This window comes from Uloborus diversus, chromosome 6, assembly GCF_026930045.1.
Source record: "Uloborus diversus isolate 005 chromosome 6, Udiv.v.3.1, whole genome shotgun sequence".
NCBI classification, from domain to species: Eukaryota; Metazoa; Arthropoda; class Arachnida; order Araneae; family Uloboridae; genus Uloborus; species Uloborus diversus.
The window spans coordinates 125840330-125912418 of NC_072736.1; the positions used below are offsets into that span (position 1 = coordinate 125840330).

The 72089-nt window shown below is 33.5% G+C and overlaps 2 protein-coding genes and 1 long non-coding RNA gene across 3 annotated transcripts; 1 reads left to right on the plus strand and 2 right to left on the minus strand.

Moving 5' to 3' along the window:
• Positions 1-15297: 15297 nt before the first annotated feature.
• On the plus strand, positions 15298-25900 carry LOC129224436 (uncharacterized). Its single transcript, XR_008580690.1, has 4 exons — positions 15298-15433; positions 21288-21385; positions 23313-23389; positions 25675-25900. It is a non-coding gene; the product is annotated as an uncharacterized LOC129224436 (long non-coding RNA).
• Positions 25901-27348: 1448 nt separating this feature from the next.
• LOC129224973 (uncharacterized) lies at positions 27349-34798 on the minus strand. Its single transcript, XM_054859521.1, has 3 exons — positions 34788-34798; positions 32353-33032; positions 27349-29154 (listed from the first exon to the last, which is right to left on the minus strand). Exons 1-3 carry the CDS (start codon positions 34796-34798, stop codon positions 27674-27676), a joined length of 2172 nt encoding a protein of 723 aa, XP_054715496.1. The 3' UTR covers positions 27349-27673.
• Positions 34799-37664: 2866 nt separating this feature from the next.
• Positions 37665-49159, minus strand: LOC129224142 (UPF0235 protein C15orf40 homolog). Its single transcript, XM_054858558.1, has 5 exons — positions 48990-49159; positions 46080-46205; positions 43094-43199; positions 40589-40716; positions 37665-37980 (listed from the first exon to the last, which is right to left on the minus strand). The coding sequence occupies exons 2-5, from the start codon at positions 46203-46205 to the stop codon at positions 37882-37884; spliced, it is 459 nt and encodes a 152-aa protein (XP_054714533.1). The 5' UTR covers positions 48990-49159; the 3' UTR covers positions 37665-37881.
• Between the last annotated feature and the right edge of the window lie 22930 nt (positions 49160-72089).

Here is a 72089-nt window from a genome sequence, read left to right on the forward strand (position 1 = left end):
TCGTCCTGACAAGTTGGACAGTAATATAAAATTTAATTGTGTAGTATTCTTTAGCAGAATAGCCATATAAGAATAATATAAGAAAAACTAACAGGAATTTTTGATTCAAATTAAATATGTAATAAGTTAATTATTACATCATTCTTTCTGTTATTGAATTGTCTACTAATTTGTAAGTTTATATATGAAATTTTTTTGCATTAAACTATCCTTTTTCGAAATTATGGGGGGGGGGGGGGGCTCCCTGATTACAGCCATCTCAGTGCCAAGTTTTATGAACATAAATGTTATAGATTGGTCAGAATGTGATATGCACACAAACATTCACTTCTTAGCATAATAAGAGGAGATAAGACATTCAAAACTAAATTTATATGCAATTAAAAAATGAGTAATACTGATTTTTTTTATTGAAAATTTCATTTTTATTGCAAAGATGAAATGAAAAATTATTTTACAATAATAAATAATTTAATGGTCACTTAAAATAACATGAATAAAATAAAATACCAATAACTTACTCAGTAATACTGAAAACATTCTGGAGAATGAGGTAAGAAATAATTTTCCAAATATCAGAATTTTCAGTTACTGGATTGTATAATTTAATAATCAAACAGCAAAATAAACAAAATGTGGTAAGCTTTAAGCTAGTATAACATTAAATAAAATCAAGGGATAAAATCTGTAGTGTTGATTAAGTCGCATTTTTATAGCATTGCATTGAATTTACAGCAGCAACAAATTGCCGGAACAAATTTAGTCATCCATATTCTTCCATGACAGGCATTGCAGAAGACATTTCATTCAAATTAGTTTCTGATCAATTTGGAACTGCAGTGAAATTCAAAGTATTCTTTCATCACATTATAGTGCACCTTTCAGTTCCTGTCACCTCAGTAATTTCATTTCCTTCATTAGCAGCTTTGACAACTTCAACAACCTACAAAAATAATTCAGTGTAACAAATGTAAAAAAACACATTTGCTTTGACAGGGTTAAAAGTTATTACAAGATAGTTTGATAAGTAGAATCAGCAAATGACCTCTCTACAATTGTGTAGTGACATTGTCTTATGAGCTGTTGACAAAATGGCACACCTCTTTAAAAATTTAGGAATAATACCAATCATTCGAGCTCTGTCTACACAATAGATTTAGTGTTAAGTTTAGAGCCAGCTATCCTGAATGGTTGTGTTCAACCTATTCTGGATAACTAGATGCTGATCAGCAATACAGCTGTTTATCAGACTTGTTCCAAAATATATTTGTCCCAAACTTTCTTATTCAAAATTAATTACATTAGAATCTGATACAATCTATCAGTTTTTGTGTTTAAGTTTGATGCAATCAAGATCATGGGTTACTTAGAACAAATAGACCTTACTTCTTAAATATTTTATTAAATGTATTCATTGTTTTAAAAGCAACTACAGTAGACCCTCATTTTGTGCGGTTTAAGATTTGACACCTTTATTTTATTTTATGGGGATCAGTTTCGGTTTTACCTGGATGCGGCAATGCAGACAGATAAAATTTTCTCCTCTTTCAAAATCCAAACTTCAAAAGATTGCAGAGTATGCATAATAAACTGCATTTTGGAGTGCTAATAATCCAGTTTGGGCCACTGGAGACATTTTATGCGATTGGTTCCAGAGCTCTTTCCAGAAGTAAAGTTATTAAACTCACACAGTTCAGAATTCACTGAAAGAACAAAGGAGGCCAAAACCAACAAGGATACTGAGGCCAGTGACGCACAAGCAAAAACATTCACAATGAACATTTTGAGCCATTCCTAGACAATAGAAATGATTTTTCTGATTTGTTAGTGAAGGAAGATTCTATCATGGAAATGACACAAGTGATCTTGGATGCGTTAATGCTCTGCAAAGAATTACAGAGAAGAATTCTTAATGACTGTCGAAAGATTATCATAGTCAGCTCCTCTTTATAAACACTAATTAATTTATGTTTTCTTTATGCATGTTGTGCATAAAAGTCGATATAAGTACGCATTAAACTTATAATACAATTAGTCATCACTAGAATGAAGTATTTTGTTATCTATGGAACCAAACCCCTATTTAACACTAGTATAAGGTCTCAATTTACACGGTTTCGATTTACGTTGCATTTCCGTGGAACGTAACCCCCTGCGATACAAGGGTCTACTGTACAGATATGAGAGGGAGGGGGTGCCATTTTGAAACTTTTGCAACTCATATCGAGTGCAATGAAATTGCTTTCAACAACCTTACACTAATTCCAGTTCAATAATGATCGATGCCAATGATTCATGGCTTTTTTGGCCCACAGAATAAATTTGAAAAAATTTTACGGCATTCTACTAGTGTTGCCAGATGGTCTAATCCAGATTTCCCCAATTCCCTTCCAACTTTTCCCCAAAAAGCAATGTTTTCTATCAAAATTCCCCAAATTCAAAAATTATTTTTCCACTAATATTTTCATAAAATGAATCGACTTCCTCTAATATTTTTGTCTCTTGAAAAAAAAAATTTTCCCCAAATAGCCACATTTTCTTACAAAATTCCTCAACTTTTTTTTCTTAACATTTTCTTTTTTTTTTTTTTTTGTCTTCTTTATACTTCTTTACAAATAATAAAGCTGAAAGTCTCTCTGTCTGTCAAAATCTCTGTGACGCGCATAGCGCCTAGACCGTTCGGCCGATTTTCATGAAATTAGGCAAAGAATTAGTTTGTAGCATAGGGGTGTGCACCTTTAAGCGATTTTTCCAAAATTCGATTTTGTTCCTTTTCTATTCCAATTTTAAGAACATTTTTCCGAGCAAAATTATGATAAAATGGACGAGTAAATTACCAAGTTATCATAATATGGAACCGTGACGTCCCCAAGACAATTGGCGAGATATTCATCATGCATTATTTGTAAGTATACAGGGGAACCAAAAGACCTTTTAATTTTTTACTACGGGCAAATCTGTGCAGGTGCCACTAGTCATAAATACAAGCACCTGGCTGAAAGATAAGAAATAACCAAATACTTTTTTCTACTCGCATTTACTACGCTGCTTCTGCATGTACATTTAAACTATGATTTTTGTATACATTTATCCAAGAAAGTTCTTCATCACTTATTTTAACCTAATTCACCTATCAAAACTAGTTACTCACGCAGAACATTAATGCGAATTCCATAGCATAATATTCCACATAATGCGAATTCCATAAAGTTAAGCAAAGCTAAACCAACACTGTTTGATACAAACAACTTCTTGACACGAATTTAAATACGAAAAAATTTATTTTTTCCCCCGAGGTTTTTTTTCCCAAGCTTTTCCCCAAGAAAAAAAATTTTTCCCCAAAGAATTTCCCTCAAAACCCATTTCCCCAGAGAGCACCAGATCTCCCCAAAATGGGGAAATTTCCTCCAATCTGGTAACACTGCATTCTACCTATTACATGTGTTATGCATTTCTTTATGCTTACGTTAAAAGAGAAAATATTCATATCTAGTCTTCAAATCTCTGATTAATGCGACACCCAGAGACGAGTTTCGTTTTGATTCTGCGTAAACTGGGCAACAGAGAATTAGTGCAGGAGGGGGGGGGGGGTGAGAGGTTAAGGCTCTGCCTAGCCTCCCTGCACAAGTTGGATATAAATGTATTAAAATTTAGAAAATTTAGCAACTTACCTCACTGAAACTGGGAAATTTTCCAACTTTTAGTTTTGAAAATATTTCGACATCATTAACAGTAATTTCAAACGAAGCTATAAAGAAAACAATTGCATAAACATAGGCAAAGCAATAGGCATAGGTTGGAAAGCAATTTTTGTGCAATCAAGGTTCATATTCAGAGAACATGCATGAATGTATATTACTTTTATTGATCCCTCTAAATCTTTGGCAAAAATCTTTACCAATAAAAAATCTAAATTATTTTGCTTACAGCCAAAAGCATTCCACCAATTTTCACAACATATGATAAAAATATTAGAAAAGGGCAAAGGTGGATCTAGTTTCTGGTTTTGGAGGAGGTCATTAATTTTTGATTGACCGGACAACCAAATCTTCACATTAAAAAGTGCTTTTTATTTCAGTAATTGAAGGGCTTGCTGCAAAAAGGAAATAGCTCTAAATTTCAATCAGTCAAACACCAAATCACATTGAAATATTCCAGCCGAGGACTGCAGTTTCGTGCTTATTAGCACTCATCAGCCCGGCTTAAGAAGTGACTGAGCTGGAGGTGGAAAACATCTTAAGGAAGCCAAAAGTGCCAAACAAACTGGTAGCTAATGTAGAATTAGCACTGACACTTCCTAAGCCGGGCTGATGAGTGCTAGTAAGCACGAAACTGCAGTCCTCGTCTGGAATGACTGAGCTGGCGGTATATTTCATGTGTTTCTGCCTTAGCCTTGGCTATAGGGCGGTAACTTACTGAAAATACCAAATCACTTTTTTTTTTTTAATTATGACTTTTCATGCATAACTGTATTGAGAAGTGTACAAAGGGAGTTATTAAAATATGAAAAAGAAAAAAAGAAGACTGGGGTGTTTCCAGATCTAATGCAGACCTTTTGAAAACCTTAAAATTGGAGCTACCTCCTTTTTGCACCAAGCCCTTCAATTTTTAACTTAATGTAGTTTAAAAGTACTTGATCACAAAGTGAAACTAACATTTTTCAGCCTATAATCCTAATCACAATTACTTGACCCAAACAATGTTTTTCAAAATGTAGTAAAAACATTTTCTGTCTAAAAAATAAATTTGTAGTTTTGTTCAATATGTTTAATAATATGCTATATTGAGAAATAAATAAGAAATATCAAATCTGAAAGCAGATGCTAACATATTGCTGCACAACTGCAACAAAACACAATTATTAGCCAGGGCAATATAAGTAAGGGGCTAAGCCCCCCCCCCCCCCTATCTGGATTTTTTTTAGTAAAGATAGTTATTTTTGGTTTTAGTTGCTCACAAACCATTTCCAAACTTTTAGCAAAAAAATAAATAAATAAATAAATGAATATGATAATGGTAATAATAATTATAATATGCTAGATCAGAGATTTCCAAACTGGGTGCTGCAAGAAGAGGTGAGGGGTGCCGCGAAGTGTTCATAGTAACAATAATGTATACATAAAATTAGACTAGAGGATGGCGTGAAAAAATTCTAATTCTTCAAAGTGTGCCGCGAATCGTTAAAGTTTGGGAAACCTGGGTTAGATGGTGTTCAGAAGGAGTCAGGGGATCCGTACCCCTTACTCAAGAAAAGAACGTGTCTTGGGAAAGCAAAGTTATTTTAACAAAAAGAAAAGCAAATAATGTTGGGAAAAATCTCAATACTTTCAAAAAGAAATCTTCAAATTAAAATTTTTTAACAGGTGCAACTTATTGCTTAATAAGCAAATTAAGTCCCCCTTTCTCCCCCCCCCCTTTTTTTCTTCCTAGTCAGTCTGAAAAGAAGGGTCTTCAAAATATTTCTCTCCTTAACTCTCGTCGGCCTGCAAGAAATTTACAATAAGTTTTAGTTGTTTCCGGTTGGAGTAATAATGAAAATTGATGTCCTAAATACGCATTTATTTAGGCATTTTTCGGACATCAATTTCGAAACATTTCTGGAGGAGGATCCCCCAACCAACCCCTTTCACAAAGGTTACTACCAAAAATAGTCTGAAATTGTGCCTTTAAGATTTCAATTTTGAAAAGTTTCGAAAGGAATATATATCACTAATAAATCACCTTAGACTCTGTCTCCAAAGGTTACCTGATATTGTGTTTTACCTTTCAGGGGACGAATCGCGAACTCTTCCTTTCCAAAGATTGCATAATGTTGGGAAAATATCTGAATTACTTTTGAAAAGAACCTTAAAATAAAAAATAAAAAAATCAAAAGTTACAGACTATTGATCAGGTAATTACGTACGTCCAACGCCTCCTATTTCTCCTCCCCCCCCCCTTCTTTTCCTAGTCGGTCTCAAAATAAGAAAGTCTTCAAAATGCTACACTTCATAAGCCCCCTCTACCCACTATAACCATTAAAGAACTTTTCAAACCTCGTTTTCTTTGCTTCAACATCAAAAAATTTCCAGAGGACAGTTACCAAACGCCTTGCCTTCTGAAAGCATCGAAAATTGCTTAAGATTGCTTTTGTGGAGCTTCAATTTTGAAAGATGGCTGAACCCCTTAATGTTACCAAATATTGTACGTCCACAATCGCTCTTTTAAGACCTCAAAAAAAACTACAATTTCAAAATATTTAAGGTGGGGAGCGTTTAAATCCCTCCACCTAGTATCACTGAAACTGCTCTAATTTTTTTTTTTTTTTTTTTTTTTCAATTTTGACAAATACTTAATCACAATAACACTCTTACATTCTCTGCCAACAGCTCCTCTAACACAAGCTTCAGGGATTTCTGAGAGAATCATCTTCTCCAGCTCCTTGAAGCGAGGAGCGTAACCTCACTTCCCACTGCAAAACAGATAGAAGTTAAGTGGATTAACATATATACCAAGCAATAATGAAACAAACAAATAAGTGTAATCATAAAAATCAATTACCACACACAAAATTAAAATATTTAATGTATTATCCTCATACAATTTATTCTGAAAAGTTTGTTTTTTTATCAGTACTGGATAATTTTTAGTGAAGTGAAAGAACAGACAAACTTTTTACTTTATCATAGACCTTCCAGAAAAATATTTTTGACTAAATCGGACAAATTATATTATTTGCCTTTTATGCTACTAGTATTTTTGAGCATAAATGTAACTTGGATCAAAAGAGGAAAGGAAGGTGAAGAACTTGGAAAACCAGTCAAATAATCAGTAAAATGTATTGGTATATTATCTTCTTAAAAAAAAAACTATATGGTATTGATCTTTATATTTTCTTCAAGTACAAAACAGCTTGTTAAACTTATTCACCAAAAGAAGCTTTTGTCATACTTGAATTAAAATAAAATCAAGGGTTCCCACTCTCCTAATAAGAGTGATGGCACCCTCTGCCCAGTACAACAAAGCAGAGAACCCCAAGAATGAGACCATATCCAACAGCGGATTCACCATGTTGCAATTGCGAACCCTGATTGAAATAATTTAAAACTGATTTACTGATTCAAATTTAACTTTTCTTATATTAAAATTAAAAATTGTTCACAGAGAAGACAAAAGACACTCGTTTATTAGAAATACGGAACAGCCTAAATATAAACTAATAGCCATTCTTCACAGAACTTGTATTCAATGAATTAGAAAATTTTTCGATTTAATTTAAAATTCATTTTGTGCGCATAAAACTAAAAACAACTATAGTGCTATTTACAATGTTTGAAACATATTTTTAAAGAATTATGATATATTTCTCCTATGATGTGACTAAAACTTTCTTAAACATGTCGCAATTTATTACTTGCCTAGGGTGTAAAATTAACTGTTTACTTAAAATGAATAGCGACTGATTATGGGATTGATATTTCTTGTCTTTTAACTATGTGCTCCTTTATTTTTATTAAAAATTTTATTATTTCATTTTTCCACATCCAATGGGCAAAACTGATTTTATCCAAGACGGTTTTATACATGGTTCAGCCACCACTGACCGAAACTCTTACAATCCTGTGGAGGGGATACAAACATGTACATGACAAATGTTTTACGTAGGCTTTTACCAAGGGGCCCCCAAAAATGCATTATAACAGGCCCAAACACTTGCAAATGCTTCATTGACTCCAACCCAAAGAAACACCTACTAAAGACTTCAATGGTGCAGTCTGAGCCATTTCCTCCCCCTGGGTAGGCACCACAGACTAAAATAGCCAATTTTCAGACATCTTTTTTTTTAAGTGGGAGAGGTGGTGGGGGCTCATCCTGTAATTGGCATCTTAGGCAAGTTTCAGCAAATGACTTGCAGGTACCAGCATTCTAACCTATGCCTTTTTTTTCACTTTCTTTAGTGAAAATGTTGCTTTCTTAAGCCTGCACCAAAAAAATTCTAATTTGCGAGTTTAAGGATTAAAATTTACGCAGAAAGTCAGCAATTTTTTGCTACTCATGTCTCTGATATTCTGGAAAAAAAAGTTTGCTGAAGAACGTGGGAAATATACTGCAGAAAAAAAAAGGGTAGGTTTAGAGAAATCCTTAACAGACTGGCAAGGAGATTAAAACTGGAAAGTATGAAAATCTGGAAAATGTTCCATCAATGAGGATCTCCCAAATTAACGAAAATCATGGCACTGTGATTGATGGAGTTGTAAAAGAATAAGCAAATTTTTTAGTAAAGAACGGAATGTTGAAATTTTTTTCTACAGCAGCGGTTGGCTCAGTCTAGTTTTTAAAAAAAGGAATGGTCTGTGTTTACATACTCGCCAATTTGAGACTACAACATTTGACAAAACTAATGTTAATTCTGGAAAACTAAACCTAGCTGAAATTATTTCAGAGTATGACTTGAAAGATAATACCATATGCATGAATTATTCAAAGTTTATCTGAAAAGAAAAATACAAGGTTTCAAATATATTTTCATAGTAAAACTGTGCATTTATGAAGGATTGCTGAAACTTCTGCTGCCCTCAAGTTTTGCCTCCTTTCAGCTCCCACTAAGGTTGGCAGTTTAAATGAGGTTCGACAGTCATATTAAGGTGCTCATATGATTTTTATTGAAGGCCTACGTACACACACTAGTGATTGAGAAAAGTATAATTTTAATTCAAGATGTGAAAAATTCAAATTTTCTTTTTTTTAATGTCTTGTGTTCCTAAGATAAATGATTAAATTATAATATGCTTGGTAGCATTTTCTGTCATGGGAAGAAAAGTGCGATTGCTGTGCATTTTTCATTTTTTTGCATTTTGGCGATATTTCGATAATTTGGGAATATGGCGAGGTCATCTCATATTTTGAGTAAATAATTTTATTTTGGTAACCCTGCCTGGCTTATAGTAACCCTATGTGAATAGATGCTTCCTGTCTCTTTGTTTAGAATTTAGATTTGCAAAGAAAAATACCTCTCACACAGGCGCTGGAGCCAAAAATTGACGCCAGTGAAGAAAGATCGCCAGATAAACAATTATCGAAATCTTCCCAGCATTTTTGTCATCTATTGTACAAGCGACATTAAACAAGCTTACTTATCTGGTTTCCACCGAAAATAAAGCACCGCCCCCCCCCCCCCCCAAAAAAAAAAACCCCGTCAAATTCTAATATTACTGTATTGTTAGCATGGAATAAAAAATGTGTTTCTTCAACTATCTAAAATTCATTTCTGAAGATACTGAGCTTTACTTTTCGACAGCAGTATTGGGGTATGATCGGAGAAGATCAAGGAAGTTGACCCACTGCTGGGTAAACTTCCTTGAAAAATTTCTGTGTGCATCACTGTTCAATTCATGCATAAATTACTAAACTGTTTTTAAAAAAATTGGATATCTATGGAGAAGTAATTTAAGATTATGAAATTAATATAATTTTTGAAAAAGAAAATCAAAAATCTTGTTTTTTGAAAATTTAAAATATATACTTTGCTTACCAATATTCAACTTCTACCGTTACAGTCATTTTACTGCTCTTTTAATACAGCTTTTCAGCTAAAAATGAAATAACGTATGTATTTACAACCACAAATTTATAATATTAATTTTTGAGAGTTGGAATTAAAGCGTAGGGAGGATGACTTTTGAAGATTCTGTTTATTTATGTCTCGTGCTTTTCAGTTGCCAATTCTTTTAAAATATTTTGTTTTGTTGGAGTCTGCACAGTGATCTCTGCAATGACAACTTGCTCGGAAGAACATGTCCGATTTTCCCCAAAGAAAACACCGAAACATTTTGCAGACAGTTTTCTTGTATTTCAGTTTACCGTTTTTTCATCCAGGAAGGGATATTGTAGTGTGGGATATCCAAAAAATAGCTCCCAACAAATAGCACTCCTGTAAAGAAGAACCAGTATCTTATTCCATCGTAACTGTAACTAAGTTTTGTCTGTTTGCTTGTTCAACGTTGGTTTGGTTTTTTCGCGGCGTGGTAGGCGAATGTGAGGTTGTGATTTTTTTCTCGAGTTTGTGAGTTAGGTTTTGTTAAAGGGGTTTTTCTTTTATTTCCAATTGCGTTTCTCCAGCTATGCATGTTGCTCGTGCATGGTTTTTGTTTTTATTTTTCTAAGAGGAACTTGTTTATATGGGGCCAAAAAGGAAGGCTAGCCCTAATAAGGAGGTGGTTGTTAATGGTAAAGAGAAAATTACCAAGCGAAATGAATTTATATATGAAGCTAGTATGTCTAGGAAAGAAAAAATTAGGGCTGCCATGACAAATGGAGTCGATAAAATTAAAATAGTTATTTTCGGAGTTAACAAGGAGATACCAAAGAACAAAGGGATGAAGTTCCACAAAGAAATAGAAAACTTAATCTCAAAAGAAGATGAAGTATATTTTACCAGGAACGGCAACATAATTGTGAGTACCAAAAACGAAGACACCATGAAAAAGGTGAGTGAAACTAAAACTTTTCTGGATATTGAAGTTGGAACAAGACTATTAGAAGATGCCATAAGCACAAAGTATATACTAAGAAATGTAGATGAAGATTTGACCGTAAAATTCATTGCAAACAAACTTGAGGAAAGGGGAGTTTACGTAACGCAGGTGATAAGATTTAAGAAAAAAGAAACTGAGGTACCAATCCCGATTGTTTTGATAAAAGAGTTGGGAATCACAACTAGAACAGAATTTAAAATAGGATGCATTAACTTCCGAGCTAATAAATACATAGAAAAACCTTTGATTTGCAAAAAATGCAAAAAATAGGTCACCCAGCAAAGTATTGCAAGGGAGAAGTTAGATGCTCAGATTGTGGAATGACACATGAAAATTGTGGAAAAATAACAGCTTGCTTTAGATGCAATGGTAGTCACAGTGCAGAGGATAAAAGTTGTCCTGTTCTAAAGAATTATACAAACAATAAAGACAGGAAAGAACAAGAAAAAAATAAAACATATGCAAAAGTGGCTAGTGAAAATAAAGTTGAAAATGAAAACAAAGACTTAATCATTAAGCAGTTAAAAAAAGAATTAGGAGAGAAAGATGAAGAAATAAAAATGCTGAAGCAGGAAATAGACAAAATTAAAATTGAATTACAAATATTGAGGTACAATAACACCTACAACGACAAAGCTGAAAATAGTAATTTTAATACAGTGGAAGTTCAGCTGATTAAGCAATATAGAGAGATGAGGAAGGAAAATCCAAAAATCAATTTAATCCCAAGTGCAGAGAATCTTTTACCTGAAGCTGAACTGTTGGGAGGTCTACCAATTGATGGAGACCCGATGGAAAGTGACCAAGAGGAATACAACTCTCTTTAGGGGGTTGTTCTTTTTCTTTTTTTTTTCATGTTCAGGGACTGTTTTCTTTTGTCATGGAATTGCCGCAGCTTGGCTAAGAATCTTATTTACTTAAAAAATTTAATTTCATGGTTATCTCCTTTCGTTATTTGTCTCCAGGAGACCTGGTGCACAAAGAATAAAATCCCCACTATAAGTGGCTATCATAATTTTAGTTATGAAAGACCACCTCCCTGCAAAGGGGGTGGACTTTGTATATATGTCAAAACAGACATTCCTGTCACTGAAGAAGTAATAGACATTACCAATTCCAATTTTGAAATTAATAGTGTGACTATTTTTTACAATAGCAAGTATTATCAAATTATTAACTGTTACAGACCACCAGGTAAATTCACTGAAGGGGACTTAAACGTTTTAAAAAAGATCCAAAAGGGAAATAATCAAATTTTTACTGGTGATTTTAACGCTAGAAATAAAATAACAGGAGACAAAAAAACATACAATAGCTCAATTAAATTCTATGACTGGATCCAAGAAAAAAATATCTGCATAATCAATAAAAATATTCCAACCCATATCAACAAACAAAAAGATGAGGGAATATTAGACCTAACAATAGTCAGTTCTGAGCTAATTACAGAAATGGATTGGCATAGAAGCGATGAAAACGGCGAAAGTGATCACTACCCCACTATAATCAGGATTGCTGAAAAAAAAACACACTCTAAAATTAAAAGGTATGTAAATTGGGACAAATTCAAAGATAATATGGATAAAATCATTCCTAATATAAATTTCAAGATTCTTAATTGCAATACATTTAATCAGGTGACAGAAATTATTACATCAAATATAGATAACGTAACAAAAATAGTGAAATATAGAAACAACAACTCAAACAGCAACTGGTGGAACTTAGAATGCTCAAAAAAGAAAAAACAGAAGAACCAAGCAAAAAACAAAGCCTACAGAACTCAAATGATAACTGATTGGATAGATTACAAAAGAAAACTTGCTCTTTTTAGGAAAAGCATAATAGAAGCAAAAAGAAAATATTGGGAAAACATAAATTATAACATTAAACAACCTAAAGACATATATAGATCGGTAAATAAATTAAAAAATATCATAAACAAATCAGCAAGTCCCAACCAAGTACTTATCAAGGAGGGAATTAAGTATTTTGAAGATAACGAACAGGCAGAAATGTTTGTGGAATACTTTAGCAAGAAAGACAAAACAGATAAAGAGAAACACATACTGGAAATTAATAATATAGGAAATTTTCAATCTTTTACGATGAAAGAACTTTTGGCCGAGATCAATAGTTTAAAGAATACGGCAGCAGGATCAGATGGAATAACAAACAGCATTATAAGAATGTTACCAGAAAAAACCAAGGAGCTATGCTTAAGACTTTTTAATTATAGCATACATACGGGTAATATGCCAAGTAACTGGAAGATATCAATGATTATTCCAATTTGCAAACCAGGAAAAAACCCACAGAATTTGGAGAGTTATCGACCAGTTGCACTAACACAATGTTTGTGTAAACTTATGGAAAAATTGATACTTAAAAGACTCACATGGTGGGAGGAGAAGAACCAGATTTTCCCAGAATTTTTACATGGTTTCAGAAAAGGGAAAAGTGCAGAAAACTGCATAGTACAAATTATTAATACACTAAAAAGGTTAAGAAAAGAAAAAAACTTTATCTTCCTTATCTCATTAGATTTGAAGGGTGCTTATGATAACATAAAATCAGATATACTGTTAAGAAAATTAAACAATTTAAAAATGGATCATAAATATATTAAATGGATAAAAGAATGGTTGACTAATAGAAAAATAGTGATTAGATGGAGAAACAAGATGTCTAAAGAAAGAAGTATTGAGTATGGACTGCCTCAAGGTTCCATATTATCACCATTCCTTTTCAATTGTTTCATGTCAGACCTGGTAGATAATGATGAAAGAAACAAACTATTTGTATACGCAGATGACATTTCATGTATTATATTCGACAAAAGTAGAGATGCAGCCATTAGGGCTATCAAGAATTTTATAGAAAAAATAGAAGAATGGTCGGACGACAACAAAATGATATTTTCGGCTGAAAAGAGTAGCATACAAAATATGACAGCGACTAGAAACAAATTCACTGAAAATATAAAGATAAACGGAAGGGACATTCCATGGAATACTCAGAACAAACTTCTTGGAGTGTACATTGACTATAATTTGTCCTGGAACAAACACACACAAGTAATTGAAAGGAAAATCAACAAGACTGCAAATGTCATTAAATTTTTGGGAGGTAGGACAGGTTTCTGTAATGATAACTTACTCAAAATAATCAAGCAAGTTATACTCCCACAAATTGACTATGGCAACCTGAGCAGAATCAAAGATACAAAATATAATAAGAATAAAATGGATGTCATCACAAACAAAGTCATAAGGAATGCTCTGAAATTAAACAATTTTGCCCCAAATGAAGTTATAAGACATTTTACAAATATTGACACATATGAAAGAAGACTAAATTGGAAAGCCACTAAGTGGGTCTTAAAGAAAATGTACCAAGATAATTCTTCAGAAAATATTAACTTGATTAATTCAATGGAACTGGATGAAAACATAGTAGATTTTTGTAACAACTTTATGACAAATTATAATACAAAAATATGGAAGGACACAAATTATGAAGAATACCCACCATGGCAATGCAGAAAACTGAAAATCATTACAGATGAAAGAAAATTTCAACAGACACAAATAAAAGAAGAAATTAAGCAAGACTTCCTAAAGTTTCTTACAGAAAATAAAGACAAAGAAATATGGGCTACTGATGGCTCCAAAAATGAAACATATGTAGGCTTTGGACTGTTAAACCAAGACAAATCTATTAAGAGAAAAATCAGAATCCCTAACTTCTGTTCCATTTTTACAGCGGAGCTTTCGGCTCTATATTATGCTGCTAAATATCTTATAAAAGCTGATATGCCAACAATTATTCTCACTGATAGTCTTAGTGCAATCAACGCCATCAGAAGTGAAAACAAAAATCAAGACACACTTGTGAAAATTACCAGATATTATTTGGAGAAGTTATCCAGCAAAAATTATATTTATTTAGTATGGTCCCCCAGTCATTCAAATATTGAATTAAATGAGGATGCTGATGCTCTTGCAAAGGAAGCTGCAAGTGGCTCAAACATTCCAAGCTTAAATATCGCTACATGGAAAGACTGTAATAATTATCTGTTGAAAATGAAACATGAGGAGCAAATGAAAAATTGGGAAAAATCCAAATACTTTGAAAAATTTAAATTTAGAAAAATTCCCTCAAACAAAGGAAGTTACAAAGTCCAAAATAGAAGGATTGAAATTTTCCTGAATAGACTAATCTGTGACTGTTATATTACAAAAAGCAAACTTTTCAAAATGAAAAATACGAACTCCCCAAACTGTGATTTGTGTGACTCTCCTGAAACAATTGATCATATACTACATCATTGTACAAAAACAAAATCAAATAGAAAACGTTTAATAGAGCTTATTCAGAAATACAAAAATCCTCTTCGTATCAAATTTCTTGATCAAGATATTTTGTTTACTCCTGGGGTCGCTCAGGCTTTGTTTTCTTTCTTTGGTTGAGACTGTTTCGGTGTGGCATGCTTTCCCCGTTTGCTTTTTTTTTTTTTTTCCTTTTGCTTTGGGGTTTCTTTCTCTTGATGCATGCTTTTCTGCTATAATCAATAACTTTTACCAAATAGTCTTCTATTTTTGGTTGAGAAAGTATCTTATCGTGATATTCTACTTTTATAGGAACAAGATAGACAAAGTTGGAAGAACTCTTCAATAGTGACTTTTATTCAAGGAAGTGAGGCAAGGCGAAAAGAATTCGCAGCCCTCCATAAATTTTTGGAGTCCCAGGACTCGAGATCAAATCAAATCAAATCAAAAACGTTGGTTTGTTTATCGTGCGGGTTCAGGTTCTTCATCGAGAACTTTTACATCTGTCTTAAAAATAGATTCAAGAAGGTGTTGCAGCCAACAAAGATAAGCTTTAAACATGACGGTGGTAGTAAAAGTGGAATATTGGTGAATATTTTTTATTGATTCAAATGTGCATGATAAATTTTATTAAAATATAATGTTGAAATGGAAAATGCATCATACATTAAAACTTTTAACGTATTTGGAACTTCATTTTATAGCTCTGAGCATTGGCAATTTTTTATCGACAAACCACTGCAATAGTTTCAAAGGTTACTGAGATGATTAATGTACAATGCATCAGAAGTCCATATTTTGTTTTCCAAGCTTCAAGTGACCGGTATAATTCCGATCAACTCATCTCATTTATTTTTAAATGCTTTAGAATTCCATCAGTATCATATTAACGCAGCTAGAATTTACCTCTTTGAGGTGGGTGTGTTTATTTAGTCATAGCAATCCAACAAGTTAAAAAAAAAAAAAAAAAAAATCTCCGTTTCCCCCCCCCCCCCCACACACACACTTTTTTCGATTTTTGCTTTCCTTCTCCCCCTTTCGTGTTATGATTTAATTTTATTTATTTATCATTATCTTGTTTTTTTTTTTTTTTTTCAAAATTTTAATTTGTTTTATTGTTTAAGTTTTGTCACAGGTACGAGATTCTTCCATCATTGATTCACGACTTTCAATTTTCCACTGATTTTTGCTATCTTTCTCACGTTTCCTGCAATTCATTCTTTTTTTTTTTTTTTTTTTGTAGGGTGTGTAAAATGGATTGTCCTGTTCTATCTCTGGACTGATATTTTCTGTCCTTAGAGAAGTTACAGGAGCACCTGGCCCACCTTCCTTTGAAATTGATTCTCCACTTTAATCCTTTTAAACCATCTTCTAGCTGCTCAGAAAAGCTTATTGTGGACATTATGTAGCTGAAAAATTTTTAGAGGGAAAACAAAATTTCAAACTGTTTCAGGGTTGGCAGGGTTTTGGTCAATGTGGAAAAAACCATGGTTTTTACCATGCTGTCCAAAATCCTTGTGTCTAAAACTACATTTTTAATGAAATTGTATATTGTGAGAAAATATCAAAAGCAGGATTCAATCTTTCAAAAAAACATTTTACATCAAAACTTTATAGAATGTGAGCAATCAAGTATAAAAAACTATGCACTTATTTATGCAGCTGATTCTAATCTAATTGCAAAGAAGTTCCCATTTGTTAAATATTTCAATTACTTTGCATCCTTTAATTTTTTAAAAATTAATATAAATTAAAATAAATTTTCCTACAAATACATGCATTTGTGCAAATGATGGTGTTCAAAATAGAGTGCAATAATAAATAAATAACTTAATTTACAATAAATGATAATGTTTCAACTGAGGAATAAAAATATGAATTTGAGACTCTTAAACGCTTTGAAGTTACTTATAATCTCTTGATTACATAGCAGGGTTGGCCGGATTGGACCCAATGTTTTTTTTTTTTTTTTTGAAAAAACCCATTTAAAAAAAACCATTATTTAGCCCACTTTTGGGTTTTTTTAAATTTTTTGAGAAGTTTTTTAAAAAAGTAATTAATTTAAATACTTTTACAATTTAAACTTCTATTTTATTTGTTCTTCACCACAGACAATGGACATAAAAAATGAATTTTGAACTTTAATAGTATTTCTTAACTCTTAACGGCATTAAAAATACTTCAAAGATTTAAAAAATATATATTTAACTTTTATCTTTAACTGGTCAATAAATAACTCAAATTATCTTGACTAAGTCCTGTCACGTCTGGTTTTCTCAATATTTGTAGATTGTACAGAGGAAACTACTCTAGCTAAAAGGCTTTCATGTAAATTATTTTCTGTAACCCGACACGTCACAAATTTCGAATTAACAAGTTATATTTTTTTTAGAAATTAACAGGTTTTACAAATGGTCGACAGAAAACAGAATAGGATGTACAGTATTTTAATTATCTTACAAAAAAGTTTAATATTTCTTAATCTGTACACAGAAATAGAAAAACAGGCAACATAAAATTCAAAGAAATGTCTTGATTAAGCTGGAATTCAGTAAATAGGGATTTAAACTACTTGAGGTTCTACAGTAGTTTTGCATAAAAAAATGAAATACAATAAAGTAAAATGCAAAAAAAAATAGTAGTAATTAAAAACGAACAATAGATTTTATCACTCAAGAAGTAATTTTGCCTTAACTGTTGGTAATCATGGAAACAAAAAAATCTGAAACTTCACCATTCTTGGGTTTTGTTGTCTTTCATACTCTTCTTCAGAAAACGCTGAATTTTAACTAGTTTTCCAGCTTTTTTACCCCAAGACAATTCTTGTGCTTTGTTCATATACTTACGCTACAATATGCTACAAGTACCCTACATTTTCCCTAAAAAAAGACAAAAAAACCCACATTTCTTTTAAAAAACCCAGCTTTAGTTGGGTTTTTTTGGGTTTTATTTAAAAAAACCCTGGGTCCATGGGCTTTTTTAAAAAAAAACGGGTTTTTGCCAACCCTGTTACATAGTGATGAATGAAAACCTTTATACCATGATCTGAAACTAAATTACCACCAATCTACTCTGAGAAACTATTAACTATTCATAATTTTCCCAAAAAGTTATCAAGCTACTATTTTTTTGGTTTATTATAATTTCTTCAAACTGCATCATATTAAAAAAAAAAAAAATACAAATGTTACTAGTTAAAAAATATATAAATGCTTATATTTTATCATCAATTTAGTCTTCAATCTGTGATTTAAAAAGAATTTTCATTAAAACATAAATTATGAAGAAACCATTAAAAAAATTAAGCTTTTTTGCTTCTAAATATTACACATTTAATAGCATTACTTTGAGGTACATATGGCAGGGTTGGCCAGATTGGACCCAATTGGGTTGAACCCAATGGGTTTTTTTTTTGAAAAAACCCATTTAAAAAAAACCATTATTTAGCCCACTTTTGGGTTTTTTTAAATTTTCCAAGAAGTTTTTTAAAAAATTAATTAATTTAAATACTTTTACAATTTAAACTTCTTTTTTATTTGTTTTTCACCACAGACAATGGACATAAAAAATGAATTTTGAACTTTAATAGTATTTCTTCACTCTTAACAGCATTAAAAAAAAACACTTCAAAGATTTTAAATAAATGTATTTAACTTTTTTCTTTAATAGGTCAATAAATAACTCAAATTATCTTGACTAAGTCCTGTCACATCTGATTTTCTCAATATTTGTAGATTGTACGGATTAAACTACTCTAGCCGAAAGGCTTTCGTGTGAAATATTTTCTGGAAACCAACACGTCACAAATCTCGAATAAACAAGGTATATTTTTTAGAAATCAACAGGTTTTACGAACGGTCGAACAGAAAATAGAATAAGATGTACATTATCTTACAAAAAAGTTTAATATTTCTTACTCTGTACACAGAAATAGAAAAACAGGCAATATAAAATTCAAACAAATGTCTTGATTAACCTGGAATTCAGTAAAAAGGGATTTAAACTACTTGAGGTTCTACAGTAGTTTTGCATAACAAAATGAAATACAATAAAGTAAAATGCAAAAAAAAATGTCGTAATTACAAAAAAACAATAGATTTTATCACTTGAGAAGTAACTTTGCCTTAACTGTTAGTAGTCATGGAAACTAAAAAATCTGAAACTTCACCATTCTTGGGTTTCGTCGTCTTTTTTACTTTTCTTCAGAAAATGCTGAATTTTCCAGCTTTTTTTACCTTAAGACAAATTTTTTGCTTTGTCCATATACTTATGCTACAAGCACCCCACATTTTCCCTAAGAAAAGACAAAAAAAACCCACATTTCTTTTTAAAAACCCAGCTTTAGTTGGGTTTTTTTGGGGTTTTATTTAAAAAAACCCAAAAAACCCTGGGTCCATGGGCTTTTTTTAAAAAACCCGGGTTTTGGCCAACCCTGACATATGGAACTGAAATTGTTTACTTTGATAGTGCTGCAAATTACTTTTCATAAGACTAGCAATTCCTGCATAAGAGTCATTGGCTTTTTCTTTTGTGAAATGCTTTTTAAATGAAAACCTGAGAGAAAAATACTGTCAGATAGTCATCAATTGCAACTAATTAATATTTATATATGCATTACAAAAATTGCAATAAGTAAATATTGATTAGATTAGATTTTTTGACAGTTTAGGTTTTAAGACACTTTCAGACAGTTTTGGATGGTAAAAACTACCTGTCCTCTCCAAAACCCAACCATGCAGTGTTCTCTTTATTCATTGTGTATCACTTAAGTTTTCGTGTATGTGAAAACAAAATTACTTGTGATACGAATGCTGTGAAAGGCATATTACTGATGTCATAACCTTTACTTGCACAACCTATTTTACATGTATCTGACTACATTAATGACTTGCTTTTTTATTTATAAATAAAAAGTTAACTATCCGTCTTTATTGATCAACCTTCTGTAATTCTCCAAAATGCAAATTTAGATGCTTAAGGGAGATCATAACCATTTTCTCCACTCTGAATCCGCACCTGTAAAGGACTCAGTAAGTGCACAACATTTATTGCCAAAAATGTTTAAGAAACTTTTTGAGTTTCTAGGCAGTTGTACATTTTTTCTAGATCTCAGTTTAGAGGCTGTAGGTAATTGATGTTGCCTTTTTTGAGCAATCACGATTGCTTATTGTTCTCACTTGACTGTTTTGAATTCCTATCATTTTATTTTCCCACCGCCACCCTCCGCACCATCACCGTTGACCGGCTCCTCACGATGCTGCTCCTATAGCGAAGGCCGTCTCCAGGTTGCATCCATGTCCTACACACACGCGCATTACATACACATACACACAAGTGCCCACACATTCATGTTTGTACACAGACACAAACACATATGCCTACACACACATACCCCCCCCCCCACACACACAACTACACACACACTTATGCCAGCACACAGACACAAACACACATGCCTACACACACATACACATCCCCCTACACACATACACATCCCCCTACACACAAACACACATACCCCCGCACACAAACACACAAGCCTACATACACACACTCGTGATTGCGAAAAATATAATTTGAATTCAAGCTGTCAAAATTCAAATTAATTTTTTTTACTTTTTTTTTTTTTTTTTGAGCAATGAAAAATTACTTATTGTTTTCATGTGACTGTTAAATCATGTCTGCACCCTTTGATTTTTATTTTTCTATGTTTTGCAGGCATCCATGTGCCTCTGGATTGAATTATTTATAAAAAAAACCTTCTTGACATTACACAATCCTTTTTATGCAAAAACAGTATCCAGCACTCAACATCCAGCTCCTGGAATTAATTTGAATTTTGACAGTTTGAATTCAGATTATGGTTGTAATCAAAGCCATTAGTAGAAACAAGAAACCCAATGAGTAAGGGTCAATCACAATGTGTGATTGGGAAAAATATAATTTGAATTCAAGATCTCAAAATTCAAACTTATTTTCATTATAACTTATTCAAACAATTTTTAACATTTTGACCCCTTGCTGTCTTTGTTACCTTACCCTGTCCCCACTTTGTTACATATCTCTCTATTTCACGTACACATAATCAAGCTCATTATTTTAGGATGTTACCTAATTGCCCCCAGGCTTAGAATAGTTAATGATTTTACATATAAGTGGGAAAGGTTTTTGTTGCTTTCCGATAAAATTTGCATTGAACCAATTGCAGCCCTGTCCGTGGAAAAATTCAAAATGATAAGTCTGCACATTATGTTGTAAAAAAAATGTGATGTCACAATTCTTGTTATCCCCTCCCTCCCTTTGTCACAAGCTATCCAGTTTTGCCAACCCCCTCCCTCACTCAAAGGAGAACATCATTTGTTGACAACCCATTAGGATATGATAAACTTTCAAAAATTCATATAATAACCTTGGATAAAAATTGAATAATATTTTATTACAGTGGAATGTGAGGCTACGAGCCTCACTTCAGGGAACTGAAGAAAATGATTCTTGCCAAAGTACCTGAAGCTGATGTGAGTGGTCGAGTAGGTAGACAAGGTAACACTTCTCTCTAATTTCATAGCAAAAATGAGGCAGTGAGAAACAAAGGGATGTGAGTGCCAAAACCAAAAATTTGGAGATAACCTGTACAAATGGTAGGTGAACCTCTCCTCTGTTTTGGGGAAAAAAATAGTTCTAGTAGATCCTTTGCTTCTCACTGCCTCAAATGATCAACAAAATTAGAATTTGAATTATTTTTTTTACTATTTGTTTTAACAGGGTGACTATCCCCCTAAATGCAACGGCACACTACATCAAATCCTATGGAGCACTTTCTGAATGAAAGCCCTCCCCCAAAATAAGACCAAAAGCAATCTCAAACTATCCTCCTCTCCCCCCCCCCCCAAATTTCAATGTTCAGTCTATGCAATGGAACTAGCCCCCCCCCCCCCCCCCCCACACACACACACTTGTAGGTACTGGCTTTTTATATGTTTTGTTAATACTTGAAGTGATAATGTCTACCAATTTCTTGCATTAAATGCGATTGAAAAAAGTAAGTAAAATTTCCATTTTTATTTGTAAAATACTGTTGCAGTAAAACAAATACATTATAAAACCATAATTTACTTTTTATAACTAAGAGGCTCTGTCCATGCTCTCTGGCGCTTACCAACCTCTGAAGACTGCTTCACAATCTTGTTTGAATCACAAAGATTTAAATTGTCTATTAGAAAGAATAGGATTAAAAATGCATTTTAAGTTCCCTTTTGAACAAAATGAAAATCCTCCTCTCCCTCTTATAGAAAATGGAATTTAAGTAAAGAGCCAATAATTAGAACTGAATCCCACTCCCAACCAAAGACAAAAAGAGCTTGATAGAAATATGTATAATCGAGGTATTAAAAAAAAACTTTTGAAGAGCACCCCTTTCCTGGGTTCCAAGCTAAATTGTACCAACTTGCACAGATATAGGTGCTAAGGGACTCCTGAGCATTGGAAAATGGCAACTTTGTATGTTTGAAAAGTGCTTTCAAATTTGTGGTCTCTAGTAATATATTTTGCTTTTTGCTTCGGACTTGAATTGGCTTAAATAGGAACCCTTATATATGCTGTTCTAACTAATTGAGAAAATTGGAACAAGCTTTATTTGATGTAGAAAAAAAAATCTTCGGAACATTAAGTGGTGAGAAAAATCTTTCATCCCTTAAATAGGAAATTTACACTAAATTTTAGCTTAAAAAACTAATTCAGAACTCTTTTTTTTTTTAAAAACCCCAAGTGCAAACCCTTGGGGCTCAAAGTAATTTTTTACATAGTTTTAAGGCTGTAGGTGCTATGGGGTCTCCTAGATACCGCCAGCCACATGCATGGTTTTACAACTTCTTTGACCGTACTCAGGATCGGATTTACGGGAGGGCATGCGGGGGAAAATATTGGATATATACATGTATATCAAAATATTCGGATATATATCAAAGCATCAGATATTTTCAAAAATATGTTGATCTTTTCGAACCCTGATTAGGGGCCTCCACTCCTTAGTTGCCCTGGGGCCTCCACACTTCCAAATCCGGCCCTGACCTTACTTTTTTTTTAACATAGAGAGATACAGTATAACCTGTTTATCCAGATCAAATTTGTACTGCTAAAAAAAAATTCTATTTACTTAAATAATAATTTTAAATTATGATATCAAGAGCAGAATTACACCAAATGTTCGGATTAAAGTACAACTTCTGTTTTGATTAAAAGTACAACTTCTGCATAGGACATACAATTTAGGGTTTTCAATCCCAATTCCCACATGATATTTAGCGGGATTAATCCCATGGGATTGAGAGCAAAATCCAACGGAATTTCCAAGCCTGCAAAGATTTTTCATGCAAACATTCCTCTTTTTTTTCGTCCATAAAACGAATATTTTTATAAGTGTCTGAAACTTATGCTTTTGATAATTTATATATTTTTATATTTATTTCAGCTTCTTTTGAAGTAAATATAAATGATGTTAACGTGTTTTCAAAACTAAAAGTTGACTCTTTTCCAAGATTCAATGAAGTAAGTATACTGTTAATGTTTATTTCTCATGTAACACTGAGCTCACACAGTTATTTTTTCTTCTAATATAATTATAAAATTAAATTTTCATATCTATGACTGAATTTTTTTACTTTTGAGACTGGATTTCGCTAAATTTTTTGTCCCCACATGTGTCAGGCCCACACACACACATTTCCAATGCTCACTTGTTTTAGCTTCATTGTGGGTGCTCATCTGGCATTTAGGGTCGATTGTGATTTGTGAAGAAATTACATGAGAAAGAAAAATAATATTTCACTTTGTTACTTGTATTATAAGTGCTTTTTTTAGCTATCAAATTTCAAGTCTTTGCAAAATCTTCAAAGCAAAAGAAGTAAACATTGAGATACAAAAAAGAATTAACTTGGATTGTGATGACAAAGGGATTGGAACCTGATAAAAAGCTTGAGCTATAGTAATGTTTGAGTTATTGCAAACTGACTGTTCTATATATATATATATATATATATATATAATAAAGAATTTGAAAAAATAAAAAGAGATGTGACTTGCCTTCATTGGTTTGAAAAAGGGAAAAGTACGAGAAGTCAATTCCTTGAGAATACCCACACATAAAAGTTCAGTCTCGTTTTATTTCATATTACATAATTGCCCTTGAAATTTGTTACTTTCCAAAAAATTTGGTAAAATATTCTACATTTTCCTCTGAATTTACAAAATCTTTACCTGCTATAAGGAATGTTTATTATCACATGTAAGAGAAAGCAAACTTATGTATCAAAATATTTTTTAAACCTAAACTAAGGGTTCATACCCTATTTGGATGAAAACATTCCATGACTTTTTCATGACTTCAGTAAAAAAAATTTTTGACCTTGTTACACAAAGCGAATAGCACTATTTAATTCGCTATTAAACTTGCCAATTTTTGGAAATGAGCATTAGCAAAGACTACATGAATGCCACTACCTCATTGAAGCACTTACTCGCAATGGAAAATCTATCGGTGTACACTTAAAAAACTAAACTATTTTTATTTGTCTTCATCATATAAATTTAAGTAAAGTAAAAATTCAGTGAATGGAATATAATGATGCTTTAATGTCTAATATTTTTTTTTTTATATAAACAGGGGAGGATAACGAATGGGACAAAGGTTGAATGAGTCACCACTAAGTTTCAACAAATTTGCTTCAAAAGTTGCTTTTTAGTGTCAACAATGTGGATTTAATTATCCACATAACTTTCCGGTATTTTGGTTCTTTAAAGTAAAGCTACATAGTTTAGTTTTTTATGTTTCTAAACCAGATATAAAAAACCATTCTGTAGTGAATAAATCTTCTGATTCAAAAGTACTTGTTTTGTTTACTTATTTGCACAGATCTTTATTTTCTAAAACCTTCAACACATTAAGATAAACTTTGATAAATTTTAATTATAAAGTTATTACGAGTGATGGAAACCAACTTGGATGCAATTGATTTGCATTTTCTTAGTAGGCACGGCAAAACCAAGAAGTTGCAAGTTTGCTACTACAGAATATAAAACATAAGAAGTGTGGCAAATAATAGTTAATTCAAAATGAGTTATTTCCAAGAGGTAAAATCACATTGCTAAAAAAGGCGAGCGGCTGTGACAGAAGTGGATGCAATGAGATTTCAAAATTCAAATTTGATTTTGGGATCATTCAATTTTCCACTTTTAATAGCATTTATGTGCTACATTATTTAATCACTCAATATTTCTAATGCTCTTTTAGTTACTGTTACTTTCTATTTGTTCAGGACATTTTTCCATGACTTGAAATAAATTTCCATGACTTTGAATGAAAATTTCATTTTCCATGACTTTTTCAGGTCTGAAATTTGCTTTTTTTCCCCAGGATTTCTATGACCCATACGAACCCTGTAAACTTGGTTTTTTTAAACTTCAAAAATTGTAATAATAGTAATCTCAACTTCCGAATTTCGGATTCTGCCGTATTTCGAACAACAAAGTTTGGGTCTTATACAGGCGTAATTTAAGAAAGGGTCACTTATGCTCAAAAGGGTCTTTTGAACTCAAATTTTTGTTGTTAAATTTATTCGTGTAAGTCTCCCAAATTTTACCCACAACTCTCCCGAATTTTCAACTTTCATTTTTCTTTTTCTATAATGTAATTCTTTACTTTGCTTAACATATTGCTTCTTTTGAAAGTCTTTTTTTTTTCAATCCTCCCCCCCCCCCCCCCTGTACATATTGAATTCAATATTGATTTTTTTTTTTTTTTTTTTTTTTTTTTTTTTTTTTTTTTTTTTTTAAAGGTTGTAAAAGTAGTCCAAGCTGCTAATAATGGTGAAGCAATTTCCCAAGTAACAACTACTGAAAATCGTTAGGAATTTTAGAAATCTTTAGAAGACATATTCTGTTACTAAATACAGTGAATAAAAATATGTATGAAATACCTTCTGTAATGGATTCCATGGAAGAAAATGGATGAACATTTTTATTCTTTCTAATTGTAACAGAATAAAGAGTTTCTATAGCATTGATTACATTTTTCTTAATGTTTTCACACATCTTAAAGTACGCTGTACATTTCATTTCCCAATACTTTTCTCTCCAGTGCAATTAAAGTGGAAGTGAATAAAGAAGCCTCCCCCCCCCCCAAAAAAAAAGCTTTTTTTTTTTTTTGTTGAAATTGAAATAGTATTTAATATAACTTTTAATTAAATAAATTTATTATTGAACAATTTTTATACATCAAGTGTTTATTTTGTTTTGGCATACAATCCTAAATGTATTCTGTCCCAGATCTTACTATTGCATTAGCAAACACATTTATGAAATTTCATTCAAGATTTCATGCAAAAGCTGGCTTTAGAACGCAAACATTTTCTTAACAAAAAATATTTCTGTAATACAGGATTCATACGCTCCTTCAAAACTCCTCCAATACTCCTTCTTTCAGGAACTTTTTTTAAAGAACCCTTTAAACCTTCATTTTGGTTTTAACTCCTTTTTTAGTTCAAGACTACATAATTTTCCTCTATGACAATAGTTCGATAGACAACTTAACATTGTCACAAGGGCAAAGTTGCTGGGTATAAGGACGGTTTTGATGTACTAATTTTTCGTATACATATTTTTTTTTAAAAGATGTGATATACAAATTGATCATAGAAGTCGTAAAAGTTGAAGGTGAAAATATTATTAGATGACTAAGACATTTCATAATTAGTATTTAAATATTTAAAAATACATAAGTAGATGTACTATATTAAGTGGTTGTGTTAAAAAAAAAACAATTGTTTGGCAAATCGCAGTTATGATATTGTAAAAAAGGTCATCCACATCCACAAGTGATGAGGGGGAGACGGGTTAGTGAAATTGTGATAAAGAGAAGAGAGAGGGTGACAAAAAGTGATATCACACAGTTATAATAATGACATGATGTGTGACAAGAGGAGTAGTAAGGTGAATTATGACACTTTGTGACAGAGGGGAAGGGAGTCAAATATGCTGAAAAAAAAGTGAGACATCATTTAAGGAGTACTCCCATTAGTACTCCTTCAAAATCTCATTTTACTCCTTCAAAACTCCTCCAAAAGTCCTTCATTTTATTTTTGAAATTGAGTATGAACCCTGTGTTCCAAGTATAAAATCCAAACAATTGGAAGTGCATACCTTATCAAATATGTTTGAAATTTAATATATATAAATGTAATTTTTCAATATTTGTAAAGGCTGATTCATAATTAGTTTGTAGCTAAAATCATAAATGAATTCTCGGGAGTGAGGTGTCAGAATTTTAATATTCTAGCATGAGGCTCGGAACAAATGACAAAAGGCAGAAACCTCAAATTTTAGAAGGAAGAAAAAGTTTAAAATTTTGCCCAAAAATAAAAGATGAAAAGTAAAAAATATATTACTATTCTGGTATACAGAAGTAGTTTACAAAAGTAAAATAAGCCATATATATATTTATGAAGGTTTGTATAAATATTTATTAAAATAATTTCACTGTAACATACCAAATATTTCATCATCCTACAAACTAGAATTAGCATAAGAGACATATGTATAATCATTGAAAAATCATTTAGTTGAACAATTTTGATAGTCAATTCCTGATTTCAGAATCTAGTAAACCTCTTGTAATATCAGAATCAAGTAAATTTTCCAGTACTTTTATGCAAACCTCTCATTTATGATCATCACTACTATGAATTATAACACAAATTTTTTTGTGGTTTAATGGGATGATCATCTAAAATTATAAATATTTGATCTATGATATCCATGTATGTCATTTTTTGAAACTTAAATATGCTTGTTGGCAATGTATGAATATCTAACCGATTGTTCCGTTGTTGAGGAAGAAATTGTTTGTTGAATATTTTTCTCTCTTTCACGAACATCGTATCTCTTTGATATTAACTGCTTTTTATAGATGTTTCTTATGACAATGAGTATCACTATAAACATAACAATTGCAAATAAGCATATTAGAGGTATCAGAGAAGAGGTTTGATATCCGTAATCTTTACTCTTTGATGCTTCTGCAGCTACTTCCAAAACTGATGCATATTTGCACATAATGCTGGTATTCAATTTATGAAACACTTGAAGACAAACTTTAAACCATTCTTGCTTATTTTTATTTAAAAAAACAAATGAATTATTTGAGCAACTAAATTTTTCTTCGGAATTTCGTTGCGCTGATTGTATTGTTAACGTTAATTTGCATAATGATTCAGATTCCTTTCTTGAGACATTCCATTGAACATAGACAATGCTAGAGTTGAATCTCACATCAAATTTAGTTACATTAAATAAATTATGAGGAACGTCAGAATCGAGCGGTATGTGCATTTTCACATCTGGCAGGTTGTGCTCAGTAATATTTTCTGTAGGTATCAGTGATACAGAATATGTACTAATTTTTTCAGAATAATCTAAAGCATGCTCCATGGTCATTGTCACTGTTGGTGTAGCATGACTATAAACTGTGCTCTCTGTGCTGCTTTTTGAATTATTAGCACAAGACTTGAATCTTTTCCCACCAACAGGAATAAGGATGCAAAATGATGGTACATCGCCATAAGGAAAACATTTATTCTGGGGATCGTATGCAGATTTAGGGCAAGGTGCCAATTTAGATTTTGTTCCTTCAGCTGTAAAGAATTTAAAAATACATTGCGCATCTGAAGGTAGCATTTCATTCACAGTCCAGTTAATACACGAACCACTGCTTTCTACTGAAAAGTTTAGAATGATAATTGATACTTTATATTCAGCAGTTGATACTATGCTATACGTAGGAGTTACGCCATTAGTTGAGTGTGATGCTTCTTTTGTGGAAGAATAAATAGTTGTATCAGTAGTCATATTATTATCTACAATACTATCAGTAGTAAAAGAGGATTCAGAGAACTTAAGGGTATTGTTTTCCGGAAAATCGTCAGAATCTGAAAATGTTGAAGCTGTTATTGGGGTCATATCTATTGGAACAGTGGCATTATCCAATTCCATGAAAGAAACAGTTTTACTACTAGTTGTTGTTAGTTCATCTTCATCATAATCTTCATATTCATCATCAGAATCATTTTCTTCGAAAAGAGAAACATTTTGGCAGTAATCCATAACCGGACAAGAATCAAAATTAAAATTTACCAACAACACGCTTGCACTAGATGATGGTTGAATACAAATAATATCATCAGCATTTTTCAGTTCTTGAGTCAAATTTTTAATATAGCTGGCAAATGAAGCTAGTTCACAGTTACATTCCAAAGTGTTGCCTGAAAGAAAAAAAAAGATCAGATTAGAAAATTAAAAAAATTAATAAGTAAATTAAGTTTCATTTTAACTAAATTTAGGGCCAGCTGTCATTTAGGCATTACATTTCGGGTGTCGCACTATGTTTTACTAAAGCTTTTAATTCAGGGATTAAAATTAAGGTATACAAAAATCCTAAACTGCGACCTTCAAAAGCCATTAAATTATAATTCAAGTAAAAATGCTAATGACTGAAAAATGTTGATGGGCTATGGTAAAATTCTATTTATTCCCTTAATCTTACAAAAAAAAATCTTGAATATCAATTTCATTCTAACAGAATTGTAATATTTTTTGAAATAAATAATTTTGATTAAATGTATATTTAATTTGTTCTTTAAATTTTATCATTTGTTAATAATTTGTAACCAAATATTTAAATTTACCTCTTATTTAGTTTGCATGAGATAATCATGTAATAAATTTAGGTTAAAACCTAAATATCTTGAGATAATCAGTGAATAGAAGGTACTATAAATAGTTCAGAAGTTTCTTATTTCTTAGAGAAAACGGTACTATGAAAAAGCAAAAATATAAAAATGGCACTTAAAATAAGAGGTTTTTTAAAAAAACAAATAACTTTGCTTTAAAATTTAAAAAAAGGAGGGGGGGTTGAAGTCTCTTTTTTTTCTTAAATTTGGACAACTAAAAATATTCACCATTGGCTGAATGTAAAGCACTTATTGGAGAGAGGGGGGTTGAAACCATAATATAATGTAACTTTAATAAATACAGTAGACCCTTGTTTTACGTGGGGGTTACGTTCCATGAAAATGCCGTGAAAAACAAAACTGTGTAAATTGAGACTTAATAATAGTGTTAACATAGGGGTTAGGTTCCGTTGATGAAAAAAAAAATCCATTCTAGTGATAGATAAAAATATATAATAAGTTTAATGTGTACTTATTCCAATATATACGCAAAACGTGTATAAAGAAAACATGAATTAACTTAGTGCTTATTAAAAAGAACTGTTTATGTTATTCTTTTGGAGTAAAATAAAAAATATTTATATCTGTAGTTCTTTGTGGGGCATTAACGTTTCCATTATCACTCGCTTAATTTCCATGACAAGATCTTCCTTCACTAATAAATCAGATCATTTGCCATTATTTAGGAATGGTTCAAAAATTTCAGTGTGAAAGCTTTTGGTTATATCATTGATGTCCTCATTGGTTTTGTTCTCCCTTTGTTGCTTCTCAAAGTTTTTCCTATGAACTCTAAATTGTGCGAGTTTAATTACTTCTGGAAAGAGCTCTGGAACCATTCGCAGAAAATGTCTTCAATTGTCCAAGCTCACTTGATAGCATATCAAAATGCAGTTTATTACTTGTTATCTACAATCTCAAGACTTGGGATTTTGAAAGAAGGGAAAATTTTATCTGTTTGCAATGCCGCATCCACGTAAAATCGAAACTCAACTGCGTAAAATAAAATAAAAGTCAAATCTTAAACCACGTAAAATAAAACCCTGCATAAAACGAGGGTCTACTGTAAAGTAACTTTTTACTAACTAACTACTTTTGAATAAGTAATGTAAGAAATGTTACTGTACATTGGCACCCATAAGAAGGAGGGGTGCTTCCACCCCCTCTAGACATAGTATATGCAATATATTTTAAATAAAGTTTGTGCATAAATATCTTTACAAACAGAGAATTTTACAAATCTTTCTTTTATTACTTTGTAAGCAGAAGAAGACTTATATGTTTTAAATTTCAAAGTTTTAATTCAAAGAAAAAGTCTTTTTCTCTTTAAGTTAAGAGTTTTTCCAATAAAAAATTTCTTGCCCCCTCCAGAATGACATTACTGCAAAAATAATTATTACCAGCCTGTTGTTAAAATACTAGTATGCTGAAGCAAACATATTTTTCAAAACAAGGTTGAAATCTTTTATCATTCAGAAGTAAAAATGTTTAATAATTGAACAAGGTTAGATATATTTTTTTTTAATGTATGCATTAGGAAAATGAAGTTTAAGGATGCTAGAATACTCAAGAAGGAAATATTCTATTTGGGGGAGGGGGAGAGTTTCTGTTTAGAAATATTACATGCAAAACTTTAGCAACTTTTTTTTTTTTTTTTTTTACTGAGGTTACCACACAGATCAGCTTATATTATGGTGTTTTGCAAAAATTCTGACATTCTGAGTGAGAATGCATCTTTTTGTCAAGGCAAATGCTAAAGTTGTTGTGGATAATCACTATTACTACTACAGTCATTCTGATTGGTTGATACATTCAATTTGAGAAAAAATCTTAATATTGCATAATATTTTGAGACTATGTAATGCAAAGCAATACTGCCGTGCTAAGCACAAAAGTCGTATCTGCACTTTTCATCAAAATTGAATTACGGTCACCAGGTGGTTCTTTGTCAGATATTTTATCTAAATACAACGTTTTATGGTTGTTTGTCAGTGGGAAATATTTTTTTACAAAATTCTGGAAAAGTCGCATTTGAATCAAGTACATGGAGGAGCAAAACTATAAACGGCTATTTCTTAACTTGTACTCGGCTGCAGATACAACTTTCGCACTTAGCATGGCAGAATAGGGAAAATGTTTGTCAGGTAAAATGTTTTTGTATGAAATGGAGACTTAAAAAAGATTTAAGCTTCAAAAGTTGTGAAGTTCAAACTGCACTTGCTATACAATTGTCTTTTATTGGAAAATTATTTCTTTCTCAGAAAACTATTATGAATCTTAGGTTGATGGGTTTGTCTTTACATTAAGAAAAAATATGAAATAATTCAATATTTCAATAACATGTCAAATTAGATTACAGAATATGAAACTGAGTAAACACTTTTACACTTGAAAAGTAAAAATTTAAAAAACAACAACAACATATAATTGCAAAAAAACTGCAGATTACTGTATACACGTTTCGGGGTTACAAGGAATCACTCGGATTTTGTCGGATGTCTTTTCATCCATAAGTTTACTTATTTTGCATTGAAAAAGGGGTTCCTTGTAACCCCAAAACACATCAATACAGCAATCTGCAATTTTTATGCAATTGTACGTTGTTATTTTTTATTTTTACAGAATATAGTTTTCAAAAGTTAATAAAAATAGATTAGCTGGAGGATCTAACAATTCCCGTCCTTCATTAAATAGAAATTTGAAAAATGTAATAAAAAATATTATTATCCATACCTTTCAAATCTATTTCTGTCAATCCTGGACTGATATGAAATGCTCCTGGTGTAATAGATGCTATATTGTTATCATTTAAAAATACTTTCTTCAAGGAAATCAAGTCTAAAGTATATTCACAAGGTATAGCACTTAATCGATTTGCACTTAGGTTTAACACTCTGAGATTTCTCAATTTTGCAAAAGCAGTTATTTTAATCACAGCAATTTGATTGTTACTTAGATCCAAAGTCGTCAAATTGAGCAATGCTCCAAAAGCATGCTCTTGAATGATATGTACAACATTATTGCTCAGATTTAGAGTGTTCAAGTTTTCTTGTTGTGATAAGACATAAGGTTTTATTTCATTGAAATGATTGAAACTCAAGTCTACAAACTGAAGCTCAGACAATCCTTGTAATGTATTACTTTCTAAACTGCCAAACAAAGAGTTATTTTTCATACGAAGGGTAATCAGAGAGCTAGTGTTAATTTTCTTATCAATAGATTCAATATTATTATCATCCAGTAGCAGACTCCTAATAGCACATAAATCTTGAATAATATCTAAATTTAATTCACTGAGATTGTTATTTGATATGCTAAGATGAGTTAATTTGTTCAAATTTGAAAAGGCTTTTGGATGAATATGATGAATATTGTTGTGGTCTAAAGATAGTTCTTCTAAATTATTTAAAAAGCTGAAAGAAACGTTTCCAATTTGTTCAATACTGTTATGATTCAGATTCAAATGGGTTAGAAGAGTAATATTAGAAAATAAACTATCGGGTATATTTTGCAGCTGACTGCCCAAAATTAACTTCTTAGTGCTAATATTGTCTATCACATAGTTTGGATCAAAACCTAAATTCTCAATATCAATTGAAATAAAATCGAAACTTTTGGGAGAATACACAGAAATATTGAAAAACAGCTCTTTAATTTCAAAAAAATCTTTCTGAATGCCAGTACAGTTAATTGATTCATTGTAACAGTCACAGTTAATGCTATCAGAAAATGACACACATTGAGACCATACTTTTGAATGAACAGCAAGAAAGCAAAATAGAATGATTAAACTCCTTGTTTTTCGTAATTTGATTGAAGTATTATGACAACGGACCTGAAATTGAAAAAGACAAAAAATAAATAGATAGGAACATAAGATTTATACGTAAACATATTATAATAGTCTTTAAAAAAAGCTATATTTTAATGTGTATATCAGGCATTATAATAATTTGCATTTTTAATGCATAAAACTTTAAGAGACAAACTGCAACTCTCCAACTGAAGCTTACAGTAACTGCATAAATCAATATATATAAACAAAATTTGTTTCCCTGCTGGAATCAGATGAGAAAAGTTGAAATAAAATTTGAAAAATTTAATTCATTAACATAATTGCTGCATGTTTTAAAACTACACAAATTATAACTTGTGTATCCATGATTATTGAAATTGTAAGATAAGCATGCAATAAAATAAAACATTTTATAATTCTTGAGCAAAAATCACTAAATTGAGCTAACTGACTTGAAAAATATCTTTTATTATTCATCAGAATGATCCGGGTGAACAGACATCATTTACATGAAATACACCGCCAGCTCCGTCATTTCCAGCTGATTGGCAGTGTATTTCATGTATTTCTGTTTTAGCCCTGGCTAATGGGCGGTAATTTACTGAAGACATCAGTTAGCTATCACTATTTTGTAATCAATCATTCAGTATATTTAATCTTCATTTTAACCTACTTTGCGATAAAAGTTTTTAAAAAAGCATGAAAAAAGGTTAATGTACTGTAAAAAAGTCCACAACTCTTCAAAATCCAGTCTTTTGAAAGTAGGATCGATATGCAATGGGGAAAAATATGTCTGCCTGCACCTTTTTCAATAATGTTTGAGGCAATAGCATGCTCAGAAGAAGAAAAAAAATTTGTTCCAAAAAGTTTGGTAAAAAAATAAATTTCCATGTTTAATTTTTTCCTTTGAACAAGCTTTCCTTTTATTTTAAACAGTTCAGAAAATAGTAACAACTGCCACAGAGAAATCTGAATCCAATACATTAATTGCCATATAAACTTGTGCAGCAAAAAGAATTATCACATTGATACAAAATTTTACATACATAAGTACAACCTCTGGTAAACTTCTGATTGTGTTAATGTGGAAGCTACAGGTATATTTCGACCAGTATTCATCTATGTCTGTCATATTTTAGTTTGCTGATCTACTTTTTTCAAACTCGTCAGCAGGCAAAGCAATTTTTGATCATTTCAGTAGAAACTTATTTAAAAGTTCGAAAACTGATCACATTAAACAATGTTGTGATCACATAAAGTGATAATTTTAACATACAAATGAAAAGAGAAAATCAGGGTTGAATGATTTTGATAACAATAAGCATTTGATAACATAAGCCATGATCACATTAAGCTGAGCCTACTGTATTACCTCTCATACATATGTTATCAGCTCATACATATGTACCTGTGCATGAGCTAATGACTGACACCTTTTTAGAGTGAATTAAAAAATAAAAGAAAAACTGTTGATTTGAAATGTTGGCTAAAACTATTAAATTTTACACATTTTTTTTAGTTCAACATTTTTTGATCAAGTATTTTTTAGTTTCAGCACACTAATAATACTTTTCAAAATTCATATACTATATAAAAAAAAGTAACAAAACATAAGAGTTTCATTTATTTGTATTATGTAATCAACATAATACATTTAAATCAATACAGTAGAAGACCGTTATAACGCAGACCTTGGGACCAGAGCTTTTGCGTTATACCGGTTTTGGCGTTATATAGGTCATTTCACAAATTTTGAAACTAATATTCAGAATACATCTATATATTAGCATTTCAGAATGAGTTTGATCTGCAATGAGCATTAGAACTAATTATACAATTAATCATTTCCAAAGAACTGTGTTTCACAATCAAAAGAAAGTGAATTATCCTATACTTCTGCTAGTTTCATAGTTTGCATAACAGCTGCATTTTAAAGAGCCATCTGGTATTTTCTTTCACTGTGAATACTAATTTTCATTTGAAAACTTTGGGATTAAGATGGAAAGATGAAAAAGTGTTTTAAAATTTAATTTGCCTAACAATTTTTATGTTTGCAAGGAAAAAAAGAGGGATTTTTTACATAGGCGGATTTAGGACGAAAATTTTGGGGGTGCAACAATAACAGGGATCTGGGGCGTGGGGGTTTTCAACAAGGCAGTGGCGAAATCAGAAAATAATTTTAGGCCAGGGCGTACTTTTAAGTCTAAAAAACGAGATGTAAACCATACTTAGTAACATTAGGAGATCAGCAGTTCTTAGCATTTCAAACTGCAGAAAAAGTTTTATACAAAAGTAGATGTTGTTAGAAGCAAGGGACGAATTCAGCTTCTGGTTTGAAAGGGAATTCACGCCCCAGAAAAAATTTGCAATAGTAGTTTTGAAAACGCAGTTTTAGAGTTCTTGGTGATATTTTAGGGGAAAGAATGATACGTGGGGCTCCAAGGCTGTTTTTAGAAATTTAAGTCTTATAAATGTGATCATAGTCCATATTTATAGTTTGGGTTAGGAATGACACTCACGGACTGACCCCAATCGATTTTTTGAAAAACAGATAGAAATATGTCCCCCCCCCCCCACCACCACCACCAACTCTTTAATTTTTATAATTGAAGTTCCAAAAACGCTATGGTGGACAATTTTTGATGCTATTCCCGGACGATGGTCCTGAAGCTCTCCCCTGGAAAATTTTCGAAATTGAAGTCCTAAAAATGAAGTACTTATGCAATACTCCATGGTATTAAAAAGAGGATTTCAAAGGCTACTGTCCAAAAAGATTCTCCTACTTATCACGAAATAGTATAGTTTTCAAAACCAAAATATTAACAATCTTTGATGATAATTAGAGAAAGGGGGTGGGAGGCCCTTGTTCGAATATTTTCCAAAATTAAAATCTTAAACACATGAGTGGAACACCATATTTGGTAACGTTAGGGACACTGCAGTTTTCCAAACCGAAGCTCCGAAAACGCAATTTTAAACGATTTTTGATGTTTTTAGGTGATCATAGGATCTTCCTTGGAAATGTTGCGAAATTGAAACCCAATAAACGAAATTTAAGATACTCCGTAATAACATTTGCAAAAGAGAGGGCATTGGGGGGGGGGGGGGGGGAATTGAGGACTAATAGAAAAAATGAAAACGAAATAGAAAGAATGAAAAAAAAGGAGGGGGGAGTATGAAAGAAAGAGGATTGTGCGAGGAGGAGGGGGGAGGATACCCACAATTCTCCGTCAATAACCTGAAGTTGTTGAAAAATTTAAAGGTCAATATTTCTCTTTTTGATATAAATTAAGGTTTTTCCCCAATATTATTTATTTTTTTCTTCTTAAAATAACTGCATTTTCATAAAATGAGATCTTTTCTTCTCTTCAATAATGAAAAATATATTTTTTAAAAACATCAACTCAGCATTCTGCGGGAAGAGTCACCAGTATTGTGCCCCGTCCGCCCTGAATGCACCACTGCAGCAAGAATTCCGGGAGTCCTCCTTCAAAATGTTTTTGAAAATTTACCGGAAAAATGTTGGTTTTTAGTTGAGTTCGGAGTAGATTTTATTCATTTTGTTGCAATTTTGTCTTTTTTTTTTTTTTTTGACTTGATTATTTATAGTTGTTTCAAAGTAGAAGAATTCGTATTGATATACCAATAAATACAAAATTACAGAGCAAACAATTATTCTATACTATAACACAGCACTAGTATAGCAACTATGAAATTTTTTTTACCCAACTGCGCTTCTGAGTGACAAATACTACATTAATTTTTTTTTAAAACTCAGCCAAACATTTTGGGGGTGCGGCGCACCCCCTGGCACCCCCGTAAATCCGCCTATGATTTTTTAAACTTCAAAATCTATTGTTTACTTTTGAAAAGTTGTGCGGTTTATAGAGAATTGCATTATATAGGTCGGCATTATAAAGGTATTCTACTGTATTTTGTTTATTAATAGTTACTTTTCTTTTAATAAACAAGCTTTTACTATTAAACTTACAAAAAATTAAGATTTTTATGCAACAATTTTCTATTTCTAAAAAAATTATTCACACAAATTTAAAATAGCACTTTAAACCAAATTTTTTTTTTCAAAGGGAATATTTTTGGTCACATAATAAAATACATAACATTTAATATCACATGAATAACAAAAACCTTACATGTTACTGAATTTAAAAAAAAAACTTACATTTTTATTACTTAATAAAAGACTTACATTTAAAAATATAGACATCCAAAAGTAACCCATCTTCATACACCTGGAAGTATTCTCTCATGTGTTCCCTTTTCAAGAATTCTAACAGCTTTGCAGTTTTCAGCGAAAGAATTTCAACAGGAAATGGATCCTTCCTGTTTCCTGACGTTTGTTTCATTTTTTCCTGCGTGATATTTTCTTCTTTTCTTCCAATTACGGTATCAAAGTTCTTATTAGAAGGGAAAAAGAAGCACAAGAAAACTTTTCAATTGATCTCCTACTGTTTTTCACAAGCCTTAGTTAAGATATCCAAAACAGAACTAGATGGCATATCTGAGTCAGTAATCACAACTGTTTTTTCCCTTGATTTGGAAAACTAGAAACAAAATGTATTTATATCATAAATACGAAACAGTATGAATCTTTTTTTTAATTTTTTTTTTTTTTCAATATATATATAAATAAAAATAATTTGTTATAAAATAAATGCCAGTTTAAATATATATTTTTTAGGGTGGTTCAAAAAATCTTTTTTTAGAAACATTTAATTTCCCCACCTGTTTTTTTGTAAATAATTATTTTGTTGCAATGCATATTACTTGCAGTGGCGTAGCTAAGGAGGGGTGGAGGGGGCAGTCCGTCCCGGGCGGCACTTTTGAGGGGCGGCAGTTTCATTTTTGTTGCGAAAAAATTTAATGTGTTTTCCTAATAGGGAAATCATGCTTTTGATCTATTACTGGAGGCCAGAAAAAAAAGGTGTTCGGATTATAAGGTTTTGGTACGACTATGATAATAAATGTACCCTTAATACGAAATATGTATTTTTCTTGTGGACATCTAAACACTATGTTTGTTTTTTCTCTTCCTTCGTCTGAAGCAACAGAGTGATGGAGGTGGTAGTGTAAAGTCAAGGGACCGTGTTTTTTCTTTTTACTGTTAAGCTAACTATTGCGGAGGAAACAATAAATTTCATAATCTTTCGTTACATGATAAAGTGACCACAAGATTTTAAGAAAGTTCCTTTGAAACCATCTATTTAAAAAAAACTTGATTTTTCAAAGGAAAGTGACAACAAGAGTAAAAGGAAGGAGGAGAGTCCTCAAATGGTGCGCGATCTCTTGCTCATTTTCAGGATAGTGTTATCTGTTTCAACAATTGCTTTGATTGATCATTGATTACAAGATTTTCACTAAGACAGACTGAATTTTATGTCCATTTTGTATAACCACTTATTCACAACTCGAATAATAATTACGATTTATAATTATAACTCGAATTGTAACTGTCTATATATGTACAGCAAAATACCGTTACAACAAACTTCAAGGGACTGTAAATTTTGTTTGTTGTAACAAGCACTTCATTGTGATGGAATTTAAGCAATGTAATGATAATTAAAATAGAACTGAACATTTATTTCATTAAAACAAATATTTCTCTGTATCGGTAATCAGTGCAATGATCATTTATTGCACAGTACAACTTTGTTAATCGAGACAAACTGGGACCAAAATCAATCTGGTTAAAGAAAAACCTGGGTAATATGGGTCTAAGACAAGGGTGGATCCAGCTTCTGGTTTTAGAGGGGGTCAACGCCAGAAAAAGGGGGGGGGGTCCTCTTTTTAGCTCATGCTGCCATTTGGCAATGCTATGTTTTAAAATAAAATCTTAATTAGGAAAAACTATAGCGATGCACAAAAGCTATTTTGAAAAATTCCAAGGTAGTTCTACCATTGTATGGAAGTTTGATGTAACATTGTTTGAAACATGCTGTTCAGCTTCTGTGTCCTTACTTTAAGAAAAAGTACCTGGACGACCGAGCCTCGCTCGGCTTCAAAAGAATTATTTTTTGTCAGCTCGTGTTTTTCTAAGGTTCAATACTTTTCCAAATATGCTTGAAAAGCTTCACGTTAACGAAATATCAAGCACACGACCTTCTTATAACACTGAAGTACCAAACAAAGAAGATTCTGAATGTAATTAAATCAACATTTTGCTTGAAACTATCTGTCACATTTGTTTCCACAATACAATTTTCTTGTCAGTAATTAAAATATTTTGACCTTGGAGCCAGTTTTGCTGTGGTGAAATCGGTTTTAACGGAATACTTCCTTTCATACTATGATGCGTTTCACGATTTTATCTCGATCGAGATTTTCTTTTTGAATAAGTACTTTTAGTGTAGTTGGTCACTTTACGCCAGAAAATGCTACATACAGCATGATATCCATCCAAACTGATGATCCACAAACCATTCCGATAAATGATAACAACTATCTTAACAAAACATAAACAGTCTCGACAATTTCCTTGACACTTGACTTGAAATAGTTCTCTTTTGACTTTATGAAAGTAAGAAAGAGCAGTCTCATTTACAGCCTGCTGCATGAGATGTTTTTATAGTTTCCATGCTATGTAAAGTATTTGAAAAGGTATCAGTTTTAATGGGAGTTTCATTATCGCTTTCTGCATCAGAATCTATTTTCATTAATTGCCCCCTCGCCGGTCAAAATTGGCCGATTCCAAGAAAAAACTTTTTCTGATTCGGACAAGATGGGTACATCATCTTTGGAAAATAATCCAATATTACCTCACTCAAATAAAGAATTTAAAAAAAAATTTTTTTTTTGGCTGTTAAAATAATTTTTTAGTTCGAAGTTCATTATTTGTTGAATGGGGGTTTTTGCCTTCATTTTAGTCAGGGAAAAGAAAAAATTCACTAAATTGCAAAATCTTTTTTAGATAGAGGTTCGTTAAATTGAGGTCTGACTGTATTTCGTATTCCTTCAACTAATAATTGAAGGAGAACAAGGGCAAGGAGAGATTACTAAAGTCTCTAAACATCCCGCAATGATATTAAATAATAATTATTTAAAAATAACTGAAAAACATACATTTTTGTACAATTACTTTCACAATTCATAAGAAAACTTTGTAAATCTGTTTAATGTTTGTTCAATGCTGATACTATTATGTAAACATACTTTGGCTAGGCATAACTGGCTCTTCTTCAAATTTAGAACTTCACCTAAATATCTAACCAGCTCTTTATTTGCTTCTCCATCAACAGCTGGGGCTCCAATTTGTACACCAACAGCATCACAGTCAACACCTGAAATGAAGTCAAACTCATGTGTAGCACAAAAATTGTTAAATACACTGGATAAAAGTTAAAAGTGAGCTACAGCTATATGGAACACTAGTATGTACGAGGGTCAGTCAGAAAGTTAGTTGCACTGCTCAAGAAAACAAAAAAAAGAATTCAATTTTACAATAACTTTATTGTTATCTTAAAGTTTCATTTTATAAAATCTATGTTTGACGCAACCACCTCCATTATTTAAGAATTTGACGAGGCGTGGTACAAGTTTTTTGATGCCTTCTGCAAAGAAATCCTGTCCAACATCCTATAACCGTTGTTGGGTTGCAGCTTTCACTTTGCAATTCAAATGGTATTGTCGCTTTGCAAGTTCTTGTTTCATGGGACCAAAAACATCGAAGTCATGAGGTGAAAAATTAAGGCAGCTCGGGAAGGTGATCCACATTTCCCACCTAAACTTGGTCTTCCCTCGCCCTCAATGTCGTCAATATCTGTACGTCCATTTTCAAACATGTTGCATCATTTCACGATAGCGTAACGTAACATTGCATTTTCACCATACACTTTATGCAACTGCCCATTAATTTCAATGCAGTTGCACCTTTTTGCCCCCAAAAACGAATCACTGCACACATTTCCCATTTGGACGCTACTTGCAGCTGTCGACACCTGTTTGCGACTGATTATCAGAAAAACTAAACTTGCCTTGAGAAAGCCGCTATGTCACACAATAAAGGTAAAAGTGTGAGGTGTTGCTACAGAATTTTATTAAAGTTGTCTAAGATGAAACATATTTACAAAGTAGTGCAACTAACTTTCTGACTGACCTACGTATAATATTTTATTTTACAGTCAGAATTAAAAGTGATGCTGTGAAATAATGTTACAATGAATTTCATAGCACCGCAAATTTTGTTTGGTGTAGCGCCAATTTTGTTGTTATGAAATTCAAGCAATGTGATGGAAATTAAATCAGGACTTATAACCAATTTTGTTGAAATGGACAATTCTTTGTGTCGGTATTCTTTGTAACAGGATTTCATCGTGTTGACAGAAAGCAGATGTGCCAAGAGGAAGAAGAAGCAGTTTAGGAAATTAGACTGACTTTTTATTTGAAACTTTTTTTTTTTAAATAACATTTGAAAAGTAAATTTGATCTTTTCTTATGAAAGTTTCCAAAAATTTCACAAGTTTTGTCATATACATCAAATATGCCAGGCAGAAGTAGAAGCAGTTTAGGAAAATCTAATTTGATTGACACACTTCCAAAAAACTTTGAGGAAAAAAGGAGGGGGAAATCTTTCCTGATTTATACAGGATAATGATTACATTTGAAACTGCTTGTTTCGTAACAGATAATAGCAATTCAAAAAATGAGTTATACTATAACTTATCAATATATTTTCCAATAATAAAGACAGAGTTCATTTTATGTTTGGGAAAGCAAGCTAGAAGGAAAATAAGTATATATATATATATATATATATATATATATCGTTCTTGTATTGTTTTTTTACAAGGAAAATATATCTCATTATCGAAAAATGTAATAATGAGATAGAAAATAAAAGTGATATCATAAATCATAAAACCAATAATTCTACAATATAATTATGCAATAATAAATTTAACAATTAGACAGCTTACCAAATTGATTTTTCTTTCTTTTTCTTTTTTTTTTTTTTTTTTTTCAATTTTAACCAATCACTACTATGAAAACATCAGAATGTTGTTACTTTTAGTGTTAGGGTTGTAAGCATTTGGAATAGTTTACTGAAAGCAGCTCTTACTTGCAGTGAGTTGAATAGTTTAAAAAGGTATTTTGATTTTTATTAGGGACTGAAAAATTGACTAAAACCAGCCTAGCTGAGCACAAATTTTAATACTGATCATCAGTTTCGTATTCATTCGTACCTACAATAAATAACGATAAAGTCTTCACAAATACATATTAACAAAAATGTACTTATATTTTGTTCCTATAACAATAAACTATACAATTCATGACTTATCTCAACCATTAATCTACTCTATCTACTTCTTTCAAAAGAGACACATTAAATTAATGTTTCAGGGAATGTTCAGTGTTCAATGTTCAGAAAATCCTGCCATTACAGGAACTTTAATATCAGACTAGGCAACTCTACTCCAGACTTCTATAAAATATTATTTAAAAAAATATATTTCACAAAAAAGCCCTGTATACCATTGTTGTGCAAACAGTGTTATGAGATTTATCTAAAATTTTTAAATTTTACAACTTTTGACACAAAGTTGACTCTAAGATTATAAAATCAAAATAAATAAACATTTACTGAGCCAGAACATTTATATGGAAGATAAATATTTCCATTAAGTGTCAAAGTAAAAATAGGATGTCTCTACTTACTAGTAATAGCACTGATTTTGGAACCTGGTTTAGCATGAACCTTAATTATAATTTCATTCTTATTACTTGAATAAACAGCTCCACTTCCCGAAGCAGGTGCAGTTTCCTGAAATAGAATTTCATTTTTAAAAAACTCAAGTATTGTTGCACAAGATACACTGACTGGAAAAAAAAATCCTAGCACCAAGAAAAAATTATTGTAAAGTAATGAAATTTGGACACTGTATTTGACTAGTTAACATGTTTAATTGATTAAATTTTTAAGATCACAGGTTAGTTTAAGCTCAAGAAAATGCATTTCGAATGTGAAATGTTGTTACATTAATAGCTGGTGTGTGAATTCAATGCAAGCATGAATGCATTGTGTCATACATGTGCTGGATCTCACTTTACGATATAGAGATCTATGCTTGTTGAACTTGTTATGTCGATACTGAGAGTCAGTGCTGGCTGTAGATAATGCTGGAGTTGTTGTGCAATGATATCCATACATGCTCAATTGAAGACAGAACTATAGATCTTGCAGGCTAAGGTAAAATGTCAACATTTTGTAGAGCATGTTACAAAGCACGGTTAGTTTAAGCTCAAGAAAATGCATTTCAAATGTGAAATCAGGGGCGGATCTAGAGGGGGGCCATGGGGGCCATGGCCCCTCCCAAAGCCTTGTGATTGTAGGATTTTTTTTAAGGGAAAAAAAAGAAAAAAATATTATGAGAAGATAACAAAATTTAACACATGTATTTTACTGAAAAAGAAGTATTGGCCTTAATTGGGAGATAAATTATATCCCTATCCGCAAAACAAAACTTTTATTTCCAAAATTTTTTCTCCATCTTTTACATCATTTCTTGATTCCAACTACAGACACTTGGACGATTTCTAAATGCTGCAGTTCTCAGAGTATACCTATTGTTCACAAGACCAAAGAGAGCCTAAATTTTCGTTTTTATGGCTTTAATTTTGAAACTAGAACCCCCTTTTCCCATGCTCTTTCACAAATGCCTTGATGTGTAGCAAAAAATTGCATTTTAAGTCTTTTATTTGGAAAAAATGTCAACGGAAAGTAGCTTATCCAGCCCTTAACACTTAACTTGCTTAAAAGCAACTTAAATGATTTTTTTTTTGGGGGGGGGGACTTCAATTACAAACGAGTTTTGATAAGAACCTCTCCCTCCCTAGTTTATATTGTGATAATAGCTTTAAAAGGAGGTTTTTTGGAGGAGCTCACGAATCTTCACTCCATTTCTAAAATGTGTATAAATATAGTTAAAAATCGAATTTTTAGAGCCTCAAAGGCAAAATATTTCAAGGAAAGAAGGATTCTAAGCACCTTCGCCCTTCCTTTAATGTAAGCAAACATTACCTAAAGTTGCATTTTTAGACTGGACAGCTGAAGAACTAAAAGAGCACCCCTCCTCTTCTAACTTCTCAATGTATAATAACAGAATATTTTGGTTTCTAAGCTTTATTTTCAAAAAGTATTTGAGGAGGCGGCAGATTTCAAATTTGCCTAGGGGCGGCATGGAACTAAATTCGGTCCTGGGGAGTTTGTTCGAAAATTTCGGATGGCCCCTCCCAAAACAATCGGCTGGATCCGTCACTGTGTGAAATGCTGTTACATTAATAGCTGGTGCATGAATTAAATGCAAGTGTGCATGTATTGGGTCATACATGTGTTGAATGTCACTTTATGATATAGAGATTATGCTTGTTGAACTTGTTATGTCAATACTGGGACGGTCAGTGCTGGCTGTACGTAATGTTGGAATTGTTGTCCAATGATATCCATACATGATCAATTGAAGACAGATCTATAGATCTTGCAGGCCAAGGTAAAATGTCAACACTTTGTAGAACACATTACGTTACGACAGCGGTGTGAGAGCGAGGACTATCCTGTTGGAAAAAAAACCCTTGAGTGCTGTTCACGAATGGCAATACTACACATTGAAATACCAGAATGGCATACAAATTTAAAGTTTGGAATAACCACGAAAGGGCTCCTCAGGCCAAAAATCCAGCTGTAGGTCCAGTGAGTCTAAACTGCAGAGAGTTTGGTGGCAGACGTTTCCCTGGCACAAAGGATCTTTACTCCGTCTTCCAATGAGGTCTGGCTTAACATCACTGGCATCACAAGCAGCAATGTCTTGGCCTCAGTGGAATAAATGCTACAGGGCGCATGGCTCTGAGTTGTCTGTGAAGTAACCCATTTCTGACAGTTTGTTGTGACACTGTAGCACCAAATCCAGCTCAAATTTCTGCCGTAGACGCAGTACAGCGCGCGATAGACTATGGCAATCTTCCCTCTAGTAGTGTGCACATGGTGACCCGGAATCCGGACTTTTTGAATCCCTTGACCACTGCTCCCCGCAATCAAGCACAGTGCATACATTCCGGCTAAGTCTTTATGCAATATTGTGGACAGAAAATCCAGTCTTGTAGCCCTATTACACGAGCTCAACTAAACGTGGTGAGCTGTGGATAATGGCTTCTTCGTCTTTTTAAAAGCATTCTTGGCTAACATCAACACAATAAGTCAAATTTCACAGAAAAATAACACTCCAGAACTTTGCAGACTGCATTAATAGTAATCTTAATTTGCAACTTCTACACTGATGTGCGAAATTTGAATAGATGTCATCTTTCACATGTATAAACACACCTACCAAATTTTTTTTATCTAGCACAAGTCTTTCCTGGTGTTGGGATTTTTTTTTCTGCCAGTGTAGTTTAAAAGTATTCAAGTACAGTAGTGCATGTTTCTTTCAAAAGAAAATCAGCTACATTACCTCATCAATATCACAAAAATGTGACTTGTTCAAGTAGTGACTAGTCAAGTATTTTATAACGAAACCCCGATCAGTTAATGACAAAATGCATCAATTTTATAATTTACAATACACACACAAAAAAACATAAGAGACATGAAAGTGAAAATTAATTACAAAAGTAACTATGTCTCAGATAATTAAAAATAATTTGTTACCTGAACACCTTTTTTTGGTCCTGAAGGAGTCTTCTTCTTCGGCATATTTAAAGAAGACAGGTGAAAATACGACTGGTTGAGACCTATTTTCCTAATTACACATCTTTGAAGTTGGAAAAACTGCATCTGAAAAATCATTTAAATACTAAACATCAAAAAGAACAAAATGGGGGGAAGGGGGCACATGTGGACATGTTTTGTACAAAAAAAGTATCATTTCTCATCTTATTTTCTCAATTGTTTTTACTAACCATAATCTTACACCTAATCTTGTCAAATGTGCATGCTCAAATATTAGGAGATTTAATTATTTGATTTTTGTTTCCAAAAGCAGGATCTTTTTAAAATTATACCTTTTCTCCCAATTTTCTTCCTAAAATGGGCTTATAGCGAGATCAACTTATGCGGAGTATATACAGCAGTCCAGTCTTCTGTGTGGCTGTGCCGATTTTCACTCAATAGACATGATTATACCCAACGCCACCAGGGCTGGGCGATGTAGTGATTCCTACATTGTGATGCATCACAAACCTTGCATCGCGACGTTGGTATGCACCACAATGTAAGTTTTTTTTTTTTTTTTTAAGACCTTTACTTATAGCTACTTGTTGAAATTGAACAAAATATATTCAATATGAAAAAATACAAATCACCCCTGATACTACAAATAGATTCTAACACCAGCAAGAAATTGTCAAAAAAAAAAAAAAAACGTTGAAAGTGCAAAATATAGCAATAAATATTACAGACATGTATTTTGAGATTACAATGCACCTATTTTTTTAAATGCAAAAATATCTAAGCTTAGAGAAACAGCCTCATCTTCTTGCATTTAAAAAGCGGTTCCTCAAAGCACAAAAATATATGCAATCTTTGTTGCTTTTTTGCATTTTAGGCTTTTTTTTGTGTGTGAATGATATTAAGATCAACTTTTTTCATCAATAGAATTTCCATCAAAAACTGAAAAAATTGCACATGAAGATCTTGGTTGGCTTATGATACTTCCACACAGAGACGCCCAGAATTAAAATTTTTGGGCGAGGGAAATTTTTTAATTTGCCGAATTATACTCTAAATTGTACCGAATGATAAAATATGAAGTGAGTACAAACATGTATCGACTGAGAAGCGACATTAAACGTCATTATTTTTAAAAAAGCCAATTTCGCAAAGTGGTCTCCTAATTTACCAAATCATCAGAAAAAAAAATATTGTGGAATAAGGAAAGGTTTGTTAGGTCACAGTGACCTCCATCAAAAAAAACCCTGCATCTACGGCATTTAAAAAAAATTAAGATATAAACGGCAACAATTGTGGACCGGTGTCTGAACATCCGTGCTTAGATTTGTAGTCTGTGCGGTGTCGATGCATTTGCTTAGAAAAAATTCTAAACCGGCTTAACAATATAAGATGTACACTGGTTTTTTGCGATGTATTGATGAATCACCCAGCTCTAGACACCACCTCCATAATATGGGCATCACTGACATACCTTATTGCTACCTGTGCTCTTTGGGAGAAACAATGAACTTTTTCCATTTAACAGTTTGTGCCAGTGGCGTAATCAGATAACAGTTTCAGGGGGAGCACTTTTAAAAGTGGTTTTTCCCACACTGAGTTACTTGAGTTTTTTTATATACAAAGGTTGTTACAAGATCAAAAACTTGCACGAGGGAGTGTCTGAGTTTGTTTTTCAAAAACAATATACAGTCAACTCTCAATAACTCGAAATCCGAAGGGACCGGCTAAAACGTTAGAGCTATTGGTAGTTCAAGTTATCGGAAGTTTCCACAACAGTCTCAAGAGTTTGGGATCCGCTGAAAGCTTTGAGATAAACAAATATTCAAGTTATCGAGATTTGACTGAACAATACATTAGAGAAAGAAGGAAGATAAAACTTCTCGTGTAGGCGAGGGTTACTCATTAATTGAATATGAACACTTATAAATGTTTTCTGGGGATCCTCCCCTGGAAAACTTTTGAAACTTCAGTGCTAAAATGTAGTTTTAGATGGTTTTGGTGGGGAAGGAAAAGTTAGGGTGCCCTCTATCAGAAATGTTTCAAACTTGAAGTCTTAAAAAGACAATTAAGAGGCAGTGTTTGGGTCCTCTCCCCTGGAAAATGTGGGAAGGAGCTTTGGGGTACAGAATTATTATTTTTTTTTATTTTCAGATGGACTAGAAGGGATAAATGAAGGACAGAGGTGATGTGATTAGCTGAGTGTTAAACTGCAGCTATTAAACATTTTTAATTTAAATATTTCTTTTTGAAAGAATTAAGATTTTTTCCCAAACATTTTTTTCTGATTAAAATAACATTGTTTTAACAAAATGCATTGTTTTTGTGTTTTCAGTAAGAAAAAATATCTTTGAAAAACATTCACCTCAACCTTTTAGGGGGGCAGTTCTCCTCCCCCCCCCCCTGGCGCCACTGGTTTGTGCTTGCTTGCCAAACACTCTTTCCATCTTACTATCATTTGACAGCTATTTTTTCAAAAGCTACTTTGTATTTGGTTGCAAGAAGGAAAATAATCTATATGATCCATTTCTGAATGTAATTAAGAATACTTTAATTAGCTAAACAGACGAGTGGGTTTTGTTTTTTCTTTCATTTTTTTGGATTATGATACAGGACCAAACCCAAATCAGGATCCTTTTTTTCATTTTAGCATTTCATGGATGATATGGTTGAATTTTGAAGTGATGGCTGCAGTGATATGTCACGAAAAGAACATACAGCAGTAGAGAAGTGCAAAATTATGCTGTATTTCCGTGATATTGAATGCACTAAAAATATGATTTATAGAGATGTAGAGGCTGTTAACTACTTTTAAAGTTTTTTAATAAGGTATAAGCACGGCATATTAAATATACTTTAAAAAAAAGATTTAGACATTTTATTAAAAACCACCTGTTTTTCGTTCACATTTTCGCTTTTATTCGTAGAAATCGACTTCGGAAATTTTCACTTGTTTTAATGATTGAAAAAATATGTAATTAAATTCAGCTTAGTTGACTGCAGATCTTTCCTAGAAACCGCTAGCAAAGAAAGCAACAAATGAGTACAAAACGTAAACATCACATCGGGTCGAGAAAGAAGTGAAAGTGCAAGTACTTACAATTATAGTATTTCGAAAGGGAGAAACACTCATAACAGGGACTTCCCTTTCTATAAGTGGTTGAGAACGTATCCCTGTCCGGGAAAAGGGGGTAGGGAGGACATCTAAAATTGATATTCGATTTTATTTAATCTGAAAAATTTTACCAATATCTATTTTATATGAACTCTTTTTTTACTCAATAGCATCATCAGGGGGAGTGGTGCGTGTCCAGCATGTCCAGATTTTCGCATCAAACTGGTCAGCAAACAAAAAACAAAAAAGCAGAATCAAGAATGAAAATCGATAATCACTATAAGAAACTTGTTCACTAAAATGAATTACAAGTATTTTATTTTTATCAACACCAGTATGTTCGTAACTTCACTGTGATGGCGTGAGCTAGTCCGGCGTAGGTGACATTTGTCGGGGAGGGGGGCGCACCCAAAATTGATTTGCGAGTTTATAAAAACAAAAATTCTTCAATGGACCCTATTCACGGTTTTAAAATTTCGTCTGCAGGTATTTTGATAAAGTATTCAATGTTAGAGTGCTATAGAAACTCGTATTTAATAAGTACTGGACTTTTAATGTACATCGTGAACATGCGTAAGGCTAAAACAGACTTCTGACTGCATGCAAGATACTGAGAAAAAGGGATAATAAATATAAAAAAAAGTGAGTTTTCACCATATTTCTGATGAGGAGCCAAGACACTTAAAATCAGGGGAAAACGATTACAAAGAGATTATTTCGTACCAAATAAATCGTTTATCATTCTTTTACACCAAAAAAGCAAACCCATTTTCAACGACAACCCATGGGGGCCAAGACCTACTGTGCCCAACTCACTTTTCCTGACCAGGTTCTCTGGGGTGCTAGGCAGATGTTTCGGTTAGGTGGTCAGCCAAACGCGAAACCACCAGGGAACACTTGCCAAGTGTCCCCAAAATTTCTCAAGCACACTTGGTACTCATTTTATCGATCCACTGAAGGGATGAACGGCTGAGTCGACTCAGCGCGACCCGGGAATAAAACCTGTAGCTGTGGCGTGAAAGCGCGAAGCGCTACCACTAAGCCACTGGGCTTCCTTTTATACCATTAATAAGTTTAAAACATTCGAATGACCTCATTTTTAAATAGAAAGTTAGAAGAGTTTATAAGCCGCAAATATGCATGTGGTAACAGAGGACCGAGTCGTCTGCTAAAAGCCGCCGGTCGAAATATTTTCGAAGAATGGGAAACAACTCAATTTCGAAAATTTTCACCAATTTTTTTTTTATATTTGCTCTATCAAACGCAGGAGCAACAACAGGGGAAGGTGGTGCGTTTACGCCGAGTGTCACCCCTCAGAGAGGTAACAAAAAAAAATGGATTTAAAAGAGTTTATAAACAAGGTTTTCCGTCCAGTGAACTAAACGAGCCTACTTTCCCGTATACTGATATTAACTTTCTAGTATCTAATCAATATTCTCTTAATGAGCTAAAACACAGCAAATTATGTCAAACATACCTTTGAACATTTGAAGCTGATTTGCTGATAAACAAAATATACCTAGCTCATCTGATGAAATAGATACTCGTAAGTAAAAACTAAATAAAAGAACAAAGTAGTAGCACCATTTAAACAATGCAGCTAATATATTTTTTTCATAAACAAAAGCAAAAATTAATAAATAATAGACAAATGTCTTAAACACATCCATAACTAACAACTGGAAACTGTCAGGCTGAACTGGACTGCGTTACGAATTCATGAAGTGAATGATGTTGAAGCAGGCACGCCACGAACTAAAAACTTTTGGGAGAGTGGAAATTCTCAATTTGCCGAATTGCACTACAAATTTTGCCAAATAGAGCTCAAATTTTTCCGAGTTACGGTAATTTTACCGAATCGTCTCACAATTTTCAGGGAGTAAGAAAATTTTTAGAGGGTCACTGTGACCTCCCTCTCGTAGTATCCCCTCGGGGCTTCACTGGTTGAAACTTTGAAAACACCATCTAACACTGACGACGTCACACTGCAAAGAGCATCTTGCATTATTTTTTCGAAATATATTTTAGAATATAATGCAGAATAGGTTTTTTTAAATCATTTTCTTCTGTGAAGCAATAACTCATATACAATAGGGTGGAGTGAAAAAAAAAAATTTCTTTTGAATTTCAAAACGCCTTGGGTCCCAAAAGTTGACTTTTAGCATCAATAGATAACCCCTAAAATTTTAGCCTCCTAGGTTAATATCTTTAGGTTCCAAAATCGCCCCAAAAATGCAAAAAAAAAAAAAAAAAAAATATCGATTTTTTTGACATTTTTTTTACAAAATTGAGAATATATGATTTCTAAATGTTTGAGGCGGGTAAATGTTAATTCTTGGTAACATTAATGCATCATAAAAGTTTTACTTCAATAGAGTAATTTCCTTAAATTTCCAAAAATCAGCAAAAATAACCAAAAATCGACCTGTTTCTTTTTTCCAATTTACACGAACTTACGAAGCAAAAATAGGTTAAATGCACAAAATATAAATATTTAAACACAAAATCTAAACTTTTTTACAAGTTACATATTTAATGTCTTATTTAGATAATTTATTGTAACATTATAAAGGAACAAAAATAGTATGTATTTTAAAAATAAAAACATAACATTGCACTTTCCAAGAAATTGAGTACTTCATTATTCATGAATATATGATCGTAAAGTACCTCAAAACAACTTAACAAACTCCCAACATGAACATATACAATGGCTTAATTAATTTGTCTCAATAGATCCTTATCATCCGGTACCCCCCCCCCCCCCACAAGATTTATAAATGCCTCCCCACCATAATTTTTTTTTTAATTTTAACATAATGTTGTTTTTCAGAGGCGCGCGTCCTCATACTTCTTGCCCCCCCCCCTGCACCATGGGTTTGTGGGGGTGTTATGTACGTCACTGCTTATCAAGGCTCATTAGATCCCAGTGTCGAGGTCCAGTGGGACAAATTGTATTTTATCGAAATAAGTCAAATTCTTGTTGGAAAAAAAAAGAGCTATTATTATTATTTTTTTTTTTATTATGCCTGAATAGAGACATGTCTGCATTATCGGGGGCGGATACGGGCGAAATTTCATAGAGGTCATGACCCCCCCCCCCCCTCTACCGTCTACAATATTATACATAAGCATTGTGTTCAAACATTTAATGAATAAAAGGTAAACAATTGCAGTAATATTTTTTATTAATTTTAAAAATTTAAAAGAAACATTTGAACTGCTACTTCTTTCCATTGCTTATGAAATTAATGAGAAATGTTTTTGCATTATCAGGTTCATTATTCCTTATGGTGCTTTTTATTGACATCTGAGCAGTTTCAGAAATTTTCCGCTCCAAAAACCATTAGATCATTCGTAGAGGAAGGGGGGGGGCATTCCTCAGTATGACCGCCCCCCCCCCCCCGTAAAATAGTAGTCTGTATCCGTTGCTATGTATTATCTGTAATTAAAAAAAAAGAAATAGCTATTGAATAGGGGAAAATGCATATTGGTCCCGTTATATAGCCTCCGTTTCCCCTATATTTCGAGTCAGTAACAGTATTGCAATGATGCGGTTTTTTGTAAATATTTTTTTTAAATAAATTAATTTGTTTTATGATGCCAAATATTTTATTATTGTTATTAGATTTAGGAAAATGCGCACAGGGCCTGATTAAGACATAGGCCTACTATAGGTCTGGGAGTAGGACTTCATCTTCCTAAGGGGCTCCCAATTTTAAAGAAGCTTATGCATAGCATAAAAAAATCATGTATTTTTGTGAAAATAATTAAAAAATCCGCTTTTAGTAAATGTTAAACATTATTTTAACATTATTTTGCGTTGACTTAAAGTAATAGTATAGAGAGGTGGGCCTCCAAAGCATTGTGGGCCTTGGGTCTCACTTTTAGTTAGTCGGACCTTGAACGCGCATGCTTGTATTTTATGATTCGATAAAATTCCGAGCTTCATTCGGCAAATTGGAAATTTTTCCCTCCCAAAAATTTAAGGTCCAGACTCCTCTGACTTTAACAAATGGAATCGTTTCTGCATCTTCAGTCAACTAATCAGAATCATGCTAACCGCCAGAATGATTGTATTTATTGTGAACATTAATCCTTTAACGATCTTATTATTTTCAAGAATTCGGTCGTGTAAATGGAATTTTTTCAAGTGAAACTTTTTATGCGAGGGCTTTGAAATTCTGATTGGCAAACTTTTTGTGTGACGGGAATGACGTAGTTGTTTTTTAATTGTCCGAAAAACAATGAAAATAGTAGCAGTTAGCAGTGTAATAAAGTTAAAATACTTCTGCTTTTTTATTGTTGCCAAAAACAATGGAAAATATTAGTAACTATAAAGTTAGTTTTTAAATAAACTTAATATGTTTGTGGATATGAACTTTTCAAGTAATGTAGGTTTCTGTTGTTCAAGTCAAGTCATCAGTTTGAAAGCGTGTTCCACATTGCTCAAGTTTAGCCTTGAAATTAGTCTGTGAACTTCTATTAACAAAATTAACTTTATTATAACTATTATATCTCATTGTTTTTGCAACACTTAAAAAGTGAATTTCGATTATTGTCAGTTTTCTAGTTGTTTATAATCTATTTTTTTCATTAAAATAAACATTTTTTCTGTTAATACGCTTAAGTTAGGCGCAGAAAGGACAAGATCGTGGCACGAGTGTAAACCAGTTCATAATGTTAAAAAAAAAAAAAAAAAAAAAAAAAAAAAAAGATAAAAGTTTCACTTTCATCGTGTGTCTTTACGACACACAATTCTTGTTTTTTTTTTTTTTTTAAATTTTAAATTCATGAAAATTATTTTTTAAAAAATAGGTGTTATTACAATTTTATTACTTTACTTAGCTTGAACTTTATACACTCCATCTCGGAAATATCACGAACACGCGAAATATCACTCGAAAGCTCAGCCCGTGATTTTGACGAGAGCAGGTGAGAAAGGGTTAACTATCGCGATTTTCACCCTTCATAATGTCCTTCAATTTTCAACTCTTAAAAATGATCACCGGCAATTAATTTCACGAGCGCATTGAGCTTTCCATTTCTGAACAACGAAAATGTTGCTCCACCCCGAAATCAAACAAAACACGGCGAACTGTTAAAGGCATTGTTTTCAGCAGTTTCATCGAAGTCGTCATCCGCAGATATGATAATGAATCAATCGAGACAACGCCATCCGGGCGCGTCTCATATAAGATCCCGCGACCCACGCCGTCGAGAGGCGAGGGCCGTGAGACATCGGGAGGGTGTTGCTGTCTTTAAAGGCATCGAAATCGGTTGATGGGGAAATGATGATCGCCCGGGCCCACGCCGAAAGGAGGATTTGGAAGGAAACTCCTCTAGTGATTAGTCGTTAGATATTAAACAGATATTCATGAAGATGGAATAAGTCGTTTGATGGCGCATCGAGTACTTTCTACTGTTTCGCAAGTGATTCGTGGCGTTCTGCACTCGAATCATAACTATATCGTCATCTTATACCTCTTTCCATATCTCTGTCTCTATCTGTATATCTACCTATCTACGTACCTACCTGTCTATATATGTGTGTGTATATTATATATATAGTAAAACCCCTCCTAACGGACACCCCTCAAATGCGGACACCCCTTTATTGTGGACAAAAAAATTTGTCCCGATAGTGTCCGCATTAGAGGAGTTTTACTATATATATACACTGGTGTGCAAAAATTAAGGACGAGACGGTTTTTTCAATATAACTTTGTACAAAAGCTTTCCAAATCAACACATTTAATACCGTAAGATCCCAATACGTAAGGACATGTGTAATGTAAGCAACACTTTCTAAAAGAGAAATCAGAGGGATAAAAAGAAGCTTTATTGAAAAAGTAGCATGGAACGCAATGCGGCTGAAGGCCGAAACATCCTTGTGATGGGTGTCCAGCAAGAAACATCCAGTCTTTAGTAGGGGATATGATCTCCCCCGACTGCTATACAGGTTTCACAGCGTCTGCCCATGCTGAGAATGAGGGTGTCAATGAGTTGTTGAGGCATTGCTGCCCATTCGTCTTGCAGCGCCAATCGAAGCTCCCGAATCGTTACTGGTGGTAAGGTACGAGCTGCCAAGTGTATGCCTAGAAAATCCCATACATGCTCGATGGGATTGAGATCCGGAGATCGTGCCAGCCAATCCATACGTTCAATATCCTCACTCTAAGAGCTGTTCGGCAGCTACTGTGCGATGACATGGTGCATTGTCGTCCATGAAAAGGAACTGCGGACCCATAGCGCATCTAAAAAGACACACATATGGAAGAAGAATCTTGTTACAATAATGGGTCCCGTTGACTGAACCTGCGTCGAAGATGTGAAGGTCTGTACGACTACCAAGCATGATGCCTCCCCAAAGGAGAACACCGCCACCTCCATACCTGTCCCTTTCAATGATGTTCGAGGGATGATTGCGGCTTCCCCGCTCTCTCCAGATGAGTATGCGATGAGAATCGCTACTCAGACTGAATCTGCTCTCATCTGTAAAGAGTACTCGTCCCCATTCATTGTCTCTCCAATTCCGGTGTTCCCGGCACCACAGAGAACGCCTTCTCCGATGGGCAGGCGTTAGAGGTACACAGCGTATAGGGCGTCGTGCAAACAGACCACCACCGTGCAGTCTTCTGGCCACGGTAAAACGCGATATCTGTCGTCCAATCGCCTGTGTCGTGTGTCTAGCGATTTCTCCCGCTGTATGCCGCCTGTTTCTTCTGGCCTGTAAGACAATATACCGCTAATCTGCGGTTGTGGTTCCTCGTGGACGATCACTACTGAACCCCCTGATAGCTGTTCCTGTAGTTTGAAATTTTCTCCAAAGTCGTGAAACGATGCTGTGAGCAATTCCGAACTCTGCAGCCACACTTGTCACACTGCGGCCTTCCTCCAACTTCCCAATGATTCGACCTCGGTAAAAGCATCCAGATGTCGTCTAACAGATTGATTATTCGCCATTTCTTGCTGAGGCAGCAACTCGGTGTGATTTTAACTGCTATACGGCGTGCAATCTCTTTGCCAGAAATACTGATCTTACACCGACAACATGCTTTATGCTACTCAGACACTCCCCCATTACGTCCGCCTGCATATCTGCGCTTGTGTTACCGTACATCACCTTACTTAATCTCCTGATTGGTCTTTCTGTCCGCTCTGCCTCTTCGTTCAGCTGATATGCTAATTTTTCGACTTCGTCCTTAATTTTTGCACACCAGTGTATACCTTTAGACAGATTGAGAGACAGATACCTGTAAGAGCAGTGGCGTAGCGAAGAGGATAGGGTATATAGCACCTCCATGCAGAAATCAAATTTATAACAGTACAGCGCCAATCAAAATATTTCTTTTCAAAAAAATTACGACGAACCAGGAGTTGAACGAGGGATAGCGGCACTTATTGTCGGTTGAAGAAGAAAGAGACACCTTCAATCAGTATTTCTTAATACAAAGAAAAGAACTGTTGCAGGCAACGTTTCTGGAGAGATATTAAGGAAAACGCTTCTGCCTACATTTCTATATTATTTCGAAGACAAAAGTGTTCTTTTTTTTAAAATAACAATCTATCTCTTTAAAGTAAGAAAAACAACGGTAAAAAAAACCACCTTTCTTACTTTACTGTTCAGCACAAAGGTATTTATTTATCTAATCTATCTCTTTATCTGTATATTTATAATTATTTATTTCTCTTTATCTATATATCGATTAATCTATCTGACATATCTACCCATGTACTAAAATAAGATATTTGTATTTAGTAAAAAAATTGAAGGGAATATTAAAACTTCTTATAATGAAATACTATTTCAATTTGATTGTTAAAAATATTTTTGATCAAATGAATGATTAAATGAATGAATTAATGATCCGATGAATAGACAATATAAAAAACAAACAAATTAATTAATCTTTGTAATAACAATTCAGAAACGTTTCTGGAAATTAACGGGCAGCTGATGTGCCCAATTTCTGCTAGTAACATATCTTGCACAAACCAGGAACTTTTTCCGCTAAAATCAGTAACTTTAATGAAATTAGCCTTGAATCTTTCTAAAGAATATGGAATTCTACCGGTTAAAGCCAATCTAGAGCCTTAAAGGAAACTTAGATAGGTATAATACAACTGATCTGAATCTTCCAGAGTTACTAAGAAAGCTTCAGAAGCATCAATGCAACCATGGCCAAAGCGCTGAGACTTATTCGCTCTCATCCGGACCTTAGTCAACCTAAACGGGCCGCAATCGAACTAAAGACGATACACTGAGATAATCTTTACGATTCGATTCCGAGTCACAACTGTATTTATGTCGAGGACTGCATACTAAGTGCCTTGCCTCCATTATTTTTTATACCAGGCCCGTGCTGGCCCACCGGGACACCGGGACGAATCCCGGTGCGCCCCCTTTTACGACGCCCTTTTCCTCAAAGAATGTAAACTTCTATCGAAACTAGTACGAAAGAAAATACTTCAAGAAAAATTATAAATCTGTCGAATGAAAACTCAGCCATAGCGACAAACTAATTATTAAAATCTTGCACCATTCAAGTAGACAATAGCCAAAGGGGGAAAGCGATATCTTCCGTAAAGTGCCCGCATAAAGATAATGTACTAGTTTTCCAGTTTCAATAAGATATACAATAGTTGCAATAAAAGAGCTCCCCAATCCATACAAAAAAAGGGGAAGGGGGCGGTTCGGCAACTTCTGAACAGTAAATCACCCTCTGCCATTCATCACTGTTTACACCTGATGACCCCATCATTCCTTTCTGGACAAAGTTAAATTATTCCCTGGGGTAACCAGATGGCTTCTATTTAAATGTTCCTTTAGAGTTAATATGAAGCAGTGTATGAAGTCAGGGAGGGAAAAAAGTAAGGGTTCCTCAGTTTGAAACGTTTTCTTAGTAGCGGTGCAATTGCCATAAAATAATGGTGCCTTCAGACTAGGACCATTCAGACTTTACGGCGCCCTGGTGACACCGGCCGTCCGAAAGGGGGGCGAAAGGGGCAATTGCACCACGCGCAGAGATCTAAGAGGGCGCCATAAACTAAACTTTTTCTGCATAATAATTAATTATTAATTTTTAAATTTTAGTCTAAGTATTGTTTTTAGAATACAAATACATTAGATTTAATTCTTGTCTTAATGGCGCACATACATAGATTACATTTTGATGATAGGTTACATTTTCAATCATGTAATAATTAGTATAAAACTGTTCGGTACTTTTTTTTTTATCATTCTGTGTGAAAAAGGAGAGAGAGGAGCGGACCCAGACTGGCCAAATCGGCTAGTCGGCGATCGCCGAGAGTCCCCGTGCTTGGAGAAGCCCCCAAATGAAGCGGAAAAAAAAAAAAAAATTGTAGCAAAAAATGATTTTAAAATTCTTTGATTTCCTTGTAACTATTTCAATATGTTTCCTTATACGTTTTGCCACGATCAGGGCCTGGTTACTGAATAGACCAACTAGACTGTGGCTTAGGGCCCTTGCTTTTTAGGGGCCCCATAATGGCTAAAGTTGTTTTAGCTAATGACTAAAAGTAAGATTTGACTGCATAGTGACTCCAAAAAATCTTTCCTTAGAACCTGCCTGTATCTGAATCAGGCCCTGTCCGGGATGCTTTTGATCACTCTTTCTAGTTTTATACAAATAGCACACTGGGGTGCCTAATTAAAGCCAGGTAGGGCCCCGGGGCAAATATTAATTTTAGGTTAGGGTCCCCTTGGGCTTTAATTTCTCTGAATTTGTCCCTTTAACAGGGCCGGATTACCAAATAGGCAATTTAGGGATCACCTACGGGCCCTAACAGAAATGCTCGACCTCCTTGCAAAAAATCATTCCGGCCCATAACCGCCCACTGATAACCGCCACCATTTTCGGTTAATTTTTAAACGCTTTGAATCCATTTTTTGAATTTCATTTTAATCCTCTATTAACCGGGATGTTTAGAGGTGTTGTCTGCCTTTTATATAAGTTGAGATACAAAACATTAACCTCAATCTCTTGATCAAGTTAAATTTTTGCTTTCACCCTTTTAGAACTGATAAAACTATCATTAAGAGATTCAGGGGTGCCCAACCCCCCTAAGAGCAAGGGCGCACCTCCCTAAATATCACGAAGACCCCCCCCCAAAGCAAGAACCCCCCCCTCAGAAAAGTAAAAAGTACCCCTCAAAACACCCCCTAAAACTTTCAATGGCGCAGTCTGCGCCATGACCCCTGGTGGGCACCCCTGAAGAGAGATTTTTAAACTAAGCGGATTTTTCATGCTTTTCGTACATATATTTTTTTGTCTATTTAAAAATGTGTTTAAACGACACAGTTGCACAGTTTAGCTGCTCCTGGGTTAATATGAGTTCAGTTTCGTTTTTTCTTCAAATATTTGCTAAAACATATTTTTAACTTTTAAAATTTCAGCAAAGATATTAGGGGCCCGATTAAGGTATCGAGGGGTCGTAAGCCAATAATTTTTATGGGGGGCCCAGTATTCAAACTCTATCCATTGGCTAAAACAATTTTAGCCGCAAACTAAAGTAGTTTCAGCCATTTCAGGGCTCCTAAATATCGGGGGTCCTAGGCCACGCGGCCTAGTTGGCCTATTCAGTAATCAGATCCTAGAGGTGATTAGGTGTTCGATTTTTTTTTTTTTTTTTTTTAAAGAAAATTTGGTTTCTCGGACCGTGGGCCCCTTAGTGGTGTGCCCCCCCCCCCCTCCTCCTCGCATTGCGGAGTCTGCGAGTACGCAGATCTCCAGAGTAATCCTAAAGTTGAAAAAAGTTATCTTTTGCGAATTCTAACAAATAAAATTTTAACCAACAACTTTTCTTTCCTTCCCTCTTTCTCCAAGTGTACTACCGACTGACGCCTCCAGAGGTGACGGCGGTACTAAACGCATGGTTATAAGTTACTCCGGTGACAGGAGTAAACTAGGACCCCTCGGAGAGTGATGTCAGCCTTTCTGATACAAGCCGCTAATAATACTGCAAGTTCTTGTAGAATCAATAAGATGAGATAAGACAAGAACTGTGAAATTTGGGTATGGATGATGGCCGTGTGAAAAAAACTCGAACAAAAGAGAAATGCAGGTGTAATAAAAATAGGAGTACATAAAAACTTCATGACTTGTTCAAGACGCAATGGATTCATGTAGATTGCTTTAGTGCACCAAATCCTTTTGCTTTTAAACCAGTAAATAAATGGGAAAATTGAATGCACATGGAAATCTTTCCGATAGGGTCTTTATCACCGGATATTGGCCATAAAACTATTCCACGTGGGGTTTTTACTTCTGCAATCTGCATTATAGTACGATAGTTCAAGGTCTGTATTTTACTTGCGTGCAAGCCAACTATAATTTCTATTATGGAAATTAAAAAATAGATACATTGGGAGAAGATAATGACAAGATGAAGCAAAAAAGGTACGAGAATTATTCTACTAATAATTCATCGCTTTAAGCTTAAAAGTTGCAAAAAAATCTCAGTCCCTTCCAACAGTGGCTCACTCACGGAGAGGATAAGGGGCTCCCTCTTAGAGACTGAGCTCCGCCCCCCCCCCATTAGGCCTAAAAATGCAGAATTTTATATCTGATCTTCAAAAATTTCCCCGGAGGAGAACCCCTCGGACCACCTAAAATTGGGAATATTCTATTGGGTCGACCAAAGCACTTTTCAGCGGAATTTTTTCAATGAATTTTCTATATTCTATGTTTTAACTTAGGAAATTTCAGTCATTGCGGTTTAAGGAAGCATTTAATGGAGTCAAGATTAGTTGTTGCTCTATTTGTTTTGAACCGTTAAAAAAATTATTTTTAAGTCCAAGTCGGTTACGTAAACTTACCCCGGACGCATATTTATTTTGACACCTAACGTGGTTCTGTTAAAGTGTTTTGAACATGATGTCTTACCATCGTTAACATAAAGCAAATTTATTACAGACTGAATAGTGTATAAAGTAAAAACTGAACGGGCATGAAGACAGAGCTACATGATTGTAAGCTATAAGATACGAATTTGTAACTCAATTAAAAATTAAAATAGTGATTTTAAAAACTAAAGAGCTTGGTGATGCTAAAAAAAATTGAGACAGTTTGGAGCGAAAAAAGCGTTAGGGCACGTTTAGAAGTAAGCCACAGTATAAGAACGTGCGTAAAGGTGCTCAGACGTCAACGCGCAAACTTGCCCCTTCGCTAAGCTTGGATTTATTTTTAACGTGCAAAAAAAGTTAATAACATTTCAGTTCCTACAAATACAATTCTCAAAAAAAAAAAAAAAAAAAAAAGGATAAAATTTTACCAATTTTAATATATTTATATTTGTTCTGACTAAATATTATTTATTCACAGTAAGCTTCAAAACGTTCAACTCAAAATTTACTCGACTTGGTAGAAAACCGATAATTCTTTCTGCACGCCAGACTGAAGCTCAACTGATGCTCAAAACCTTGTGAGGATATTTGCTAGGGAGCAGCATCAATCTGTTATGACTGTTGGCCCTCCAGTTATAATTCGTTTTGAAAAAAGGGCACTGCCTAAACGTGCCCCGGTCTACCATACTCCACTGAAAGAGGGGGCTCTACACAGGGTTGGGTTTTCCCCGTCAAAAACTTGTTTTTTTCATACCGCTGGGAAATACTAGAAAGAAATGGTAAATACCGGGAAAAGTGGTAAATACCGGGAAACACTTCTAAATAACAATATGAGAGAAATGTTTTGGTTATCTGAGTCTGATGTGTAGAATGAAGGTTAGAAACAAATAGTTATTACAAATTCCCCTTGGGTTTTAAATTATTGTGTAGGAAAGGAATATAAATAAATAAGAATTATTGCATATAAAACATAAAATTTGCTCACAATGTTTTATATCAATAATTAATTTTCTAAATAAATATTTTTGATCACAATAAAATAAAATTTTTAAACTTAAAAATACCAGGGTTATCAAGAGAAGCAAATAATTTGTGTTAAATTTAAATAAAATTTAAATAAAATTTGCAAAAAGTCTCTAATTAGTGTTTTGTTATCTGATGCTAAGATCCAATGTGGAAGTAGAAGACGAAGAATATAAACACGATTATGATTTGTAATTTGTGTATTGTCTTTCAAGCTAGTATTATTTACTTAGAACTCATTTGATATTTTAAAAGATTGCTTTGAATTTATATTTTTAATAATCAATTTTTCCCGTGTGGGAAAAACATAGTATTTCCCAGGACGGTAAATACCGGTGGTGGGAAAAACTTTTCCAAGCCTGTCCCTGCATCACAATCCTTCTCCACACCCTCTCCGCTTACAAGGTAAATAAAACTATTAAAAAAAGTAAAGGAAAAAAAAGAAAAAAATTTAATTCAGAAACAATGATAAATAAAATAACGCACCTTTAATAGATTTTGTAAAAATGGTATGAAATTTCGTTCTGCTAAAGGGTAAGTCAAGTAAAACTTCAAACGCGTGTTTTTTTTCTATATTATTTTAACTTCAGTTTTATAATTAAACATGTCCAAAAAGAAAAAGCAATTTTTGGAACAATAACTTTCTCACATTTTCGTGGGGAGGACCCCCGGAACCCCCATACCAGGGCCAGGGGGGCCCTTTCCAGTACCTAGCCGATCACCCCAGAAGGAGCCAGTCCGGGCCGGGGGGGGGGGGTGCCTCCGCACCAGAAAAAATTCGCCTTGGACACCCGCCTTCTTGGCCGTCCGAAGAGGAGCGATAACCATGGGCGCCAACGTATGAGAAAGAGAGGGCGCTATAAACTAAGCTTTCGCTGCATTACAATTTATTATTATTATTATTATTATTATTATTATTATTATTATTATTTCATTTTCTAATTATATATATAAAAAAGAGGCTCTTAAAAAGCTTATTTTTTTCAATTTTCATGTCTTTTATGGTACACATAGGCTTTGGATAACATGTTCAGTTATCCAATAATTAATATGAAAATGTTCGGTACGTTTCCCACCTCTCAGTGTGAGGGAAGGGGGAGCCAGAAAATGGTCGCTACAGAAGTCGTCATTTCTTCGAAGTCGTCGAGGAGGCCGGATCGCTCCGGTAGCCAAGCTATGAGAGTGTGCCATAAACTTAGCTTTTGTTGCATTACAATCAATTAGTTAATGTTTTAATTTTGTTCTTTTTAAAAATAATGGTTTTTAGAATGCAAATTGATCAGTTTAATTAATTAGATTTAATTCCTGTCTTTTATGGTACACATAAATTTCGGATTCCATGTTCAATTATCTAATAATTTATATAAAAATGTTCGGTACTTTCTCCCCATTCTGTGTGAGGGGAAGGGGCGCCATGAAATATTCACCCACAGGAAGCCGTCATTTCTGAGGTTTTGTGAAATAATCTAATAGTAAATAATATTATGGTCATTTTTCCCCATTTTGTTGATTTTTGTTATGTAATTAGCTAATGTTGATATCTTTCTAAGGTTTTCTTAATTGTTGATTTATTTATTTATTTATTTTTCATGTTTAAAATTTTTACCTGTGTTATTGTTTAGTTCATCTTTAATTGACATTCCAGATTCGAAGTCTGGGTTAAAAAGTTATTCTTTAATGACGCGTCAATTTGCGGTAACTTATTAGTTTGTAATTATTTTATATATTACCATGATTATAAAAATGCTCAGTCATCAATACTCTCATTATGAGAATTAATAAAATTTTAGAATGAATGTGTGAAACCAGCTCAGAAATGAAACGTCAAACGTAATTTCAGTTTGATTCATTAACGTTTCGGTTTTGTTACTGATTGTGTTTTGGTTGAATACAAAGTTGATTTTCGCGCAGTTTGCGAAAGTAATCTTGTAATAACAGAATATTTTACCTATGGTCATTATTTACCAGTTCATTGATTTTTTTTTGTTATGTAATTAGCTGATGTTAATATCTTTCTTAGTTTCGTTATTATTATTTTTCCTTCATGGTTTTTAACCCCCGAAACACAAAGGAAAGGGGGTTATAAGTTTGACGTGTGTGTGTGTGTGTGTGTCTGTCTGTCTGCAAGCACCTAAACGGATGGACCGATTTTGAAAAAAAAAATTTTTTTTTTTTCTTTTGTTCGAAAGGAGAGTTGATCGAGAGTGTTCTTAGCTTAGTTCGAATTCATTGTTGGCTCACAAAGAAATTAAAAGCATTGAATTAAAATTTTTATCTGTTGCCAGTTTCTATTTGTTAACAAATAAAATACTTGACATTGATTTTAAATAATATGAAGCTTTTAAAAGGATTTTCAATTTTCCCTCTTGATACTACAGTTGCGACTCAATCGGGGTTTTTTACAATTTTTAATTTTGTCGTTGCTTGTAAATGGTACACCTATGTAGTTGTATAGTCCAGATTCGAAGTCTTAGTATTTAAAAAGTTATTTTTCAAATACGTTAACAATTTGCGGTCACTTATTACATGGTGGTTATGTGGCATACTATCATGCTTATAAAAATGCTCTGTCGTCAGTACTGTTATAACTAAGAACCAAGGCCGAATTTACCTATTAGCTAAACAGGCTATAGTTTAGAGATCCTGTTTTGTAGGGGGTTTCCAACTTCCGAAAAATTGCATGATTCGTTACTAAAAAATGAAAAGTAGAAAAGATAAATTTCATTTTAAAATGCTTGAAAACTTTGAAAATTTTTAAAAGTTTGGCTACAAACCTTAAATTTTAAAATTTCTATCAAATGGGTGCGGGGAGGGGAGATGGGTGAGAGAAATATTTTGTGACACGTGTTTCATATCTTGCTATTTATTTCATCCCTAATAAGCGAATGCAGTACTTTAGAAATTCTTTTTAACCCCCGACACACAAAGGAAGGGGGTTATAAGTTTAACGTATCTGTGTGAGCACTCTAGCGGCTAAACGGGTGGAGCGATTTTGGAGAAAAAAAAATTTTGTTCGAAAGGAGAGTTGATCGAGGGTGTTCTTAGCTAGGTTGCGTTTCCGGATGACATTAATTAACAAAGATATTAATTTAAAATCTAAAAGGTTTTTCGCGATTTTTGCAGTGAAAACATATTTAAAAATTTAAATGTTTTGTACCAAAATAAAGAGGTTTTTTTTTTTTCTTTTCTTGGTCTGATAGAATGTATTTGGAACTTCCATGTTACATAGAACTCGAATTAAAAAGCTTTATAAAGCTGATTTTAAATACGGCTAAGCCTTTATTTACGCGATCGGTAACCGAATTCATTGTTGGCCAACATGGAAAGGAAATGCAATAATTTGAAATTTTTATCCGTTGCCAGTTTCTATTTGTTCACAAATAAAATACTTGTAATTGATTTTTAACAGTACAAGGCTTTTTAAAGGATTTTCAATTTTCCTTCTTGAATCTACATTTGCCGGGGTAATCGGGGATTTTAAAACAAATTAATTTTTGTCCCACTTGTGTATTGCTTGCTTTTATATAACTTCTGCACGTTGTCAATCTGTTCAGTTAGCTAGGAAAAAAAAAATACACAATCTCTATTTCTTTTAGTTTTCTAGCCTGCACTACTTGTAATTTAAAAAAAAAAAAAAAAGTTGTTGCAATGCGAAATCTATAGCTTATTCTTTATTTAATTTAAAAAGAGCTGTTTCTTACAAAGTTTTTAAAGCTTAACCTATGCAACCAAGTACTAAAATATCAGAGACTGAAAAGTGCAAGTGAAGTCCTTAACATATTTTTAATTGCTCTAGAGTCCATAAAAATAATTAGACAAGTCTTTCGAGCTCTAAAGCAAAGTGTTCCAATTTATTTCTCATGAAGTGCTTAAATTATGAATTGTCCAAATGGACAGTATCATTATGATACTATATAGTTATCTATTTTCTAAATCTGTGCACCATTTATTTTAAAGCAATTTTTTACTATTGACCATTTTACATTTAATTTATTGTAGTATTTGTCGGTGAGTTGGAGTTGGAGGGGTGATCAAAAACGAGTTGCACCGAAAGTAATAATGCATAAATAAACTTTTCTCCTCCCTCGCTCTTTCTTTCTATCGGCTGCTGACATGATTTGTCGAACCAAAACAACTTTTAATTTGTATTATCTTAATTTGCAGAGGAGTATATAACTTTAAAGAAATTTTGTTTGCCTATTTTCCCCCCATATTTTTGTAGTTCCAATTACCCCTTATATGGCTTCAAAATGCAGAATTTTATGTCTGTTTATTAAATTTTTCTCTGGGGGAGAAACCCCCGGACCCCCCAAATTTGGGGATATTCTGTACCCCAACTACAGGAGAGCCCTTTACTACTCTCATGATACCATTGCCCCTCTTAAGGTCAAACCCAAAAGCTTGAAATACAACTCTAGCAGAACAAAATGCATTTGAGACAGGTAAACAAAATTGCATTTGGGGGAGTTGAATAAAAAAAAAAGGAAAAGAACTTTCCCAGAAAGCGATTTCTTTCTTCCGGAAAAAAATTGTCCACTCCCCCCCCAAAAAAATATATATATGTGAACATGCACCTAAAAATATAGGCGCCCCCAACTAGTCTTTCCACCGCCCTCTTCGGAGACCCAGCACGGGCCTGTTTTATACCGATAGATGGCAGCACCATCACCGGATTGAACAGTTAATGAGAATTTAGAACTAGACCAGGAGCTGATAGCTACCTGGTGCTAGCACCCCCAGAGGTATCGTTTCACTTGGAGGACATTGGGACCACGAGCATATTTAACGTCGCCCAGTCCCCTTTAATGACGACGGTGGGTCTTCGACCATCGAGGTTCGAACTCAGGACCCTCCGGCCCCGAATCCGACACTCTACCGATCGGGTTACCACGGCCCGGATAATCTTTAATACACTGATAAATACACTGAGTCAATCTTAAATACTAGTTCGTGCAACTTGAAGCGATTCAGGAAACCTTTTCGCAAAGATATTTGATTTTACGGGGAAATAGGTGAAAACTCGTGAAATCCTGCAACGTTACACGAAAATAATCAGAAACGTTTTCAAATTTTTTTACAGTGATTAATGTATGAGAAAAATAAATGAGTATCTAAAACAGAGTGACTGCATTAGGAAACAAGTGAGTGAATGAATAGTTCAGTTAATTATTAAAAGAAGGAATGTAAACGAATTGAAAAGGAATAAGTAAGTGATTTAATAAATGATTGAATAAATAAATGAAATGAACTCTTTCATATCGTTCCATCCACTTTTGAGGGGCAATGGCACAAGCATGCATTTGACTAATTGCAGAAAACATTTAAAATAAAAATAAGTTTAATATTAAATAAATAATGTATCGGATTTAGTATATTTCAATTACTATTTGAATTATTAATATTAAGAAATATGTCTCCTTTCACTTTTCCAACTATTTCACTTTGCCTCATGCTCCCTTAATACATGTATTGTTGAGGAAAAGAACGGTTTTGAATGGAATACAGAATTTAGTGTCTCATCAAAAAGAAAAGAAAACCGGTACTTTTTTTAATTAAAATTTTATTTTATTGGAAAATTTTCACTGATAATGCAAAATGCATAAACAGATTTTTTAAAAACTTTTCCGGGGAAGCTAGAAATTTTCCCCGGAAGAGGGGAGGAGGTAAGACGTTTCAAAGGGTGGGGGCACATACCCCCTTTCCCACAGGCTGGCGCCGCCCCTGCTACAACAGTTACGTTTTCGCTTCGAGTTGAAGAACATTGGTTTTGTGTTCGTGATGAAGCTGATGGAGATGTACAACATGCTTCAGCATTGTAAGTTACTTGTTACATGTTAGCATGAGAACTACTTTTAAGAAAAATTTAGTAACTTGTTCTTTTGTTGCTCTCCCTATTCTTTCGGATCATGTGAAGAGTATTGAAAGTCTTGCTGTTATCCTTCTGAGTTTGAATCTTTGAAATTTTTAATGCCCTCCCCCCCATTTGAGCTTACTTACTTCTCTAAGCTTCTTGTTATACTGTGTGGTGCATGGATCAGCTTTTACATTTCTTAAATACAAATAATTAAATAAGTAAATAACATTTGTGTTGCTTTACTGTATAGTGAAAGCTAAGGTTTTTCTTAAACTTCTTTCTAGTTACAATATAGCTTTTTTTTTTTTCATTTGAATGGGATCCCGGTGTCATACCATTAAATTCATTACGCTTTTGTTGCCCAAAACATGATGTTTCCAAGCACTAAAATTGACTTAACCATCCATAAAACGAGGTCTTCAATCTCTCACATTTTCGACCTCCATACCACGATATACGCTCACTCAAAAACATGCCGCTGTGATCACCTCGCTTTATGATGATGTCAAGGTTCAAAAGTCTAATAAGACGAGACCCTGCGATTCACGAAACCGTAAAAGCGTTTTATTTGCTTCTTTGGTTAATGTACTTTGCTGAAGTATAAAGTACTATTTTGTTATTATGAATTTAAAGTAGAAACAATTTCAAAAAGAGGAAGAAATTTTCATGACAGTATGTTCTGGATTAACCATGGGCTTTAACACTAAAATGTCTAATTAAAAAAAAAAAAAAGCTTTTAAAGATGATCTTTGACTTTTGTTTATTGTTTAAATCAGTGGTGCCCAGCCTAAAACCCACGGGTCACATCCGGCAAGCGAAGCTGATCCGTGTGGCCTGTTGTTTTGTTTAATGTTACAAATTGAAAAGCACGATTTGAAAATGTCACAAATTTGGAGCCAAATATTCAAAAATTGGTTTCTGAAAAACAAATGCATTTAATAAATTAAGCATCAAGTAATGATAACAACAATTATTGGTTTGTAATTTTCTTTCCTTTTCTGTATTTTTCCACATTATTTAGAAAATAATGAAATTTTTTGAAATTTTATTTGTGTTCTGACCCGAGGAAATGATTTTAATATGAGATGCGACCCCCGGATAGAAAAAGGTTGGGCACCAATGATTTAAATCATGATAAAAATAGTTACAAAATCATAGTTTAATTGTTTAATTTAAGTATGACTTATGGTTAAAAGGAAACATTTGCTAAATTTGGAATTGAACTGAAAAAACAACTAACACTTTACAGTCAAATATCTTTTCGAAAAACGGCTAAATACTGTCTGACCACGGATTGTATATAATGACAAACATCCGTTTTACAGCCGAAAGTGGACGAATCTATTATTTTTTTTAGCGATGCCAGCTTCTGCAGAAGCAGATTCTCATTCAAATAAGCGGAATACCGGCATCAATTTTTTTACTTTTCCCCCTCATTCAGATAGATTCGTCTTATCTGGACGTTTGAAAATTCCATACAATCCGTGGTTGGACAGTACTGTTTAAACACTTTATTACTCAAGTCGTAAATTTTTATTCTTCAAAGAAGTACAAGATGTCTCGAGCGCACGAAACTAAATTGAACATACATGTAGCAAATAATTAAAAATATAGATCTACTAGTGGTACCCACATGGTTTTGCCCGTAGTAGAAAATTAAAAAGTCGTTTGATTCCCTTGTATATTTACAAATAATCGATGATGAATTTTTCGTGAATTTTCTATATTAATTTGCTCGCCCATGTTATTGTAATTTGCTCGTCCATGTTATGGTAATTTGCTCGGTAAAATGTTCTTAAAATTTTTCGAAAAATCGCTTCGAGGTGCACACCCCCATGCTACAAACTAATTTTGTGCCAAATTTCATGAAGATCGACAAACGGTCTAGGCGCTATGCACGTCACAGACATCTAGACTTTCAGCTTTAATATTAGTAAAGATTTTTATTTTCCATCAGCACTATAGCTACTATCTACATAATCATAATATTATAGATGTATCTGCAGCAGCGGTGCGCACCTAAGGGGGGGGGGGAGAGAAAGGGTCACGGCACAGACTGTACCACTGAATTTGGGGGGGGGAGGTGTTTTGAGGAGCATTTACCCTTTTGGGGGGCTTTGATTCGGAAGTCATTATGGTATTTGGAAGTAGGGTGCTTCCTTGCTCTTAGAGGGATGGGCAAACCTGTCTTATGTATTCTAACCAGCGCTTGGAAGTAGCGCGCTACAATAGCTACTGCAGCACACTCTACTATAGTAGCTAACATTTTTTGGTAGTTTGTAGTGTAGCGTACTACTTAAAAAAAACAAAAAGTAGTGTAGCGCGAGTAGTTCGATACAAAAAATAGTAGTTCGTAGCGATTTCTGGAAACTACTTTTGAATAAACTTAAAAAAAAAAAAAATCAAGGTTCAAACGAATTTGACTAGCGCAAAATTTTACACAAGTACATCAGCGGATTCAATGAGAAATAAGATTTATAAAAATCCGAGCTGACCTGAGGCATATCATTTTGATGCCATACGTTCTATCTGTTTGACGCCATTAGTTAGTTTGCCATCGTAATTTTCATATTTCTATATATTATTAGAAAAGAAAATAAATTCAAGATAACCGCCAATTTAGTAATTACTTTGTTTTTTCTGGCTGCCGAGAATGCCGGGGATGAACGTTTTAGATTTCAGAGAGATTCTTGTTCCGTTACTATAAAAGAACTTATTTTTAGGAAAAGGTAGATATCGGTGATTTCGCGAGTTCAAAGTTTCGTGAATTTTATATGAAGACCGAAAGTTGAAAAACAAAAATATTTCGCAAGGCTTAAATTTTCGTGATTACGACGGGCACGCGAAAGTTGAAGTCTCGCCAAAATAAGTACTTTTACAGTATTCACCAAATAAAGAAACTACTGTGAATGCCATGGCGGCAGGCTTACAATAAATACGAGTATTACAGTGCTCTATAAGAGTGTAATAGCGCACAGTTTTGGGGAAAAAAGAAAAAGAAGTAATTAATTTGAATTTTGATATCTTGAATTCAAATTATGTTTTTCGCAATCACAAGTGTGTGTATGTAGGCATGTGTGTTTATGTCCGGGCATGAGTGTATAGGTATGTGTGTGTATGTGTTTGTGTGTAGGCATGAGTGTGTATGTGTTTGTGTGTAGGCATGAGTGTGTGGGCATGTGCGTGTGTGCGTCTAGGTTTGTGTATGTATGCGTGTGTGGACATGTGTGTAGATTTGTGTATGTATGCGTGTGTTTGTGTCTGTGTGCATGCATGAGTGTGTGTGTATGTGTGTGTATGTGAGTGTATGCGTGTGTATGTGTATGCATGTGTGTATGTGTGTGTATGTATGTATGTGTGTGTGTAGATGTGTGTATGTATGCGTGTGTGTTTGTGTCTGTGTGCAGGCATGTGTGTGTGTGTAGGTCTGTGTATATATGCGTGTGTTTATGTATGTGTGCATGCATGACTGTGTGTGTGTGTAGGTTTTTGTGTATGCGTATGCGTGTGTGTGTGTGCAGGATATGGACAAAACCTGGAGATGCTGCTCGCTAGAGCAGCAGCATCGGGAGGGGCCGGTCGACGGCGGTGCTGCAGAGGGAGGCGGGGGAAAATAAAATCATAGGACATCAAAACAGTCAAATGAGAACAATAAGCAATGTGATTGCTCAATAACAGATAATTCTTAGTAATATTCCATGTTCAGATGAGCTAATTTATCAATCTAAACCTTTCAACCCTCCTATGGTGTGTGTGTGTGTGTATTAGAGTGTCCCAAAAAGCTCGAAAGTTGATTTTCAAGTCGCAAACTCTCTTATATTTTTTCTTTTTCATCAAAACAATTGTAAAAAAAGTTTCATATAATTTGAACAATGGCAACCTATGCTGACTTCCGTCTGAAAGTGTTAAACAGCACTTGTAATGCTAGGCCAAATAAAACGAGCTGATGTGTGCATCACATGACTTCCTTTTACTTCAATATAATGTCATTTCCCCATTACTGGCAATTTTAATGTGATTCAATAGTTAGCTCTCTAAATATCGCCAATAGGGGCTAAAATGGAACCAGACTAAAAAAAAACGCCAAATTTGTCTCCAAGTTGGTGACAGAACTTGGCGACCAAAAGCTTG

Excerpts from the sequence above, each read along its gene's own strand:
- LOC129224973 (XM_054859521.1), bottom strand. Across the intron at positions 29,155-32,352 it reads GACAGAAATAGATTTGAAAG|GCAACACTTTGGAATGTAAC; the intron begins GTATGGATAATA and ends TTTTTCTTTCAG.
- LOC129224142 (XM_054858558.1), bottom strand. The coding sequence starts at position 46,205 with ATGCAGTTTTTCCAACTTCAAAGATGTGTAATTAGGAAAATAGGTCTC. Across the intron at positions 43,200-46,079 it reads GACCAAAAAAAGGTGTTCAG|GAAACTGCACCTGCTTCGGG; the intron begins GTAACAAATTAT and ends ATTCTATTTCAG. Across the intron at positions 37,981-40,588 it reads GCCAGTTATGCCTAGCCAAA|TTTTCCAAATCAAGGGAAAA; the intron begins GTATGTTTACAT and ends TTTTGTTTCTAG.